The sequence below is a fragment of the Mesoplodon densirostris genome, chromosome 18 (genome assembly GCF_025265405.1).
Source record: "Mesoplodon densirostris isolate mMesDen1 chromosome 18, mMesDen1 primary haplotype, whole genome shotgun sequence".
Lineage (NCBI taxonomy): Eukaryota > Metazoa > Chordata > Mammalia > Artiodactyla > Ziphiidae > Mesoplodon > Mesoplodon densirostris.
The window spans coordinates 7,688,289-7,758,242 of record NC_082678.1 but is presented as its reverse complement, the minus strand read 5'-3'; the positions used below and the strand labels follow the sequence as shown (position 1 = coordinate 7,758,242).

The following is a 69,954-nucleotide window of genomic DNA, read 5'->3' as shown; positions in this document are numbered from 1 at the left end:
AATGGGAGAGGCCACAACAGTGAGAGGCCTGCGTACCGCAAAAAAAAAAAAAAAAAAAAAAAAGGGCTGGGTGACACATGCCTTTTTCCTCCTTCCAATTCATCAATCAAATAAGTAAAGGTGTGGGGAGAGACCAAGTGTGTTACATCCAGCAAAGATGGGTGAGCCAAAACCTGGAAAGAACCTGGATCCTTGAGTCACCACTTGGAAGAGAGCTGACTCTCTTCCATGTCAGCAGCAGACTTGCTTTTATGAGCAAGAGAGGCTTTTATGTGTTTAGCCACTGAGTTTTTTTTTTAAAGATTTATTTATTTATTTATTCATTTATTTATAATTTTGGCTGTATCGGGTCTTAGTTGTGGCCCACGGGCTCTTCATTGCGGAGCGCGAGCTTCTCTCTAGTTGTAGTGTGCAGGTTTTCTCTTCTCTAGTTGTGGCACGCAGGCTCCAGGGCATGCGAGCTCGGTAGTTGTGACGTGTGGGCTTAGTTGCCCCGCAGCATGTGGGATCTTAGTTCCCTGACCAGGGATCAAACCCGCGTCCCCTGCATTGTAAAACGGATTCTTTACCACTGGACCAACAGGGAAGTCCCTAGCCACTGAGATTTTGCAGTTTGCTTTTTGTTTTCTCACATACATTTCATCCTCTATCCCACTTACAGCTCTCCCATCCCCAGCCAGTGGCAAACTCAATTGTTTAACTTCCTCCACTATACAAGTCTAAAAACTGCTTTCGAGGTTTTTATGTTGATTGTTTAAAGGATTTTTTTTTTAATTTCTAGGAACACCAGTGAAACAATGGGGGAGGGCAGCACTGTAAGACGAAGTAAATAGGACCATCCTCCCTCAGAAGCTGGATGAAATAGACATATATTTTAAAATATTCTCAAAAACATTGAAGGTTAACTGCAATGTGGTGTCTTGGATTGGATCCCAGAACAGAAAAAGGATATTAGAAAAACTAGCCAAATACTAAGAAAGTCTGGAGTTTAGTTAATAATAATATACCAGTGTTAATTTCTTAGACGTGACCAATGTACATGGTTATGTAAAATGTTAACATTAGGGGAAACAGACAGAGTGAAGGGTATTCAGGGACTTTCTGTACTAACTTTGCAACTTTTTTGTAAATCTAAAATTATTCCCTAACATAAAGTTTATTTTTAAAAAAAGCAGTGAAGAGCTAACAAGAGTGGGAAGGATTACCCGGCTGAGGTCTGCAAGTAAAACCCCAGAAAGATGAACTGAGTAGGCAAGTTACCTTTGTCCTTGGGAACATTTACTGATTCAGAGGAAGCAACTAAAGGGATGAGCTAGGAGTGCGGGGCCCTCCAAGGGTGAGAAATCTGGTATATATGTAATTTTTTATCACCTTAGGCTAGGACCCCAAAGAGCTGCACTTTGGGAGAAGGGTGAATTACAAATAAACCAAGCCACATGGACTTCACTCAGCTGCCTGTCTTTTGGGTGTCCCAGGAAACCTTAAACTTTGAACTTGAATTTTAAATGGTCTTGGTCCGACAAGAGCTTAATCTCCAAAATATATAAACAGCTCATACAACTCAACAACAAAAAAATAAAGAACCTGATCAAAAAATGGGCAGAAGCCCTTAATAGACATTTCTCCAAAGAAGACCTACAGATGGCCAGTAGGCACGTGAAAAGATGCTCAGCATCACTAATTATTAGAGAAATGCAAATCAAAACTACAATGAGGTACCACCTCACACCAGTCAGAATGGCCATCATTAAAAAGTCTACAAATAACAAATGCTGGAGAGGGTGTGGAGAAAAGGGAACCCTCTTGCACTGTTGGTGGGAATGTAAGTTGGTGCAGCCACTATGGAAAACAGTATGGAGGTTCCTCAGGAAACTAAAAATAGAATTACCATATGATCCAGAAATCCCACTCCTGGACATATACCCGGACAAAACTATAATTCAAAAAGATGCATGCACCCTTATGTTCATAGCAGCACTATTCACAATGGCCTAAATGTGGAAACAACCTAAATGTCCATCTACAGATGAATGGATAAAGAAGATGTGGTACATATATACAATGAAATACTACTCAGCCATTTAAAAAGAAAGAAATAATGCCACTTGCAGTGACATGGAAGTGACTAGAGACTATCACAGTAAGTGAAGTAAGTCAGAAAGAGAAAGACAAATACCATATTATATCACTTATATGTGGAATCTAAAATATGGCACAAATGAACCTGTCTACAAAAGAGAAATAGACTCATGGATATAGAGAACAGACTTGTGGTTGCCAAAGTTAGGAGGAGGGAGAGGGATGGACTGGGAGTTGGGGGTTGGTAGATGCAAACTATTACATTTAGAATGGATAAACACCAAGGTCCTACTGTAGAGCACAGGGAACTATATCCAATCTCCTGGGATAAACCATAATGGAAAAGAACATTAAAAAAACATGTCTCTATGTGTATGACTGAGTCACTTTGCTGTACAGCAGAGATTGCCACAACATTGTAAATCAACTCTAAATAAATAAATAAGTACAAATAAGGAAATTGTCCTGGTCTGGTAACACCCCCCCGGCCCCTACCTCCAGGTATCATAAAGATACCAATGAAACATCATTTCTGGAGGAAAATAGCAACAGCCTAAGACTCCAATTATTTTAAAAATCGTTTTTTTCCAAATAAAGTCCAATATGCAATCAAAGATAACCAGATGTATGAGGAGACAAGAATCCACTAGTGAGAGTGTTCAGAGACAGCCAACAACAGAAACAGACCCCCGGAGAGTCCAGATATTGAAAATAGCAGGAACGGCCTTAACACAACTATTCTTCAAGGAGAAGAGGAGGTAAAAGTCAGGCTGGAAATTTTTGGCAGGAGACCAGAAAGTATAAAAAATGACATAGCAGATTTGAAAAAGAACGGCATAAAATTCTAGAACTGAAAAAAGCAATCATTAAAGTGAAGAATCCAACAGGTGAGTTTCATATTAGACACCTTTGAAATGATAATAGTGAACTGAAAGATGTATCAGAAGAAACCATCTGGGATGAAGCACAGAGAAACAAAAGGATGGGAAATAGAGAAACAAGGGTAATAGAAATGGGGAATCAATACGTTTTACTGGAGACATAGAAGGAAAGAAAACAGAAGATGTGACACAAGCAGTAATGTTCCAAATGTGAAGAAACACACTCTGTGTTTTTTAATACGTGAGAGTGTGTGTGTGTGTGTGTGTTTATAATATGTGGGATGCTAAAGCCTGTGGCCTGGGGCATGACCCATCTTCCCTGGGTCCAAGAGAGGTACAGTATGGACACTGGACGGATGACAAATGTGGTACAGTAGAGTCGTGGGGGAAGGGTGTTCTTTTCAATAAGTAGTGTTGGGACAATTAGGTACCCGTGTAGAAAAATAGGAGACTTGACCCCAGCCTCCTATCACACACAAATGTCAATTTTAGGTGGATTACAAAACTAAATGTAAAAGGCAAAATGATAAAGCTTTTTAAAGATAATAGAGCATATCTTCGTGGCCTCGGTGTAGGGGAAGAGCTCTAAAACCAGACACAGAAAGCACAGACCACAGAGGAAAAGACTGATAAATTAGACCATGTTAAAATGAAAAAGTGTTCATCAAAAGATGCCTTGGGGCTTCCCTGGTGGCGCAGTGGTTGAGAGTCCGCCTGCCGATGTAGGGGACACGGGTTCGTGCCCCGGCCTGGGAAGATCCCACATGCCGTGGAGCGGCTGGGCCCGTGAGCCATGGCCGCTGAGCCTGCGCGTCCGGAGCCTGTGCTCCGCAACGGGAGAGGCCACAACAGTGAGAGGCCCGCGTACCACAAAAAAAAAAAAAAGGTGCCTTGAAGAGTGAAGAGACACACCCACAGAGAGGGAGAAAAGATCACCAACGCACATGACAGACAACATGGATAAATCATAAAAAAAGATAATGTTCAGTGAAAGAAGCCAGGCATATAAAAGACTGATTCCATTTAGATGAAGTTTAAAAACAGACCCAACAAAATGGCATTGTATTGTGATATGTATACTTAGAGGGTAAAATTAGAAAGCAGAAGTGACTCCTATAAAAGTCAGGGTAGCGGATGTCTTTGTGGGAAGACATTGTGCTCTCAGGGGTCACATGGGGGCTTCTGGGGCTGGAAGGGTTTATTTCTTCATTGGGGTGGTGGCTACCCAGGTGTTCATTTTTTATTAATTTGTGAAGTTGTCTTGTTTATGCCCTTTCCTGCGAGCATATTTTATATCACAAATCTAAACTTCCTTTTTGAGATGGAGTAACAAACAACAAATAGGAAAAGTTATCAGAAATCTCAAAAAACAAAACAAAACAAAAACAAAAACCCAAGGTTACAGTACTTTCCCTTGCTCTCACTGAGATGTAAACAGGCTGAGCCCACCCTTTCTTCAGACCCTCTGACTCACTGTCTTTGTCTGGGAGTGAGCCCATTTCTCCTCTTGGAATTATTCTTCTTTCTCTTCGGTGTCTGAGCTGAGTGCCAAACCAAAGGATGCAGACCTGTAGCCTGAAGCAGAGATCCTGTCACCTCTAGGAGGGTAAAGGACCATTGACATTCTATCTTTGCCAGAGCATGCCTCCTATACTTTCTCTCCCTGCAAAGTCATTCATTCCTCTGGCCTCAAGCTCATCTTCCTATTCCATCTGTGGCTGCCCTGGCTGGAGCACCTTGACCAAGCCCTGGGTGGGTGAGGTGACCCTGCCTGGGCTTCCAGCCATCTTGGCCAACGCCGCCCTGAGTTATCTTCTCTGTCCTGGGGTTCAGCCCTCTCCTCAGCTCTCCAGCTCTAAAGTCTCATTCATCCAAACATCTAACACTATGTTAGTTTCAGGTGCACAACATAGGGATTCGATAGTTCCATACATTGCAAAATGATCACCACAGTAAGTCTAGTTACCATCTGTCACCATAGAAAGTTACTACAATATTATTGACTATATTCCCCTCGCTGTACATTTCATCTCCCTGACTCATTTATTTTTGTACCTGGAAGTTTATACCTCTTAATCTCCTTCACCTATTTCATTCATTTCCCCACCCTCTCCCCTCTGGCAACCACCTGTTTGTTCTCTGTATCTATGAGTCTTTTTCTGTTTTAGGTTTGTTCTTATGTTTTGTTTGTTAGATTCCACATTCGAGTGAAATAATATAGTATTTGTTTTTGTCTGACTTATTTAACTTAGCATAATACCCTCTAGGTCCATCCATATTGTTGTAAATAGCAAGATTTCATTCTCTTTTATGGCTGAGTAGTATTCCATTGTATATATGTACCACATCTTCTTATATCCTTTCATCTATTGATGGACACTTAGATTGCTTCTATATCTTGACTGTTGTAAATAATGTTGCATTGAACATAGGGGTGCATATATCTTTTTGAATTAGTGGTTTTTTTCTTCTTCAGAAAAATACCAGTAGAGCTGCTGGATTGTATGGTAGTTCTATTTTTACTTTTTTGAGGAACCTCCATACTGTTTTCCATAGCAGCTGCACCAATTCTCATTCTTGCTAACAGTGCATGAAGTTTCCCTTTTCTCTACATCCTTGCCAACACTTGTTATTTGTTGTCTTTTTGATAGAAGCCATTCTCACAGATGTGAGGTGATAGCTCATTGTAGTTTTGATTTTCATTTCCCTGATGATTGGTGATGCTGAGCCTGTTTTCCTGTGCCTGTTGGTCATCTATATGTCTTCTTTGGAAAAATGTCTATTTCAGTCCTCTGCCCATTTTTCAATTGGGTTGTTTGTTTTTTTGGTGTTGAGTTGTATGAGTCTTTTGGTATATTTTGGATAGTAACCCCTTGTCAGATGTATCATTTGCAAATATCATCTCTCATTCAGTAAGCGGCCTTTTTGTTTTATTGATAGTTTTTTCTGCTGTGCAAAATCTTTTTAGTTTTTTTTTTAAGATTAAAAAAAATTTATTTATTTGGTTGCGCCGGGTCTTAGTTGCGGCAGGCAGGCTCCTTAGTTGTGGCAGGTGGGCTCCTTAGTTGTGGCAGGCGGGCTCCTCAGTTGTGGCATGTGAACTCTTAGTTGCGGCATGCGAACTCTTAGTTGTGGCACGCATGTGGGATCTACTTCCCTGACCAGGGATCGAACCCGGGGCCCCTGCATTGGGAGTGCGGAGTCTTATCCACTGTGCCACCAGGGAAGTCCCAAAAGCTTTTTAGTTTGATGTAGCCCCATTTGTTTATTTTTGCTTTTGTTTCCCTTGTCTGAGGAGACATATCTAAAGAATATTGCTAAGACCAATGTCAAAGAGTATGCTGCCTTTGTTTACTCCTGGGAGTTTTATGGATTCAGGTCTAACATTTAAGTCTTTAATCCATTTTGAGTTAATTTTTGTATATGGTGTGAAAAAGTAGTCCAGTTTGATTCTTTTGCATGTAGCTACACTATTTTTTTTTAGTAATTTCTCCCCCCCAACTTATTTATAAAGTCATCTTTCTTAAAAGTTAAATTAGCATATACATGAGGAATATTTCTGTACTTTCTATTCTGTTCTATTTGTCTAGTTGTTGGTGGTTTCTTCTGTACAAAACTTTAAAAAAATTGCTTTCATATCAGAAATATTTCATATCTGATAGGTCTAATGCCTCCCCACCCCCCAATCTAGTCCCATAACTTTTCTTTTTTGGAATTTTCCATTATTCACCAATGCTTATTTTTCATGAAGAACTTCTGTACCATTTAATAAGTTCCCTCTGCAAATCCTCTTTATATTTTAATTGAGATTGCATTGGGTTTGGAGATTATTTAGAATGAATTGACATATTTACAGTATTCAATTGTCCTTTTCCCTGAGTTATAGTTTGTTGTATATGCCCTTTACCAGTGTTTTAAAGGTCCCCCCTCCCATATCAATAGGTCCTTTACTTTTCCTATTCAGTTTATAACTTGGTATTTAATCTTTTGATTGGTATTCTAGTTTGGAATTTTTTTCTTACATTATGCTTTATAAATATTTTTGTTCATAGGAAAGTCATTGAATTTTAATATCAATTGTGTACTCTGCCATCTTATTTAATTTTCTCATCATTTCTATTTCTATTTTTAGTCAGTTGCCTTGGGTTTCTAGGTATACCATGTGTTATCTGTACTGCCTCCATCTTTCTAGTATTTATGCCTGTTATTTCTTTTTCTCATCTACCCATATTGGCCAACACACCCAGAGCGATGTTGTTAAATGACTCTGGTGATGGTAGGCACCTTGAGATTTGATTATTACAGTCATACACATTTAGGTTTGATATGTTTTCTTGATTAACTGATTCCCTCATCATTATGAAATATTCATCTTTATGCCTGGCAATAGTTCTCGTTTTGAGGTCTACTTTGCCTTGTATTAATGTAGTCGCTTCAGCTTTCTCAATTAGTAGTTCCATGGTAAGTCTTTTTTCACTCATTTTCTTTTAACATGTGTGTCTTTGTGTTTAAAGTGAGTTTCTTCTAGCTAGCACATAGTTAAGTCTTTCTTTTTAAATCTATCCTGACTATCTCTGTCTTTTATTTGGAGGATTTAGACCATTTACTTTTTACAAAAACAACTTTGAGATATAATTTACGTACCATAAATTTCATGCATTTAAAGTGTACAAGACAATAGTTTTTAGGATATTCACAGAGTTGTAAAACCATTACTATAATCTAATTTTAGAACATTTTCAACATCTTAGTAAGAAACCTCACGCCCACTTGCAATCGCTCTCAACCTCCATCTCTCCCCGCCTAGGCAACCACTAATGTACTTTCTGCCGCTATAGATTTGCCCATTCTGGATTTTTCACATTAATGAAATCATACAATATGTGGTCTTTTGTGACTGGCTTCTTTCACTTTGCATTATGTTTTGAGGTTTATCCATGTTGTGGCACAGATCAGTACCTCATTTCTTTTTATTGCTAAATAATATTCCATTGTATGGTTATACCCCATTTTATTTAGCCCTTTATCAATTGATGGACCTTTGGATTTCTTACACATTTGGCTGTTATGAGTAATATTGCTTCAATATTCTTGTGTAAGTTTTTGTGTTTTCATTTTCATTTCTCTTGGGTATATATCTAGGAGAGGATATATATGGAAACTCTATGTTTTACCTTTTGTTCACCTTCACTTTTGAAAGACATTTTTGAAAAATTAGCATCTGTGGACATAATAATATGAAAATTTCACTTTTTATTCTATTAATAGATTACTTTATATGGAGTTATCGTAACAGATTTCCAGAGAGTAAACCATTTAATTTCCAAATATTAAACCATTTTTAGAATACACTCTACGTGATCATTTGTATTATTTTTCTGGTATTCTGGTGACACTGTCCCCTAATATAGCTTTTAGGGTTTTTTAATAAGTGAGACTGGTTTGTAGGGTTGGTGTGTGTGTGTGTGTTTGCGTGTGTGTGTGTGTGTGCTTTCTTTGACAGGTTTTGGTATCAATGTTATGCTCACTTCATAAAAAGAATTTTGAAGATTTCCTTTTATTTCTATGTTCTAGAAGAGTTCAAGGTAACTGTTCCTTAAATGTTTGGTAGAATTCTTCTGCAGAACTCTCTGGTGCTTCTTGAGGGAGAAATTCTTTGACATCTCTACTCTATTAAAATCAGCCTGTTAGTATTTCTCTTCTGGGGTAATTTGGTAATTTGTATAATAATAATAAACGGTTTCTGGACCAGCCAGGTCAAGGCCTCTGAGTGCAGCGACAGCATCAAGATCACAACCCTCCAGTGTGTATTTTTGTTTGTTTGTTTGTTTGTTTGTTTGTTTTGCGGTACGTGGGCCTCTCACTGTTGTGGCCTCTCCCATTGCAGAGCACAGGCTCCGGATGCGCAGGCTCAGCGGCCATGGCTCACGGGCCCAGCCGCTCCGCGGCATGTGGGATCCTCCCAGACCGGGGCACGAACCCGTGTCCCCTGCATCAGCAGGCGGACTCTCAACCACTGCGCCACCAGGGAAGCCCCCAGTGTGTATTTTTCGTGTCTTCCTTCTTTCATTCAGTATAACATTTTGACATCTACCCATGTTGTTGCACAGTGGGGATAATCTTTGAATATTAGTTTTTTTTCACTGATGAGTCAATATACCACTGTACGGACGTACCACAATTTATTTATCCATTCACTTGTAGATGGAATCTGGATTGTTTCCCTTTTTTGGCAATTATGAATAAAGATGCACTGAATATTCTAGTACAGGTGTTGTGGAGAGATGTTTTATTTCTCTCAGATAAATACCTTGAAGTGGAATTGCTAGATCATGAGATAGATGTATGTTTAACCTTTTAAAGAAGTTGCCAAACAGTTTTCTTAGGTGATTGTACTGTGTAATACTCACGTGGCAGTTTGACAGTTTCAGATGCTCCCCATCCTTATGTGTTATTCAGTCTAACACTCTAGTGTATGCAGAGTGGTACCTGCTTGTGGATTTACTTTGCAATTCCCTAACAAATAATGTTGGATGAACACTTTCTCATATGCTGCTTATTGGCTATTTATGTATCATCTTTTGTGAAGCGTGTGTTTACATGTTTTGCCTGATTTTTCGTTGGGTTGTTTTTCTTTTTAGTATTATTATTTCTTTTATTATTGGGTGGCAGGAGTTCTTTATTGTGGATACAAATCCTTTGTCATATATATATATATGTATATGTTGTGAGTATTTCCTCTCAGTCTGCTGCTTGCCTATTTTTTTTTGCGGTACGCGGGCCTCTCACTGTTGTGGCCTCTCCCGTTGAGGAGCACAGGCTCCGGACACGCAGGCTCAGCGGCCATGGCTCACGGGCCTAGCCGCTCCGCGGCATGTGGGATCTTCCCGGACCGGGGCACGAACCCGTGTCCCCTACATCGGCAGGTGGACTCTCAACCACTGCGCCACCAGGGAAGCCCTTGACAGTGTTTTTTGATGAACAGAAATTTTAAATTTTGATGAAGTCAGTTTTTTTTTTTTTTTTAGAGTCCATGCTTTTTATGTCCTTTCTAGGAAATCGTTGGCTTCCAAAAGATTGAGAAGACAGTCTTCTATGTTTTTCTTCTAGAAGCTTCCTCAATTTAATTTATGTTTATGCCTATGGTCCCTTTTATTTTTTAATTTTTAAAAAGTTTGGTAAAATATTTTATTCAGCCCACTATGTCCAAAATATTATCATTTCAACATGTAACCATCATACAAATTGTTAATGAAGTATTTTACATTCTTTGTTCTGTATCAAGTCTTTAAATCTGGTGTGGATTTTATAGTTACTCACACCTCAGTACAGAGTAGCTGCATTTAAATGCTCACCATGCTAGTGGCTGTAGTATTGCACAGTGTGTATCATACTTACATGTCTCCCCACCTCATGGATACTCTTGTGTATGACCTACTTGATCATCAAACCAAATACAGTCTTTTCCCCATACACCTGCTCCTCAAACCTCTCCATCTGGACCTATGGTCCCATTTATTTATTTTTGAGAGATGGAAAAAAATTCTCATATATTTCTTTGTCCTTTTTATTTAATTTTTGAATTTTATTTTATTTATTTTTTTATACAGCAGGTTCTTATTAGTTACCCATTTTATACATATTAGTGTATATATGTCAATCCCAATCTCCCAATTCATCACCCCCCCCATTTCTTTGTTCTTAATGACATGAGTGTACTTCATTCATCCTCCACACAGTCAGTATAGTGTTACAATATCAAATTAAGATGAGGACACAGAAGCTCTTGACCAGAAGTTAAAGGCAAACGGGCAAGTCTGCATATTACCCAGGGTCCCTACAGGAGACACATAGGTCAGTTGGCAGGATTAAGGGAATGAGGTGAGTCACCCAGGGGTCTGTGACAGTGGGAAACTCTTGCCTTTTACCAAAAAAGAGCCGATGGGAGGGAACTGTGTGGGCGAGCCTGGACAGCTGGAGGTGTGGCAAAGGAGGGGAATAGTCCCTGACCTCTCTCTCCTCCCTCCTGCCAGTTTCCTGCTGTGGCTCCCACTGGCCAAATCCAACTGGAAGTCCAAAGTAAAGGGAGCCCAGGTAACACAATCCATCAGGGTCAGTCTCCAAGGACACAGAGCAAAGCAGAGTAGGATAGAGAAAGAATCGGGGGTGGGGTGTGGAGGGAGGTACATGGAACATACCCAGCACGGTCTGATAACCATAATCCTAAGATGTGGCTGATGTCCTCAGCACAGTCTCTGCCTTTCTGTGTGATTTTCTAAAACCAGAGAACAGCAGCCCAAGAGCTGCGCTTGGGTGGCCAATTGAACACCTGAAAAGAATCTGTTTTTTCAATTTTCCAAAGAAATTAAGAAATTTCCATCATCTTCCCCAAGGCTGTGATGTCAGACTGTTTTAGTCTCAGCTCAGCTACTTCAAACACTGTCACATATTTCTATAAACTTGAACCATGAGAGTTCGGCTTTCACGGTTTCAGTATACAATCTAGAGGCAAAGACTGTCGATACGTCACGGATGTCCTGGTTACAGGATGCACCGCCACCCAGCCCGGACGGGAGCCAGCGGGCCCTGCCAGACCCAGCTGACCTCATTTGGCAAAGCTGGCTTTGGGGGATTTTATTTTAAAACCTGAATATCTATACAGTTTGCATTCTTAGGGAGGTGAGAAATTCTGTGAAACTTCAAGAGCTCTCGTTTGCTTTATCTTTTTGCTAAGAGAAGCCAGGCGGTCTGGCTGAGGGGACCTAGCTGACTTGGCTTAGCTGAACCATACCTGTTGTTATTAAACACAGAGCAGAATTATTTGAAGTTCAATTTCTAGGTTGAACATAATAATTTTGCTCTGTTTGGATTCCTGAGGGCTCTTTGAATTCTGTAATTTATTTCATTGTTCTGATGTTGCGCCTCCCCCCATCCCCTTAAACTGAACTTTGTATGTGGTGTAGGGTAGGGATTTACACTCCCCCCCGCCCCCCACAGAATATCTACTTTTTCCAGCACATTGGTTGGTGCCCTCGTCAAAAATCATCTGACCCTATATCAGATGACTCTTGATATCTCTCTGACTCTAAGCACCCCTGGTAAAAATGTGTCTCATTTAGGCTTTCCCTACTCAAAGTGAGGTCCTAAGGCAAGAGGCATCACATCACCTGGGAGCTGAAATGCAGAATCTGGCACCACTCCAGCCCTACACAACCCCCAGATGATTCATAATCACATTACATTTTGAGAAGCACTGGTGTAGATAATTTTTGAGGAAGGAGGGGAAATGTGATCACGACATATTCTGCCACTGACAGCCTCCCCATGCACCGCAGGCTGTGGGGGCCTATGGATCCATTTGTTCTCCTTGACTCACTGGACTTACTCCCATACTTAATCCCTGGGTCCACGCTCCCGCTGCGTGCTGCGTGCTGGGGGCGAGGGGAGGGGACTCACCGGCCCAGCCCTCACCCTCAAATACCCACAACCACCTGCTCACTCATCCAGCAGCTCCTGCCCTCTCCTCCGTACACATCCTTCCCTCTGAGCCTCAGTTTCCTCAGTCACAGAGCAGAGATAGTAATGGTCTCTATCTGAGGAGTTAATGCGAGGCGAAGTGATCTGAGGAGTGCCTCGGGCATAGAGACCGCACAATAAAAGTCAGTGATCGTCACGGCTGTTTCCGAGCCGGTCCCCCAGGAGAAGCCCCTGCCCACAAGCCGCCGTTTCCCTGGCAGATCCACCCCCGCCTACTACAGCGGGGCAGAATTGAGCCTTGCAGTCTTGCCGACTCGACTTCTCCTCTCTCCCTTCCCCGCTCCCCCTGGACCCGGTGCACCGATAAATCTTTCCCAGCACCGTTGCATTGTTACAACGAGTCGCCCTCGCATCTGACTGGTCCCCCGCCCCGGCCTGGGGACTCCTCAAATCCAGGAACTCTGCCTTGGTGGTCTCGGAACCCCCAGCCCCTGGCACAGTGCCTGGCACTTGGAGGGCGCGCAATAAATGTTTGCAACACCGAATTCTGCGTTAAGCAAGCGTCCACCTTTCAGCACGCGGGGGTGGGGTGGGGGTGGTAAGTGCGGGCTATGGGAGGGGGAGGGAAGGCTGGCTGTGTGCCCGGGTTGGGGACACAAGGCAGGGAGCTCCTCGTGGCTCGGGTGGGAGGACACTGAGGAGGGGGTACGACGCAGGAGAACGGAGCCCGGGCTGGCAGAGGGCTGGCGGCGCCAGACGCCGCGGGGCCCCTCCGCTCCTCCCCCTCCTCCCGGCGCGCCCCCTTCCCCCTCCTCCTCCCGGTGTCTCGCCTCCTCCGGCTCCTCCACCCCCGCCAGCGCGGCCGTGGCAGGGAGGGGCCGGGGAGGCGGAGCCAGCGGCGGTCGAGACTCCCGGCACCCGCGCGGCTCCCGGTCTGGAGCTGAGATCCCGGCGCGCCGAGGTAGGAACCCGCGCGGAGGACGGACCAGGGGCTCGGAGCCGCAGGGGCCGGGCGGGAGGGGAGGATGGGCTGAGACCCAGCCTCTCATGCCCAGGCAGCCACGCGGCCCACGGGGCCCCCAGCTTGGTGATGGTGAGGCGGTGGGGCGGGCTCAGTCCCCGCCCCTCGGCCCCTGGCCTCCTCTCCGCACCCACCCCCTGCTCCGTGCGCCCCTCTCTTTTCCTGCCGCTCCGCATCCTCCGAGACCGCCCCGAGCGTCCCCCAGGTCTCGCCTCGCCTTCGCCTTCGCCCAGCCGCGCTCCTTGTTGGTCCCACAGGTTCCTTCCCAAAGCGAGCTGGAGTCTCTGCTTGGCTGCCTGGGGGAGTGGGGGGCACAGCTAGAAGGAGCCAGAGGATGAGTCTGGCGTAGGGGGGCGGGGCGTTGGCTGGAGGGCCGGGGACCATTCTTAAGCATCTCGGTGTCAGCGGGGCTCGGGCGGGCGCTGTGGGGCTGGCTCCATGTTTGCGGAATGAATCAATCATTACCCTCCTTATCTCCTTCTGAAGGAGGACTTTTTGAGGTCCACGTGCTGCAGAGCACGTCGGGGGGCCCGCCGAGATAGGGCTCCCCCCGCCGGCAGAGCAGACACCGACTCTCATCTCTCCACCTCCTCTCTATACGCTCTGTTTTGGCGGCAGGCTCCCTTCAGGTTGGGGCTTGGGGATGGCGGGGGAGGAGGGGCTTGTAGGCCCAGCCAGGTACTTGTTGACAGTCAAGGGACTTGAGTGAGGCCCCTTAGAAGGTAACAGGGGAGGGGTGCGCTGTGGAGGAGAGGACCCACTGTCAGGCAGAGACCACTTCTCATCTCTGAGACCTGCCTGGAAGGGCCAATCGAGTATGGATTCTGACCTACAATTTACTGAATCCTCCAAGCCTCTGTTTCTTCATCAGAAAAATAGGAATATTAGTGTCAATTCCTCAGGGCTTTGAACAGATTAAGATAAATGTCATATGAAATCACCCAGGACAATGCTTGACACACTGGGAGCACTCAGCAAAGCTTTGTTTTCTTTCCTTCCTCTCTGAAAAAACTGAGCAGAGAATTATTTATTCCCATCCCCTCTGTCCCGAAATTGATCCCAGACAGACACAGTACATGTGTAATCACTGTTTGTTGAATGAATATGCTTGATGGAGTTTCACACACACCCCCCTTTTTCCCCCAGAATCCACAGGCAGAGATCTGACCAGCACAGACATGCCGGTGCTGTCCGAGGACTCTGGTGAGTGTCTCCCGGGGCTGGACCTGCCACAGTCTTGAAGACAAGACCCTGCCTAGCAACCTGGGGCAGCAAAGAAAGCAGCTGCTATCCAGTGTCAGCTCCAAGACTTGCGAATGAGAGCTGGGGGAGAAAATGTGCACACAGCAGGGCTGAAGTGTTGTTGGAAGGTCCGCTCGGGGGTGCCATTGGTTATACAGTGTTTTTCTTACTCTCTCTTCAGGTTTGCATGAAACCCTGGCACTACTGACCTCTCAGCTCAGACCTGACTCCAACCAGAAGGAAGAGATGGGCTTCCTGAGGGATGTTTTCAGTGAAAAAAGCCTCAATTATTTAATGAAGGTAAAGACCCCCCTGCCCCGGGAAGGTCTTCACTGGCCCAATGTGCAGGGCTTTCTCTTATGCTGCCCCATGGATGACCCGGTCTGCAGCCCCAGGCATCCCCACAGCCGTGGGTGGGCTGTGTGACGTCCAGGGTAAACCTGGGCAGCTGGCTTGGGAGGCCGCAGCCTGAGATCGGCTGTCTTTGCAGATTCACGAGAAGCTTCGCTATTACGAGAGGCAAAGTCCAACCCCCGTTCTGCACAGCGCTGTGGCCCTTGCTGAGGATGTAAGCCCCAGGTTTCTCCTTACGGCCTCAGCCCCCCTCCCACCTGTAGCTCCTTCATCTGGCCTGCATGCCACTGCTTAGTGAGGGGACATCGGGACTCGGGAGCTCCAAGGTGAAGAGCATCTTCTCCCCTTCCCCTCCTCCCTGGGCTTCCTAATAGGGAGGAACTCGTGAGTCTTGGACAGGGCCAGGGAACATGGTGACATGGTGACGCCCACTTACTTTGTGTTCCCGAGAAAGTCTGTTTCCCCAGCTGTGAGATGAGGGCAGTTCCCAAACGGTTGAGAACTGGGGACAAGAACAGGTCAAACACACACATTGTGTATCTGTGCTTTGGGGAGGCCCAATGTGAAGTCCTGCGTCCGGGGACTTGCAGCTTCTTGGAGTTTTGTTGTTGTTGTTGTTTGTTTGTTTGCTGTACCCATGTGGCTTGCGGGATCGACCAGGGATTGAACCCTGGCCCAGAGAGAACCCGGGCCTCCGGCAGTGAAAGTGCTGCATCCTAACCACTGGACCGCCCGGGAATTTCCAGGCTTTGTTTTTTAAAGGAATCCTTCCTCATTTCTTGTGGACCTGTCTGCTGTGTTGCATGGTTGGAAAAACTGTCCCGGTTGATTACTAAGGCTGGCTTCTGAATAAACTCACATAACCCCAGGAGGTGGCCTAGTGAGGGGTCGGGGCAGATCCCCTGCCTTTCTTGGCCGTGGAATGCCATGAGGAGCAGGTTAGGTTGCCAGGCTCCCAGGCTCAGTTCTGCCTCTGCTACCAGCTCTGTGACCATAAGCAAGTGACTCAACCTCTCTGAGCCCCAATTTCCTCATCGGGAAAATGTGGTGAAGGGCACAGACAATAGAGCCAAATAAGCCCAGGTTCAAGTCCTGCCTGTGCCACTTACCAGCTTTGCGACCTTGGGCAAGATATGTAACCTGTCTCATTTACTTCTTACTTCTGAAATGGCAAAATAATAGTTTTGCTCCATCTAGTTCCTTGTGAGAGTTAATCCACATAAGGCAGACAACACCCAGGAAGAGCTTAATAAGTTAGCTCCCATTAGGATTAGAGGCTGCTCAGGGTCTCTGATCTCTGGTGTGATTTCCCTGGGAGTGTCAATCCTGGGGTGGCTGAGGGTCCAACGCGCCCTGGTGCTGTAGTAGTGGCTGGGAGGGCCCTTGGGTCTGAGGCCCAGGGAGCAGGGTTTCCCCTGGGCAACTCCCAGCAGGCTCGCAGCGCCCACAGCCATCTGTGGCCTTCTCTCTCCTTTTCCCCCAGGTGATGGAGGAGCTGCAGGCCGCCTCCATGCACAGTGACGAGAGGGAACTGCTCCAGCTGCTGTCCACCCCTCACCTCAGGGTAGTCACGCCACAGTCCCTGGCCACCCACGCATCTGTGTCTCCTGGGATGAGGGCAGGAGGGAGCGCTTGGCCGTGAGACTGAGGACATTTCTGAGCAAGCGTTCCTCAGCGCCAGCGTCCAGGGTGGTCGTCTCTCTGGCATGAGATTCGAGACCCCCAAACCACTGCCCGGCCAGGTCCCCCAGACCCAGGTAAGCTCTAGGGCCAGCCCTTCTTTTCTCTTGCTTTCCTGACAGGCCATGCTCATGGTACATGACACGGTTGCCCAGAAGAATTTTGATCCCGTTCTCCCCCCTCTGCCCGATAATATTGACGAGGATTTTGATGAAGAATCAGTGAAGATTGTCCGCCTGGTGAAAAACAAGGAACCCCTGGTATGTGGCCCCCACCTCTCTGCCCCACCCTCTCCCTGTTTCCCACCTCCACCCACCCAGTAACCCCGGAAAGGACCCTCCTGAAGTCTTCGGAGCCAGTGATGGCAGCTTCGTCAGGGCTACCACTAGTCCCTGTGACATCTTTGTGTGCAGAGTATCCCTTTCTCTGGGTGATTACAGCTTCCCTCCACTGTGGTCAAGCTCCTTTGTGCAGTCAAGAACCTGCACAGCTGTGCAGGGCAGCCCTGATCGTCAGCTCTGAACCAGAGGTTGGCAGACTACGGTCCAAGGGCCAAACCCCGCCCACTGTCAGTGTTTGTAAATAAAGTTTTATTGGTGCCCGGCCATCCCGTTCATGTACATATTGTCTGGGGCCCCGCCTTTACATGGCAACGGCAGACTCAATGGAAACTGTGTTGCCCACAAAGCATAAAATCTTTACATTTGGCCCTTTCCAGAAAACATTGGCCAAGCTTGTTCTGAATTCCAAGGAAGCTCAGGGCAGCAGCCATTCTTCTCCCCAGCTGACAGATTGTTATCATTTTGGTCCTGGTTCAGCACTGATTTACTGAGCAAAGGGACAGAGTTGTTTATGAGATGGAGGGAAGTAATGGCAGTCCAGAGAATTGAGGGCTTGCCCTAGAGAATACCACATCTGGCCCTCTTTATTGTCAACTTTCACCAAGTGACCTCAGATGAGCCGCTTCCACAAACGGACCAGGGTTCTCCTCTGCCTCTGTTTCCTTACCTTCAAAATGGGCCAGTCATCCATCCACTCAGCAAACGTATCGTGACCCCCACCCCCCGTGTGCGAGGCTCTGTGTTGGGTGCGGGCAGGATTAAGATTTAGTCCTTGCCCTCTGGGAGTTCGCAGGAGGTAGTGACTGGGGGTTTCCTGGAAGAGGTGATGCCCACGCTGAATTCTAAAAAAAAAAAAAGGAACAGGAGTTTTCCAGAAGGAAGAGGAAGATGAAAGGCATTCCACCATAGAACTGCATGAGCAAAGCCATGGGAAGGTAAACGGGCTGCTATATTCAGGGAACTTGCTGAGTTGAAGGTAAAGTGTGACCGAGGCGAGGCCAGATCAGCGGGAGAGCGGAAAGATCCAGATCACAACACACAGTTGCTTGGCTGGATCCTGAAGGCAGGGGGGAGCCATTGAAGGGTTGTAAGTGAGGAACAAAATGGCCAGATTTGCAGTTAGAAGTATCACCCTGGCTATGAAGTAGAAAGTGGCCTGGAGGGTGAGACCAGAAGCGGCGGACCAGTTTGAGGGTAGAAGCCAAATACGTGAGGTTCAGAAACAGGGCTTGACCTCGGTTTGTGGGAAGAGGGAAGAGAAATCAAGAAATATTTCGGAAATAAAATTAATGTCACTTTGTGCCTGCTCCAATTTGGGCAGGAGTCTGGGGAGGCATCTTGGGTAAGGCCCAGGGGTCCAGCTAGGATGATGGGTGGGCACTGGGACCATTATAAGGAGGAACTTAGGGTCCGTTGAATTCAAGAGACCCGTGTGCCCTCAAGTGGAAATATCCAGGAGGTGAAGGCTTACGTGTGCAGAGATACAGACTTGGTAGCTGCCATTTTCCAGGAGGGGTTACTACCCCGCCCGAGAGGTTGAGACCACCGGGGTAAAGCGTATTCCCTGGCCCTTTAATCAACATTTAAAAGGCCTACAGAGGAGGACTCAGCAAAGGAGACGAATTGTCACTGAGAAGCACTGGGAGAGAAGTGTCACAGGGCCCAGGCTAAGAGAGCATTGCAGCGGGAGGGTGAATCAGACAGGAGATGAGAGAGAGAAGACTGAGGGTGGCGAGCTGGCAGCTGGCGGGTCATCGGTGCCTTTGCTGGTGCATTCGAGGCAGGCGGGGAGTGATTCAGAGGGCAGGAAGCAGAGAGAGCAGATGCACGCTGCCTCTTTGAGAAGCTTGCTCCAAAGGAATGGAGACCGGTGGCTGCTGGATGGGGTTGCCAGCTTTTTAATGATGGGAGAGACTTGATAATATTTTTAGGGCCAGGGGAAGGAGCCAGTGGGGAGGGGGCATTGAGAATGCAGAAGAGGGAGGAAGGGGGTAGAGGGCAGCCTAGCCAGGAGGAGCCCCTCCCCTGAGATGGGGGAAAAGAGGAAAGGATGGATAGAGATGCTGGCAAGTTTGAAAGTCTAGGTGGCAAGAAGCTGCAGGGTTTTTAGCTGCTGGTCTCTCTTTCCAGCAATATTTATCTTAGGGACTTTGAATGAAGTTAATAATGAGTGTGCCAGTGGGTTTGCATTTATAGCCAGTAACAAGTGGTTAGCATTTATCGAGCACTTACCGTGTGCTAAGTGCCTTGCGTGCGTTACCTGATGTCAACCTTGCAACAACCCTGTGAGTTCAATGCTTTCCCACACCCCAGACGAAACAGTCGCAGAGAAGATAAGGAGCTTCCTCGCTAAGGGCACGTGCTCTTAGTAAATGGTGGGGCCATCCAGCTCCTGACGGCTGCCCTGCCCCGCCACAGTCCAGTCTGTGTGGTGCACGAAACTGAGGGCTTGCTAGTGCCTTTCTCATCCTAGATATCATCTCTGCCATGCTTCGTGGGCCCCATCCTGGTCCCGAAGCTCTGGCTGGGGCATAATTGGTTCCCCTTGGCAATAACAGAAGGCCTGGCAACCCCGTGCTTGGTTAGAGGCAGGTTGGGAATTTGCTGGCACATATTCTCATTATTAAATGTCTTTGCAAGAGGCCAGGGCTGCGGTATGATAGAGAAAGAGGTGGGTGTGGCATCACAGAAAGCTGGGTGACCTTGAAGTTGCTTTCCTTCTCTGTGCCCCGGTCCCTCGTCTCTCAAATGAGATTGTGACAGCATTCTCCTGCTTTCTTTAAACTGTAAAGTGCTGTGCTGCACTAATTTGAGATGTGGGTTTTATTTCATCCTCAGCCTTGGAAAGGTGTCCACCGATCTGCCCCCTGGGGTGGCAGAGGGAGGGATGGGGCGGTGGCGGGGGGGGGGGGCTTTGCTGGGTCCAGAGAGTCGGGGTCTGAGGTTCGGGGCTGCTTCTCAGGAGCCTGCCTGCTCTGTCTCTGATGCAGGGGGCCACCATCCGGCGGGATGAGCACTCAGGGGCTGTCGTGGTGGCCAGGATCATGAGAGGGGGCGCAGCAGACCGGAGCGGTGAGTGGCATCAGTGCCGGCCTAGCTGAGATGATGGCCGTGGTCCCCCAGCCTGCCTCCTTGGGCCACAGGTCTCCTTTTCCTCTCCTGTCCACTCACCTGTTTGGGATGTGCTTTGCTTTCTGGGAGTGGGGCTGGAATTCTCTTCTCCCTCCTAAGCTCGGTAGAAAATTTAGTTGTTTGGAGATATCTCAGGCATGGAGTACTTTGAGGGGATCAGAAAGGTTTGAGCATTGGCTTAACCTGAGGACTGGGGTAGTTAAGCTTGGGGTAAATCCTAACTGGGGGGGAGCAGGGGCACCCTCCTCCGACACCCCAGTTGCCTTAACAAGCCACAGTTACTGAGGGGAGGGTGTACATGTCCCAGATGTGTTTAGGTGGAGCACAGGTTAAGAATCACTGGTGTGAAAGAGACTCACAGACTTAGAGAACGAACTTATGGTTACCAGAGGGGAAGGGTGGGGGGAGGGATAGTTAGGGAGTTTGGGATTGAAATGTACACACGGCTATATTTAAAGTGGATAACCAACAAGGACCTACTGTAGAGCCCAGGGAACTTTACTTAATACTCTGTAATAACCTAAATGGGAAAGAATTTGAAAAAGAGTAGATACATGTATATGTATAACTGAATCACTTTGCTGTACACCTGAAACTAACACAACATTGTTAATCAACTGTACTACAATATAAAATTAAAAGTTAGGCTTCCCTGGTGGCGCAGTGGTTGAGAGTCCACCTGCCGATGCAGGGGAAAAAAAAAAAGAATCACTGGTATATGGAGGAACTAAATTGGGGGGCAAATCTCCTGGTATAGGGGAGTGTTGCCCCAGAAGTCTGGGGATCATTATGGTGGGACCCCGAGACCAGTGCTTCCCAAACATTAACAAGCATGGAAATGGCCTGAGTGTCTTGTTAAAATGCAGATTCGGATTCAGCAAGTCTCAGGTGGGCCCAAGACTCTGTACCTTTTACTGCCTTCTGGATGCTGCTGCTGCTTCTGGGCCAGTGTCCACATTGAATGGTAAATAGGGCCCGTTATGCAAAGATGCTAGTCATTAAAGCAGAGGCCCACAGACAGGTGTGTCTAACACTCTTGACACAATCTTCCCTGGTGCCCTTAAGTTTTTGTGTAAAATTTGAGAAAGACATTCTTGGAGTTAGTCTGTACGTCCAGGAAGGTGAAGAGTTAATGCTATTTTTAAAGAAGCAGAGGCTATAGCAGAAAGAACACAGGGTTTCTACAGCAAAGTAACTGCATCTGCGCACTGGCTCCATTTTTTCTTAGCAGTGTGGCCTTGGGCAAGCTGCATCTCTTTTCTGGATCTCAGCTGCCAGTTTGTAAACCGGGGGTTTCACCGCGTGGTTGTGAGACTGGGATGCCAGGTGAGGCATCTGGCACCCTGTGAGAACTCAGTTCATCCCACTCCCGTCCACTGTCTTTAAACATTGCGTCTCCCCTGCAGTGGGTTCCGCAGGCAGGTGCCAGCGGTACCCAGAACTCCCTGCTTTGGGGACCTCAGCCCCCTTCCCGTGCTGACGGTCAGCCCCTGTGTCTCCTAGGCCTGGTCCACGTTGGAGACGAGCTCCGGGAAGTGAACGGGATCACGGTCCTGCACAAGCGGCCTGACGAGATTAGCCAGATTCTGGTCTGTGCTGCGCGCATGCTGGGGACGCGGTGGTTCTTCAGAAACCCAGAGCAGGGCGCTTCCTGGAGCCAGGGCTGATCTGGCCCAGTGTCCCTGTTTGCACGGGGAGGCCGCAGGCCAAGTGGCCTCACAGAGTGCCCTGTATGGAGGGTCGGGGACAGGAGGAAAGGAGCGCCCAGACCACCCGCTTCTCTCAGGCTCCCTCTTCAGCACAGCCGTCCTCCCTACCCCCAGCCTTCTTTCCCGAAGACCCATCTGGAAGACCCTCTCAAAAGGGTCCCCTCTTCCAAAGGGCTGAGGAATATGGAGTCAAAGGCTGTAGCCCAGCAGAGCAAGGGCTTTGGGGTCAATTGGTCCTGGGTTCGAATCTTGCCTGCATCACTTTCCAGCTGTGTAACCTTGAACAAGTCATCAAATCAGTCTGAGTTTCCATTTCCCTTCCTGTCCAGCAGGGATAGGGATGGTTTCTCAACCAATGCATAGTTATCATTAGGATGTAACTATCCGGAAGAGGATACAGCACTTTACACCTGCAAGGGGATTCTAGGGGATCACGTGCTGGGATGGAAACCACCTTCTCGGTCCATTCTGGGGGTTCAAGTCAAAACTGAAATTATAGAAAAAGCCCCCATCGTAGTCCTGTCCTCTTTATCCTCAGGCATCCTGTCCCAACACAACAGTCTTTGCTAACTTCTGATGGTTTGGGGGGCAATTACGGGATGAGATCTGAAGCTCCGAGGCCCGCTCTTTAAGGCCCCTGCTGTAGGGCGTCCTGGTTACAGGCAGACACTTCAGTCTTCCTGCCCCCACTCCCCTTTCCCTTGTTCTGGGCACCGACTTCCTCATGTTCCAGAGTGATGCGGAGCCAGGGATGGCACTGGGTGAGATGTGCTCTCATGGGCTGACAGTGTGCTTCCCGTGGGCCCCCCACATGGGGTGCAGGGCCTCTCTCCAGTAGAGGGGAGGGGAACCCCTGGGAAGGTAGCAGTGGCCTGAGATTTGGGGAAGATGCAAGCACAGAAGGGAGTACTATTTGGGAACTAGCCCCAAATCAGGCAGGAAGGAGGAAAATGAAACTGAACTAGGTTATTAAAATAACCCGAGAGAAAAGAAAGACGGGCAGCCCTTTGGGGCACTAGCGGTCAAGAGGGATGGAGAGCTGTACTTGGCGCATGCATTGCCCTCGGGTTCTCATTTTAAGTCTTCTGTCCTTTTGTCGCATGAAAACGCTTTAGTTAAGTCAGCCGGCTCCCACCATAGAAGGGTGGGTCATAGGGGAGGCAGCACGTCCCCTTTGTTTCGGAGCGTGAGTTTCCAGATCTGGGAAGTAAGACGTGATGTCCTGGAGTGTTAGATCTGGTAGACGATACGGCTGTGTGCTCTTTCCTTTCAGGCGCAGTCCCAGGGGTCCATCACCCTGAAAATCATCCCAGCCACCCAGGAGGAGGACCGCTTGAAGGACAGCAAGGTATGGGGGAGCTGGAGGCGGCAGCGCGCGGGGGGCAGCGGGGGAGGCGGACTCCAGCCCAGCCTTTGAAACAGTCATCCGGGAAGAGATCATCTGTCTGGTCCTCGGAACAAGCGCTCAGTAGAGACCTGTAATTCAGTCACAGAGTGATTTATTTATCTGTACCCGGCCTCTTCTAAACAGGATTTGACGTAGCTTACTAATAAAAGACAAGGTTCTTCTAATTGAAGTCGAAAAGCAGGACCGTGAAGAGAAGATACCAAATGTTATGGCTTCGGGACCAATTAAGTAACTGCCATTTGTTTAATTCCTTGAGGAGCCCACATTTGGTGGGCACCTCCTCTGTGCCCAGGCGCTCAGCCAGATGCTGGAGACCGGGATGATTAGTAGCTTCAAGGATTCCTGGGTCAGAAGGGGAGGCTGGGGAGCCATTCTCTCCTTGCTATGTGATTAAGTGCTTCGGAAAGATTCTGTACAGAGTGAGAGGCCCTTTGGAAGGTGTCATGCAGTAGGGGTGTTGGAAGTGAGGCTTGAGGAAGATGGAGATGAGAGGGAATTCTCCGGTGAAGAGGAGGTGGAGGAAAGGGCGGGCAGAGGAGTCTGCATAGGCGGGGGCTCAAAGATACGGCAGAGAGGAGTGGGGGGGGTCAGTGAGAAAGTGCACGGTGGTGGGGCTCCAGGGGAAGGATGGGGGGGTGTGCTGGGGAGGTGGGTCAAGGCTACCTTCTGAATGGCCTTGAATGCTTTGTTAAGGGTTTTGGCATCATCCCTGCTTAGTTTAGGATCTCAGAAGCCGACTCTGATACACAGATTCAACTACAAATAGTTAATTTGGAGGTGACCCCAGGAAACACCAGTACAGGAGTGGGGAAAGGAAGGCAGCCAGTGCAACAAAGGGTGTGTTCTCAGCAAGTGACCGCAGGGGGCAGCCAGAGCTTAATCTGCTCCAGAGCTTGGCATCCCTTGTAGATGGTGCCTCCGTCATCCCTCCCAAGAGCTGGGAGATCTGGGGGATCTGTACACCAACTCCCGCCAGGCTGCATCCCGGGGGTTAATTCCCAGCAGTTCCTGCCGGCCAGTTTAGGGGAGAGCAGATCCCAGTGGCTGGAGAAAGCCGTTAGGCAGTCAGCCTGGGGTTCCCTGAAAAAGTAAGGCCCCGGGAGATATGGGGGGCCCCCACAGCCCAAGTTACAACCCCATAGGCGGTGAGAAGCTCTTAAAGGTTTTTTTTTTTTTAAGAGGGAAGTGATACAACCACATTTGTGTTTTAGAAAGCTCCCTGGGGCAGTGAGTAGAGGAGGGTGGAGACCGGGGCCAGGGCACGTGGTAGGAGTCTGTTGTGAAAGCCCAGGTGAGAGATTGTCAAGCCCTGAGCTGAAGTGGTGGTAGGGGGGATGGAAGCGGGCATTACTTTTATTTCCCAATGAATGTGGATCTGCACTTTCTAGCAGCCAAGGCAAAAAGGAGAACATAATGAATTGCAGTAATGAATGTAATTCATCAGAGTATGGAAGGCAGCATGCCAGTTTTTCAAGAAAGCTAATTCCCAGCCCACATGAAAGATGGGACATTACAACACTTGGCACAGAGTAGATGTCAATAAATATTTTGATGAATGGCGATTAATAGTGGACAACGTATTTGACAGTTTTTTATGGCAAATGAAGAAATCATCTTTATATGACTGTTTCTTATTTGCACCTTCAGTTGAATCACAGGGCACACATAATACCTAATGGAAGTGGTTCTTCCTGGGACAAGCTAATACGGTCTCCATATGCAGCTTTTGCAGGATCTAACTCGATACAGGGAGAGGACTTGGTTTTCCTATAGGACAAAATGGGTAGCCTGTCTCTTAGTCCATCCTTTCTAAATATTTTTCTTTGAGCTAGATGCTTGATCAGGGCTGGCCATTTAAGATTATGCTTTCTTCTGAGTGCCTGGGACCCTGGTAACATCTGTGGCTAAATGAGGGTATCTGTCCTCATAATATATCGCCAGAAATTTCTTACTATTGTCAAACTGCATCTTTTCTGCTTGGCACATAAAGGAATATGATTTGGATTTGTCTTAGGAAACCTTCTGGCCTTTTTTTTTTTTTTTTTTTTTTCCTATTTGCTGTTAAAGTTTTTGGGCTGTAATGATCTGGAAACAGAAATAAATAAATCCATGCCACTGAATTATAGAAGAGAACGAAGAAGTGTGACAAAATGCTATGTCTTCCCATCCTCTTCTCTAGAGGGATGACTTCAGGGTAAAGGGGAGAGTTGGGGGTTGGCCAGGTGTGTGACAGATGAGGCAGGATTGAGCTGTCAAAGATGTAGCTGTCAATTACCCACTGAAAAGTGATGATGAGGAATCGGTAACAGTAGTTTCATTGATGTTTGTGTTCTTATCAAAACATCTAGATTACTTATTTACACATGACTGCTGACATCATTAGGGGCAGTTAGCATATCAGAAATAACATTTGAGTTAGAAATTGTGCTTGACTTTACTTTTTGCTCCCGGGACTAATAGTTGCTTTGTGTAGGCTGAGAGGCTGTTGTAAGGATAGCAGAACAGCTCAGTAAGGAGATGTTTAGGTTGGAAAGGGAAATTCATGGGGCCCAGTTATTTATTTTCTGATTCTTGATGGATTTCCCAACTGAGACATTGAAAATGGTTGAAGAACACTAAGAAAATCGGTGCGGGGGGTTTCTGATTAACTTTCTCTTCTTTTTTTTTAGCATAAATAAATAAATAAATAAATAAATAAATAGTTATTTGCACCACATCTTAGTTGCCACGTGCGGGATCTCTGTTGCGGCATGCAGGCTCTAGTTCCCCAACCAGGGATTGAACCTGGGCCCCCTGCATTGGGAGCACGGAGTCTTAACCACTGGACCACCAGGGAAGTCCCAGCTTTCTATTCTTGAGGCTGCTTGTTCTTCCTAATTGTGAATGGTGGTTGTCCTTTGGTTTTCCGTGTGGCATAGACACATCTGTGCTTACACAGCTAAGGGCTGTCTCACTGAGCCCCTCCCCTGCAGGTGTTCATGCGGGCCCTCTTCCACTACAACCCTCGGGAGGACCGGGCCATCCCCTGCCAGGAGGCAGGCCTGCCCTTCCAGCGCAGGCAGGTCCTGGAAGTGGTGAGCCAGGACGACCCCACGTGGTGGCAGGCCAAGAGAATGGGGGACACCAACCTTCGAGCTGGCCTCATCCCCTCCAAGCAGTTCCAGGAAAGGTGGGTCTGGGGTGTGTTGTAAGGGGGTGTGGTTCTGGAGTGGCCAGAGGCATAAGTACATGACAAAGCCCCAAATCTCTGCCAGCACAGCCAGAGGGGCCCACTGGGTGTCCTTCTCTGGGCTAAGTACCAATTGTGCTCGTATTGACTCTTTTTCTCCCATTGTCAGTGGTGATGGCTGTTTGAGATTTCAATAAATATTGCTATATGGAAATCTATGTTATTAAATTAATGTATATTTTATAATGCATACTTAGGGCAAGTTGAGAAATGAAATATAAAAATACAGAAGAGGAGGACGAGGAAAAGAAAATTACCCAAAGTCTCACTACTATCTAAATAACATAATTTATTTCCTCCCTGTGCCTGTTATGTGAGTGGTGCACATAGAATTCGAGGTCTTGCTTTTTTTTTTTTTTTTTTTTTTTTTTGGTAGCTTGACATTTTGACATGAGCATTTCCTATATTACTCTAGAATAATATTATTCTGTACTATTAATTAATGGTAATATAATATTTCATCAGGAGATGTACTGTTCATTCACAGGCAGCAACTATGGTTTCTGCCCTGGAGGAGCTTACAGTTTAGCTGAAAAGTCACACATGGTTCAGACGAACACTTTATATAAACGTGATGGGTGTGAGGGAGGAGGACACCGGGCCCCGCCAGGTCCTAGCAGGAGGGTTGGCCCTCATCCGGGCAAGCATGGAAGGCTTCATTGAGGAAGGGTCCTACCGAAGTGACTTTGCTTCCTCCCTGTGGCTGTACTTTGACGCTGTCTCTAATGTTTCACTGCTACAGTCTATGTGCAAATAATTATGTTGCACATAGACTGTTCCTTATATTTCAAATTGTTTCCTTAGGATAGCTTGCCCAAAGTGTAAATCCTGGGTCAGAAGGTGTGGCACTTACACCTGCAAGCCTCTCCTGGGGTTTGTAGCCCTCTTCCATTTTTGGGGTGTGGAATGATGCTGTAGCAACAGACCTCAGGGTTCATCTGTTTCAGTGGCCCTCCTGGTGTGGTCCTCAGGCCAGGTGCATCAGCATTCCCTGGGAACTTGTTAGAATGCCAATCCCTGCCTGGACCCTGCCCCAGACCTGCTGAATCAGACTTCAGGGGCAGACTCTGAGCTCTGTGTTCTAACAGATATTCCAGATGATTCTGAGGGGCTGAAGTTTGAGAACTGCTGCTTTATTGCTTCAGGGGAGCCTCAGACCCATCTGCATCTTTGGCTTCACAGGTCTTGGGGGAAGGCTCTTTAGCTGCATTTAAATGTAGAAATCTAGAGACCTCTAGGAGCCCTGGGTGTTTTCTCAGCTCAGAGAGGCCTTGGAGGTTGCTTCTCCACCTAGGGACTCATTGAATAATGTGCCAGGCTGAGCTCTCCGTTGGGCTAGGGTGGGTGGGGAAGGGCATTAAATTCGGGTCACTTTCACCCTCGGCTTCTCCCGGGAGTCGTTCTGCTGTTTTCCAACTTCCTCAGAGATGGGGAGGCCGGGTGAGTTTGGAGAAGGGGCCTCCTTTCCTTGAGAAGCAGCCATGGGAAAGTGACGACCAACTGCTGACCATGGGCGCTGGGCTGTAGCCCTGTGTGTGACCATCTTGGGCTGGAAAAGCTTCTCTCAGAGCAAGAAACTCAGTTTCTTCCGCATGAACCAGTGAGAACCTGTGAAAATGTCCCTCTTCACTGGAACTCAGTGTGAAGCAGGAGGCCCTTGGAGTGCCAGGCTATCCCCACCTGTGGGTTCCAGGCCTCGGTTTCCCTGAGTTTTCCAGAAGGTTCCCTATGACTGGTACTCTGGTCCAGCTCATGGGTCTGCCCATCCCCTTGTGTCCCCACAGGCGACTAAGCTACCGGAGAGCCACGGGCACCCTGCCGAGCCCCCAGAGCCTCAAGAAGCCCCCGTGTGAGTAGCCTGGCAGGATGGCACTTCAGGGAAGCAGTTCAGGGAGGGGCTGGGGTTAGGGCTCTGGGGCTTCGTGTGGGGAAGAAGCAAGCACTGGGCTGGAGGGGGCACCGAGGGTCCTGTCTGAGCTCTCAGGCCTCCTGAGGGAGGAGGGGATGGGGAGAGGGATGAGGAAGGGAAATGGGGGTAGGTTGCGGAGAGCTATTCCCTGGAGAGGAGTTACTATATTTGGGGCCCATAGATGACACTGTGGGGACATGGTAACACCACTCCCAAAATGTTGTGCAAACTGTGTGTGTGTTGTGTATCTGTGTGTCTGTGTCTGGGAGAGGCTCCACAGCTTTCATTAGATCCCCAAGGGGCTCTCTGACCCTGACAGTTTAAGAGCCACTGATGTTGGAAGGGAATGGAGATGGCTGTGAGCAATCCCGTGCCTCTGAGTCAGCAGTCAAATCTGGCAAATAAAAATAAATTCGAATTTCAGATAAACAATGAATGGGTTTTTGGTATAAGTATATCCCGTGCAATATTTGAGACATACTTATACTAAGGAATTATTTGTTTTTTATCTGATATTCACATTGAACAGAGTGTCTTGTATTTTGTCTAGCAACCCTACTCTGTGCATCACTTACCTTTTAGAAAACACATTCACCTACCTTCTTGCCTTTTAATCCTCACAGCAGCCCTGGGTAGTAGTGGAGTCAGGGCATCCCTTTTGCCAAGATGGTTAAACAGAGGCTCATGAAGTCAAGCGAGTGGGGCTGGGGTCAGGTTTCCAGAGGGCCTGTGATCAGAGCCCCCAGGTTAGAGCCCCGTATGGAGAGGAAGCTTCCCCAGGGTATGGCCTCCCTAGCTGGGGGTCAGGGGGAAGGGGGGAAGGGGGGGCTTGGAACCAAGTGGGGCGCCAGAACAATGCCAGGTGGATGGAGCACAGCTGGCCTGCAGCGCTGCGCTGTGCCACTCTGTCGTCTGGCACCTGCATTTGCCCAGGAGAGTCTCAAACCCAAGAGAAGAGAGAGCAGGTCCGGGTTCCGCTGCAGGCGTCCTAGGGCGAGCTGCTCCCTTGGCTGGGTGGCCACTGCCAGCAGCCGCCTTTCCAGACTTGCTCTCAAGTCGGAGGGGCTTCTGAGTAAATTGGCCCCGAGGCTGCTTATGCCAGTGAAGATCTGGCTTTCTTTGGGCCGCTAATGAGACACACACAGGAGGACTAATTAGAGCAAGTCTTGGTTTAATAATGCACCGCAGCTCAGATCACAGGTTTGTTGGAGGAAAGAAAGGGGACAGATGGAAGGCTCCTGAGGCACCCGAGGCTGCGGCTGCCTCTGGGCCACAGGGCCTCGCAGTTCCCCTCCGCTAACGCTGTTCCATCTGTCTTTTGTGCAAACCGCAGATGATCAGCCTTGTGACAAAGGTAGGCCCAGTATTTGTCGCCTGTGCGCATGGACAGGCCCCTTTTCTGTAGACTGTCTGGGGCTGGAGGGGCTTGTCCTGCCTTCTGCCACCCCGCTCTGGGGTCGCTGTGCCCCTCTGGCTCCTGGCACCCCTCTCCCTGCTCTGCCAGCTAGACCGACCTGCTCCTTGAGGCATGCAGAGCTGATGGGGACGTGGGGCCCGGCCCTCCCCGGACTTTGACTGGGCTGACCACGTGACCTGGCTGGGTAGCGGTAGGGCAGGGCGAGTGAATCTCCCCTCCTTATTCTCACTGATCCGAACTCAGAGGGGCTGGAACGAGGTCTGCTGGCCCAGAACCCCAGCCAGGCCTGGAAAGGCTGTTTGTGGCCTAAGCATGGAGAACTGGGTGAAACAGAGGAACTTGTTTACCTGGGGTGGCCGGGACATGGCATTTGTCCTGGGCCCCCCGAGACTCCATCCCAGAGGGCTCTGCCTGGCCATCCGGGGCCTGGGTACCTCGGGGCTGGGGCGTGTGTCCAGCATGGCTCACTGGCCTCCCTCTCTCTGTTTGGTCCCCAGAGACCTGTGACTGTGAGGGATATTTCAAAGGACACTATGTGGGTAAGTAATGGGGGCTGTCCCCCCGAGACCCCCTCCCCCGCCCATGCACAGACCACCGTGGGCTCCTGGGTCAGGGAGAGGTGATCCGAGCCCAGGAACCCCTCAAGCGCAGCTGAGTCTGTGGGACCCACATTTTCCTTCAGTCTGTGTCTGCCAGAGGCTGGGCTGAGCCTGCCCAGGCCTGGGGTCCCGCACCCCAACTTTCACCCAGCCACTGGGAGCAGTGCCCTGGCAGGACCCCTACATTAATACTGATTTTATTATTACCATAATCTCAATTGTAGTTTATTCAGTGTTTCTGCCACCCCTATACAGCAATGGAGCCTTTTATCAGTCTCCAAAGTACCTTCACTTCTTTTATTTTGGTAAATCTTTTCAAAGGCCTTAGAGACAGGCAAAGAGTTTTAAAACTTTTCATTCAGAAGCAATTTCCAACTTACTGAAAAGTTGTGAGAATTGTACAAAGAACTCCCATATACTCTACACACAGATTCACCGGATGTTAACACTTTGCCATATTAGCTTTATCATTCCCTTTTTCTGCATGTACACATTTAACCCCCTCCCCCCTGAGTCATGTAAGAGTTGTGGACGTCATGTCCCTTCACCCCTAAATAGCTCAGCATGTGTCCCCTAAGGACAAGGACATTTTTCTTATATAACCCAGGACTATTATCAAATTCTGGGAATTTATTTTTTATTTCATTTATTTTTTTAAAAAATTCCGGTAATTTAACATGCATACAATTCTATTATTTAATATGCTGTTCATATCAAAATTTTGCCAGTAGTCTCAATAATGTCCTTTAGAGCATTTCCCCCAATCCAGGATCCAATCTAGGAGCACCCATTGCCTTTGTAGATTTGGATTCCCTTTCATGGATAAGGGAACTGAGGCGCAGAGGGGTGATGACTTGCCTGAGGTCAGTCACATACCGAGTAAAATAGTAGCCTTGAACCCTAAATTTTGGATGCCAGGTAATCACACTTTCGTCATATTACTGTACGTCCTGATCAACCCCTTCCTGTAGCAGGAGGTGGTTGGGAGAGGCCCGTGGGTCTCAGTCCCACCTCCAGGTCTGACTAGGTAGAGAAAGTCTATAGGGAGATACTGGGACAAATGCCGCAGTGTCCCCCTGCCCTTCTCCCCAAGCTGGTCTTCGGAGGAGCTTCCGGCTGGGCCGCAGGGAGAGACTGGGAAGCCCGCAGGAAGGAAAGACATCCACAGTGGCCGAGTCTCCGAAGCTGCCGACCTATGAGGAGGTGACCAGGTACCAGCACCAGCCCGGCGAGCAGCCCCGCCTGGTGGTTCTGATCGGTAGGTGACGTCTCCAGAGAATGGGCTGGTTCCTCCTTGGAGGGGTGGGGAGGGAGCTCAGCAGGGACCTTGCAGCCTTCCCTTTGTTTCCCAGGGTCTCTGGGAGCCCGACTGCACGAGCTGAAGCAGAAAGTGGTGGCAGAGAACCCACAGCACTTTGGTGTGGCCGTTCCACGTAAGAGGGCCCGTGTGTGTGTGGGTGTGTGTGTGTGTGCAAGCATGTCTGCACATGAATATTTCTTGGGGACTTGACTCCATGTATCCATCTTCATCCTTACTTTGGGTCTGAAGGACCGCCAGGCACTGCCTGCTATAGGCACATCAGGGGACCTAGGCATGATGGGAAGAGACCCACTCTCAGTGGTCCACTAGGACCCTCTGAGGCAGTAACTGGAGGACCACTTGCCTGGTTCTTGCCTGGGACGAGAGGTGAGTCTAGAGCTCATTGCAGGTAAGGTGGCAACTTCAGCCCAACACCAAGGGGCCCCCAGCAGTGGGTGTATTTCAGCCTCCTCTTCCCAATGACTCTGACTCCTATGGCCCCTGCTGTCCGCTTGGGCAAGATAGTAGGTTGGGGAAGCCAGAGAGCCTGTGAGCAGTGTTGCTCAGGCACTCCGCCTGCAGCTGGATCCAGTCCGGCAGGGTGGCTATGTACACTCCTGAGTCCAGAGGCAGCTGGAGATGCTGAAACCCAGTAGGCAGAGGTCCTGGTTCTGAGTGTGATGAGGAGACTGAAGAGTGCTAGGAGCTCTACCAAGAGCTTTTATGTGCAGTAGCTTGGTCAGCCTTCCCAGTATCCCTGAGAAGAGGATCGTCATCATCCCATACTGCAGAGGAAGACACTGAGGCTCAGAGAGGTTAGGTAACTTGCCCAGTGTCACACAGTTGGTAAGTGGTGGAGCCAAGATTCAAACCCAGGCAACCTGCCCCAGTCTCATTCTTTTTTTTTTTTTTTAATTTATTTTTTGGCTGTGTTGGTTCTTCGTTGCTACGCGCCGGCTTTCTCTAGCTGCGGTGAGTGGGGGCTCCTCTTCGTTGCGGTGTGCAGGCTTCTCATTGCAGTGGCTTCTCTTGTTGCGGAGCACGGGCTCTAGGCGTGTGGGCTTCAGTAGTTGTGGCGCACGGGCTTAGTTGCTCCGCGGCCTGTGGGATCTTCCCGAACGAGTGCTCGAGCTCGTGTCCTCTGCGTTGGCAGGAGGATTGTTAACCACTGAGCCACCAGGGAAGTCCCCACAGTCATATTCTTACTGAGGCCACACAACAGCCTCTCACCTGCTCCTTGCCACTTCCTGTCCTTGGCTGTTCCTTTCTGAGACTCTCAGTCCTCTTCCTCAGAGGGATACAATGTGGGCACCTGATGGCCACTGAGAAGGGATGCTGTGGTGGCAGTAATGGGACCTTTCTGGAGTATTCTGAGGAAGTGCACCTATGTATTCTTTCTTTTGCCCTACCACTCCCCTGGGCCTCAGGGCTCATAGCTCAGTCTATGGGTTATGAGAATTGTCTTCCAGAATCCTACCTGAAGTGGCAGGGATGTGGTGGCAGGGTCATGGGGGGTTGGGGAGGCCATTCTGGAAGCACCTGTGATGGACCTGGGAGAACTTTGGGGGGCCCACAGCCTTCTAGGCTGAAAAGATGGACTGAAACAGGACGTGTGGAAGTTGTTCACACATGGATCCTTCAGAAACTTCCAGACCCATCCTCTGGGGGTGGGGTACCTGGATGGCTAGACCTACCTGCTTCCAGACATCCCACAGATAGGTGACTTTCTCCCTGCTATTAGGAACCGGGCGAGTCAGGGAAGGCTTCCCAGCAGCAGTGACTTTTATCTGGGTTTTGAAGAGTAAGTAGGAGTTTTCCAGAAAGAGAAGGAAGAGTTCTCTATACCAAGGGAACAACATGTGCAAAGGGACAAAATATGACCCAGTACAGCAATGGGAGGGACTGGGGAAGTTAGTGTGGGTGATGTCGGGGGAGGTGAGCTGAGTGGGAGGCTGGGTTGGTTAAAGAGGGTCTCATATACTCATCTAAGGTGTTTAGAATGTAATCAGTGGGTGAATAAAAGTTTTAAAGCAAGGACATGGTCAGAAAAGGTGACCCTAGCAACTCTGCCAGAGGTTGGACAAAGATGTCACACGGCTCACAGAGCATCCCCTGGGTGGCCCCCAAGGGAGAAAACACTGTCCTATGAGACCCCTTCTTTTCTTTTGGAATGCTCTGGAAAAAGCTGTGTGTGGCTTCGCGTGTGTTTTTGTCCTGTGGAGGATCTGATTTTCCCCAGAGGTGCGTGCCTTGATTCTATTATGGAAATCAGAGGGGAAACACTATGTGTTTAAAAATTGTGTGAGGGGGGCTTCTCTGGTGGTGCAGTGGTTAAGAATCTGCCTGCCAATGCAGGGTACACGGGTTTGAGCCCTGGTCCAGGAAGATCTCACATGCCACGGAGCGACTAAGCCCGTGAACCACAACTACTGAAGCCTGCGCGCCTAGAGCCCGTGCTCTGCAACAAGAGAAGCCACCGCAGTGAGAAGCCCGCACACCACAATGAAGAGTAGCCCCCGCTCGCCATAACTAGAGAAAGCCCACGCAGCAACGAAGACCCAACACAGCCATAAATTAATTAATTAATTTTAAAAAATTATGTGAGAGCCAGCCTTGTGGAAACATCTAGTCCACAAGGGGACTCTGTCTTCATGCCTTTTCTCCCCAGATGAGAAATAATTGAATAAAAAATTAAAAACATACAGCAGGGTCAACTGAGTTTTTGCCCCTTTGGCTCTCAAAAAGAAAAACAATTAGGAAATAAAACCTAGAGGACTAGGAATTCCTTAGGCGATTCTTTAAAAGCCACAGCATCAGTGAGGCAGTTTGGCAGAGTGGTTAAGGGCATACACTTGGCCTGAGACAGAGAGCGTTCCGACCTGGCTCTCCTCCCAGCCATGGGGTGCTTGACCTCTGCACCTCTGTTTCCTCACCTGCAAAACCGGAGGCCTCCTTTTGCCCTCCTTTTGCCTACATCACAGAGCTGTGCAAGTCAGTGACGTGCCTGCACACAGGGACCCTCGATGGAGGGAAGTGGGTGGTCTGTACACAGATCAGCGACCAGCTCCGGACAGGAATGAGGGCACAGGCTCGCTGTGCTGACATCTCTGCCCAGCTACCCTCCTCTCTTTCACAGATACCACCAGGCCCAGGAAGAGCCATGAGGAGGATGGGGTGGAATATCACTTCGTCTCTAAGCAAGCATTTGAGGCCGACTTGCATCACAACAAGTATGTTTCCTTGATGGACCAGTGGGGCGTCCGTGCAGCTATGTGTCTTTGCATCTGTCCGGTCTTCCACTTGACCTTCTGGGAGGGCTTCTGGAAAAGTCAGGGGAAGCAGAGGGTGGGAGGAGGAGTGGGGAGTCATGGTGGGCCATTCACCTTCTGTGTTAATTCAGGCAAGCTCAGCAGCTGAAGGCCTTTTCCCCTGTGGTGCTGTTCTAGGTTCCTGGAGCATGGTGAATATAAGGAAAACCTCTATGGAACCAGCCTGGAAGCCATTCAGGTTGTGATGGCCCAAAACAAAGTGTGTTTGGTGGACGTGGAGCCAGATGTGAGTTCCTGGGCCAGTTTGGCATTTCCTGTTCATGGAATTTATAAACTAGGGGGTTGTACATTTTACAGAACATTTGACCTTAGTCCAGGGACTTTTTATTCCAGAGCACTGGAGGTTAATATTTCCTTGGGTCTACCTTTGAGAATCTAATGAAAACTTTTGTACCCCAAAATGTGCACCTCTGTACACAAAAATGACATGAATTAGAGGGACCCTCTTGGTGGCCCACAGGCCCAAGATAGTAACCTCTGCATGGAGTAAATCATGCAGGAGATGGTGGCACCGACTGGTCCATTATGACCTGACAGTCAGGGACTTAGATGTAAATGCACCAGTTGGAAGCTGGGCCATCCCTTCCCGGACGAGGACAAGTGAAATCAGAGAACCACTCAGAGAACCACTGAGGGAGGTGGTCAGGTGAGCAGTTTGAAAGGGAAAAAGGGCAGACTTGACCCTGTAAAGTGCTTCAGAGACATTTCCAGTCCTGAACACCCCACAGGGGCTTAACCGTCCTTTTAACCTTGTCTTTGAGAAAAAATTGTAAGCCTTGAACTCAATAGGGGCTGAGCTCTGATTTTATGACATAAACTGTAGGCTTTATTTTACAGAAGTTGGCTTGAAACGGATTCCAAAAAGCACCTTATGACCAGAAAGGAAAACCCTCACTAATTTGGACTTACTGGGAGTGGGTAGTGAAAATTAAAAGTCTGAATTTCAAAAATTTTTTTTGAAAAGGGATTTTATTGGTTTAGAGGGGATGCAAGCTGTACATATAGCAGTTTAATACCAGTGTTTCCAAATACAGGCCCTTACATCATAAATAAAATGCACTAATTAACAGGACGATTTGCATATTGAAAACCTTCTAAAGTCTTTACAGTTTGCTTCAAGGCATCTCTTAGTCTCTTCATTTGCTTGGCAAACCTTTTCTTCTTTGAATATCATAAGGAGGCCTGTGTGATAGCACAGATTTTGCATTAGTCCAGATGGATGACGTTTGACGAAATAGATACACACATCAAATCCTGCTGGTTCTTCCATCAGGACTAGGCAGGCAGAGCAGGGTGTACAAAGGCTAATTAGAGCTTGGTGGAGGGTAGTCAGGGCTAAGAAAAATGGCAACTCTCGGAGCGGAGGCTTTGGAACCTCCGTTCTCGGCAAGTGAGCCTTCAGGGTCCAGCTGAGGCCAGCATCATAGTGAAGGAAGGGAAAATGAGCAGGTGGTCTGCACGGATGAAGGCCACTGTTGTATGACCATATAGTCAGGACCTTTGCCATTGGGGTTATGTGACGAAGCACACCGTTACTGAGTATTCAAGAAGTGTGTTTCACAATAAAATATTTTCAAAGTATATAATATTCCTGAACTTTCTTTCTCAGGCACTGCAACAACTGAGGACCTCAGAGTTTAAACCCTACGTTATATTTGTAAAGCCTGCAATTCAGGAAAAGAGGAAGACGCCACCCATGTCCCCAGCTTGTGAGGATGTAGCAGCCCCACTTGTAAGTTTAAAGTGGATCATTTCTCTTCCGAAGGCCTAAAAGGGCCGTTAGCCGCATGTGGGTGCCCATACCTTCTACACAAGACCATCTTTCCATTTTGCCTGTTGGCCAGACTCAGATGGTCGTGTGATCTGAAGACTCAGGGTGGGGCAGCCAAAAGTGCCTCCCAATTCACACAGGAGTGGCTTTGCCTGGGTTCCCCACCCTGCACTCCCTCACATAAGCACCCCGTTGGAAAGTTAAGGGACTGACATCTATCAGGCACCTGATCTGAGTGTGACATACCACAAAAATTTGTTGAACTCCTAAGCCAAACCCAAATAATTTTTAATTGAAACACCAACTTCAGATCCAGCAAGCTAATCCAAGATGGAGGCAAGGGGCATCATGGGGGAATCTTTCCTATGTGCTGCTCAGGACTGTGACTCTCTTGCTGAAGCTGCAGGTGGTTGAGTTCCACCTTTACAGAGCAGGAAAAGGATTTGAGGGACTGACAGCTGCAAAACAAATGTCACATATTTTACTCCATTAGAGATTTACTTGAGTTCTTTCAAGAGGCAGATATTTATTAGGAAGATTGAGGGATTTAGGGGCAAAAGAATGTTCCTTCTATAATTTCTTAAATAGATAAATGATTCCAGGATGAACAATGAGAGTACCTGGAGGAGGGGAAACTCCAGTAGCGGCAGACAGTCTATAGGATATATGTGTGTAAGGGGGTGGGGGACGTGGGATGGAAGATCCAGGGGCAGCAGTGGGACACTGCAGGGTGCTTTTGAGTAGGAGAGGAGCCCTGCAAGATACCATATAGAATTGGGAAGCTCTGCCCAATTTAATCTAGGTTTTTCCATCCTGGGGGAAAGAAGTAAGGAGAAGAAGTTATCTAAGCCTTCCCGTAGGTCTCTTCTGTCTGCGGTAGCGTGCAAAAACTGTTTCCTAGACCTTTAGAACATATTTTCTTAAAGTATGGATGCTCTCACTAAAGTAGGAGTCTGGTTTTGATTGGTGACAGGGGGGGAGGGAATATTTTGGAATGTGGGTCATTTTAGGGGAAGACAGCTCACCCCCTCCACAGCAGCATAAAAACACTGAGCCCCTAGAAGCAGAGGCAAGAAGGCAGCAGGGGACTGGAAGGAGATAGAAAGGGAGGTGGGTGAATACCAGCCACGAACTTCACTTTGCAGTTTTACTCAGAGTGGATCCTGCCACTTTCCTTTCTTCCAAAACCCAAGCTAATAGTCAGTGAACTACCTGCTTGAAATTCTACTTACTAGAGGTATTTTTGAATGAAGAAGCAAACAAAACACTGGGTAGATTGGGTAAAGGAGGGATCATTGGCTGTCTAGACCTTAGGGTTAGGTGTCAGGAAAGCAATCTGATTAAAGAAGCCAGGTATCCTAAGGAAATGGGGGATTGGGTCAGGGTTGTCCCAGCACTTTCTTAAATATCTCTACTTTGTCAACCGTGCTAATGTTTGGCTCTGGTTTGAGGAAATGAAAAGAAGAACTGAGTTCTACCTGATGAATTTAGGAGTCTTCAGAGGGCATTTGAGTTACTTATTCTCCTTCTTTTTCCCCTAGTTGATTCCAGAAATGCTTGCTTTGCTTTTATAGAGTGAATACTATTTTTAGTTCTTTCCTGTAATTATTTAACCAAATTGCCATGCAACACAATAGTACTGCTAGTTTGGAAATACCTTCGGACAGGAAGTGTGATATTGACGTATATAGACACGCAGACATAGAGTCAGCATCTGCCCAAAGCATGGCTCGCAGTTAACAGGTCCTCAGTAGATATCTTGTGAATGACTAAACAATGATTATGGCTGCCGCCCATGAACTTTCTTGGAAGTTTGACAGGCTAGCATCACTATGCTCTGTTCTTGTGCACCCAGTTGGTTATTCAAGGGCCATAGTCATCCACTCATCACCTAAAAATTAGAAGTTGGAACACTGCCCAAGACAAAGGCTGTAGGTTTCTTATTTGGGGGGAGAACAACGCAGTTGTTCCCTAACTGCCCCTTTTCCTTGCAGGATGAGGAGCAGCAAGAGATGGCCGCCTCTGCTGCCTTCATAGACCAGCATTACGGGCACCTGGTAGATGCTGTGCTGGTGAAGGAGGACCTCCAGAGTGCGTACAGCCAGCTCAGAGTGCTCTTAGAGAGGCTGAGCAAGGAAACTCACTGGGTACCTATTAGTTGGGTCAGGTAACTGTATCCTAGAACATCCAGGTTGGAAGGGACTTGGAAGACCACCTGGTCCAGGCTCCCCCATGTTACCATCAAGGAATCTTGAGTGAGAAGGGCAGAATTTTCCATAAACTCCATCATCAAGAAGAGTCTATGTGGGGAGTCGTTTTTGTCTGTGGCTTTTCACTGCACCCCTTTGGAGCCGAAAATACAAGTCGAAAGGGAGCATATCACAAAATAACACATGTCATTCATTAAAGTATCACAGGCAAGTTGACCCTGATTCTCTGTACCAAAGTTGAGTAGCCACTGTCTTTTGGGGGGTGGTGGTGGTGAATGTATACAGTACCAATTTGCAGAGGTGTTTAAGCTTTATAAACAGAGTGACACTTCATGTATCCAGCTTTGTTGGAAGTTGAGTTGTTTTACCCAAGAGGATTTTCCATGCAATTGAAGTTCCCCTGTCTTCAGGCACTAAAATGTTGATTTTAACATTTTCGATAGTGTGTGTTTGTCTGGTAATGGAAAACGTGGTTCTCTGCCTTCTTAAATAGTGAGCATTCATCAACTTGTTTGGCAGACTAAGGCACGCTTCCCTGTCACCATGATTTACTGTACTCTTCTATGATACAGTGGTGTTTTCAGGGACTCTTGTGGAATGTAAGGCTGCTTGTGCCTTTTCTAAATATTCTCAGACTCTGAAACTTGATGCTTGCTTGCTTTGATTTATTTTATTCCATCATTTGTCTTTCTTGTTACTGACAGCTCTCCTGGTTCTTATCTGTCCCTACCTTCAGATTATAGGGGCTCCTATCCTGCTACATCATGGGAAACCAGATGATTCCCCCCTGTCATAACTATGCCTAATTCACAATAAATCAGTCCTGACCATCAAAATCAAAGTATATAGACTCTGAGTGTGGGCCTGATGGGTTGTCTCTGAGCAAAAGTGCTTAATGTGGGCTTCCCTGATGGCGCAGTGGTTGGGAGTCCGCCTGCCGATGCAGGGGACACGGGTTCGTGCCCCAGTCCGGGAAGATCCCACATGCCGCGGAGCGGCTGGGCCCGTGAGCCATGGCCGCTGAGCCTGCACGCCTGGAGCCTGTGCTCCACAACGGGAGTGGCCACAACAGTGAGAGGCCCGGGTACCGCAAAAAAAAAAAAAAAAAAAAAAAAAAAAGTGCTTAATGTCACACAGGATTTGTGATATATCTTAGCTTCAGAGAATTGTATTTCTTATTAATAGCCAATGTATATAAATCTTTATTCTGTGCCAGGAGCTATGCTAAGGCCTTTACATATGTGATTTTGACAGATGCACCAAGCCTATGATGTAGGATTCTTTTTTGGCCGCACCACGTGGCTTGTGAGATCTTAGTTTCCTCACCAGGATTGAACCCTCACCACCACAGTGAAAGCGCCGAGTCCTAACTGCTGGACCACCAGGGAATTCCCTGATGTAGGATTCTTATCACCCCTATTATACAAACGAGAAGAACAAGGCTAAAAAGTTTAAATAATGTGTTCAAGTTCACACAGTTTTAAAAAAATGGCAGAGCCATTGTATTTGAGCCCAGGTCTTCGTAATACCAGAGATGGTCATTAATCACTATACTGCCTGTTTCTTTTGTGGTCCCATAATTGAGGCTACCTGTTAAATTATGGACTTAGAAGTGAGGAATGTGTTCCCAGCTAGAATTTACAATAATATGCAGTGTGGTTGCAGCTTCTAAGACTGAAAATAGGCTGCTTACATGTGTAAATTTTGAAGCTCTTTTCCTCATGAGAGAAAGAAGGAGGCCAGGTGAAGGGTGAAGCACCAGGGAGATCTGCTGCCCGTTTAGAAATTTCCATTTTTGCCTTCTTACACAAGGATACCTATGCCACATTCTAGCTCATGAACCTGGTAGGTCCACCTAACAGGATCACATTCTTCAGACCTTCCTAGCAAAAGGATGAGGACCTCTTTGCACTTACAAAGTACTGGATTCTTACCAAGTGAAATTAGTCTTGAGCTGTTCCACATAGAACCAGCACAGGGAGGGCAGCTGCCCTTTGAAGTGGAATGGCATATGCCAAGTTGTGTGTATTATTCAGGAGAGCCAGGATCTAAACTCAGCTCTCCGGCAAAAAACACATAAGTTAAAATTACTCCAGAAAAATCACTTAGGGAGGCCCCTTGGTGGAGATCCTCACCAACTCTGAAGTCCCATCTGGGTGGTTTTCCCCCATTGTAGGAGCACAGTGGTTGAATAACATGATTTTTTTTGTGTGTATTTCATACTACAACAGACATTTTCCGCCTCTTAATATTTTGGCACAATTGTCAGATGAAATAGTAATCATTCCCTTCATGTGTATTGTGAAGCAAGGCATTAAAATGTGATGCCTGCTTTATTTCCTGTCAAAATAGCCTTCTCACCCTCTAAGGCAAGCTGTGTTGACAGCTGTTTGGCTGCTACGAAATCTGTGAGTAGAATGGACAGGGCCCCAGAGACAGGTCATTTGTAAAGTGTTTTTGCTGTTCATAAAAAGAAAAGTCTTATTTTTTTTTAAAAAAAAAGCACCTGTTCACAGATATATATTGGTGGAATGTGTGTAAATTCAATTCCCAGTCCCATTCCAGCCAGTAGCACATATGTTCTGACCCCCTGGGCAAAATTTTTGCAAAAGTCCATCACTCTGGGTCTCACACCAAGAAATCTTCTTATTTCATACCTCTCAAAATGTACCTTTTATTCCCCCTTGGGCCCTCAAATGCCAGTAAGCTCTCTGCCTGTGTCTACAACCAGAGAGAATGTGAGCTCTGGAGGGCTTTTCTAGGTCAAGGATGTTAGATGGGTGGGTCATATGTGCTGCCACCAACCATTCTTATACCCGTGGCAGACAGCACTAACTGATCACAGTACTCTCTTGCTGAATGTAGGCACTGCTTTGGATCTTTCAGGGTATAGTATCCAGTCTCAACTGAGCAGAACTGGCAAGTGAGTTATCCTGTTTGCCATCCTTGATCCATAAATTTGTAATCTTCTATACCATCTACTCCACTCCCTGAAGGAAATGGGTTTAAGAAAATTATAACCATCTGTCCTTCACAGGCAATGCTTAGCTATGTTAAACATTAGCCAATTGTGCTTTTACCATTGTATGTTTGAAAACATACGTGCTTTAAGACATGTGACCCATCAAAGTTTTACATCCACTTACTCAGGGTTACATCATTTATGCCACCAATCACAGGATCGTGCGTCCAAAAAAGTGAAAACATTTGGTGACTTATTTAATAACTACAGACACAAAACCCATATGCACAAAACCCATTCTTGAATCATATAGTTTAGAACTAATAAGCAGTATTTCTCTAACTGGTGGAGTCGATATGGATTTTTTTTTCCTGCCCTTTGAATACAGTCTTAAACTGCTTCCTTTAAAAGCCAGGCTTGTGGTTTCAGAACAAGATGATGTAGGATCATTTTTCCCTCCTCCTCAACTCTAAATACAACTTAAAACCTTGGAAATTTATTAAAAAGACAATGATAAAAGGACTCTGAAAGCTGGAAAGAAGATGGTGGATTGATTAGGGAACCTCAGGACTTGAGGAACAACAACGTGGTGACTTTCCTGGGTTTTCTTTTCATCTCCCACACCCGACTGGGCTCTGGAGAGGCCTGCAAACCAGAACCACCAATAGACAGAGACAGGGAAGAAAAAAGGAAGGAAGGAAAAAAGGGAGGGAGGGAGGAAGGGAGAGAGGAAGGGAGAAAAGCTTGCTTTCTCTGCCAAAGGACAGGGAAGGGGAAGCCTAGTAGAGACCTACTGGGGAGCTCCAGCCCTAGCTCCACACCTGGGTACCAGCAAGTGGCCCAGTTCATTCAGAGCAGGATTGAAGCCCTATGTCTCCCTGCCGTCCACCCAGTGATATTAGGAGACCCAGGCCCAGCAGTGTCTGCCTGCCCCTCTGCAGAAGGTGGTCCAGCAACACTGTGCAGCCCAGGGAAGCACCTTCCTACACTGCAGAAGACACCAGCAGGGGTTGAGTGGGAGTCCTGGAAGCACCCAAAGAACAAGCAGACCAGAATAGTATTGCAAAGGCTCAGAAAACTATAATGTCATTGGAAATAAAACCCATAAAAGAAGGAGAAACTTACACACTACACCTAAACAGGACTCCTACCTGCTATAATAGAAGATGTAAATAGCATTAAGAGATTCCTAACATAATTACCCAAATATCCAGGATACAATAGAAAATCACTCATCATATCCCAAACCACGAAAACCCCAATCTAAATAAGAAAAAAAAATCAACTGATACCAATATGATATGATTCAGATGTTGGAATTTATCTAACAAGGATTTTAAAGCAATTGTAGTAAAAATGTTTCAACAATCAGTAACGAATTCTCTTGAAAAAAAATTTTTTTAAACAGAAAATCTTAGCAAAGAAATAGAAGCTATGAAAAATAACCAAGTGGAAATTATAGAAATGAAAAGTTATTGTAAAATTAAAAACTCAGATGAACTCAGTAGTAGAGTAGAAATGACAGAAGATCAAATCAGGGTACTTGAGGACAGATCAATAAAATTTACTCAATCTGAACAACAGACTGGGAAAAAAAACCAAAACGAGAGCCTCAAGGACCCATGAGACAATAACAAAAGGGCTAACACTTGTATCATCAGAGTCCCAGAAGGAGAGGAGAAAGTGTGGGACCAAAAAGTACTCAAAGAAATAATAGCTGAAAATTCCCCAAATTTGATGAAAGATATAAATCTACATATTCAAGAAGCTGATAAACTCAAAATAAGATAAGCCCAAAGAAATCCATACCAAGATACATCATAATTAATCTTCTAAAAACTAAAGACTAAGGAAAAAAAAATCTTAAGAACAGGGAGAAACAATGGGGAAGGAACACTAACGCAAGTTCTATTTTAGTATTACTATCAAGGAGACCGTGGAGGCCAGAAAAAGTGACACAACATTTCACAAGTGCTGACAGCAAAGATTGTCAACTTTGAATCCTATATGTGAGGACACTATCCTTCAGGAACAAAGGGGAAATAAAGACATTCTTAGATGAAGGGAAACTAACAGAATTTGTTGAGACTGACCCTTAAAGAATGGCTAAAGGAAGCTCTCCAAACAAAATGGCAGAAGGCTGGGACTTTCAGAAAGGAAAAAAACAACTGAAAAGGTAAAAATAGAAGTAAACATAATAGATTGTTCTTCACCTCTTGAGTTTCTTTATCCATATTTTCTGGTTGAAACAAAAGTTATAACCCCATCTGATGTGATGCTCTGTGTATGCAGAGGAAATACATAAGATAATTATATTCTAAAAGTGAGGAGGATAAAGGGACCAATTAAAAGACAGAGATTGGTAGAGTGGATTAAAAAAACTTGACCCAACTATACGTCATCTACAAGTGTACATAGGTAGTCAGAAAGTAACGATGGAAGCTTAAATATTATGCAAACAATTTTTTTAAAAACATCATTTTAAAAGGGTATATTATTATCAGATAAAGTAGATTTCAGAGAAAGAAAATTACTAGGGACAAAGAGGGACATTATAAAATGGTAAAAAGGATCACTCCACCAAGTAGGTATAGCAATCCTAAATGTATATGCACCAGAGCTTTAAAATACATGAAGAGCTTTAAAACACCAGAGCTTTAAAATACATGAAGCAGGGACTTCCCTAGTGATGCAGTGATTAAGGATCCGCCTGCCATTTCAGGGGACACAGGTTCAATCCCTGGTCTGGGAAGATCCCATATGCCGCGGAGCAACTAAGCCCATGTGCCACAACTACTAAGCCTGCACTCTAGAGCATGCGAGCCACAACTACTGAAGGCTGCGCACCTAGAGCCCGTGCTCTGCAACAAGAGAAGCCACCACAATGAGAAACCCGTGCACCGCAATGAAGAGTAGCACCCGCCTGTCACAACTAGAGAAAGCCCACGCTCAGCAATGAAGACCCAATACAGTCAAAAATAAATAAATAAAAAATAAATTCATTAAAAAAAACAGCTTGAGCACCACTTGCTTTAAAAATAAATAAATAAGATACATGAAGCAAAAACTGATAGAGCTAAAAGTTGAAATAGACAAATCTACAGTTATAATTGGGGAATTCAACACCCTACTCTCAACAATTGATAGAACTAGAACAGAAAGCTATCCAGTGTATAAAAGAACTAAACACCATCAACCAACAGGATCTAATTGACCTTATAAAACACTTCCCCCAACAGCATCACGATATACATTCTTTTCAAATGTCCATGAAATATTCACCTAGATAGATCATATTAATAAATTTTAAAAGAATTGGAAATATAGAGTATGTTCTCTGACCATAATGGACTCAACAGGAAAATCTCCAAACATTTAAAAGAATACCTAATATAACCTGAGCAGTTCATGGAAACTTCCTAGAGAATGGACTTGCTTGTATAAATAATGTATAGGTGTTTTTCAGGTAAAGACATAGAACTATGGATTTTCCAGCTAGAGGGGACAACAGATGAATGGGATGAGAAGAAAACATGTCTTCTGTTAGTTGAAAAGGGCAAGAAATGATGAGATATAAGTTTGCAGACATTTGTCATTTTTGTGAAATTCTAGTATCTGAGCCTCATTCTAACTGGGGAGAAATTTCCTATTCTGGTGAGAATGAGAAGCAGAACTCATGTTCAGCATTGGAAAAAGGCAGATACACATTCCCCCAACTTCCCTTGCAGATAAGGAATGGGCATATATGATCTAAGTTACACAAATCAGATACACCTTCACTGAGTTGGAATTGGGAGAAAGTGACACAAAATGGCGGAGACAGTGAAGACTTTTCAGAGGGAGCACTAGCAGGTCAGCAAGGTCCGGTTCTAGATAGAGCAAGGGCAGCTGTGCTAGCCAGAGCGCCACAGACCAGTTCTACAGCAAGACTTGGGGCGTTGTCCCTTGATGTGCCGCTTGAAGCTGGGTTCTGCAGTTTTCTAGCAAATACTGTTAACTATTTCATATTCTTTCAATAAATTATTTCACTACTTAAAGTCAATTTCTGTTGCTTGAACTAAGAATTCCTGTTGATAGAGGCTTCCAAGACAGGAGGAACAGGATTGAAGGGCGCCATATTAAGAAGTGTGGCTCATTCTGGAAGGAATGGCAAATCATTGAAGGTATTAAGCTAGAAAGTGATATGGGCATATTTTTGCATTAATAATACCGGTGGTAAATCACAAGCGCCTGAAATGGGGAGTAGCATATACAAAGACTGAGAAGCAGGACTGGTAGATTAAAAATATGCAGGAAGGAGGAAGGGATGAAAGAGAGGGACTAAAGGATGACTGCCAGACTTCTCACCTGGATGTCTAGAAGAATAGTTCCTCAAACTGAGATGAACTGGAACCAGTTTAAAAATGAATTTATATTTGGACATATTGATTTTTTCTTTAAACTTTTTATTTTGAGATAATTGTAGATTGACATGTGTGAAAGAAATAATACAGAGAGATCCTGTGTACCCTTTACCCAGTTTCCCCAGGTGGTAGCACCTTACAAAACTATACACAATATCACAGCCAGGATATTGATATGGGAGAGTCAGGATACAGAACAGTTTCACCATTGATAAATTGAATGTCATCAAAATTAAAATGCTTTGCTCTGTGAAAGATGAAAAGATAAATTACAGAAAAAATATTTTGCAGATCACATATCCAACAAAGGGCCTGGATCTAGAATATGTAAAAAACTCTCAAAATTCAATAAAAAGAAAACAATCCAATTAGAAAATGGGCAAATGCACCAATATTTTACCAAAGAGGATTTACAGATAGCAAGTAAGCATATGAAAGATGTTCAACTTCATTAATTAGAGAAATGCAAGTTTCTCTACTGCACACATGTTATAATGCCTAAAATTTAAAATGGTGGTAACATCAAATGCTGCTGAGGATGTGGAAAAACTGGCTCACTCATCCATTGCTGGTGGGAATGTAAATGGTACAGCCACTCTGGAAATAGCTTTACAGTTTCTTTCAAAATGGACGTATCATACAACCCCACAAATACACTCTTGGGCATTTATCCCAGAGAAATCAAACTTATTTTCATGCAGAAACTTGTGCACAAAAGTTCACAGCAGCTTTATTCAAAATGGTCAAAAAACTAGAAACTACCCAAATGTCCTGCAGTAGGTGAATGGTACATTCATAAACTGTGGTACATTCCTACCATGGAATACTACTCAGCAATAAAAAGGAATGAATTATTGGTATACACAACCTGGATGAACCTCAAGGAAATTCTATGGAGTGAAAAAAGCCAATCTGAAAAGAATGGATACATACTGCATGACCCCATTTATGTAACACTCATGAAACAGCATAATTACAGAGATGGAAAACAGATTAGTGATTGCCAGGGGTTAGGGCTGGAGGAAGAGAGAGGCTGTAGCCAAAAGGGGTAGTACAGTAGAGTATTTCCATAATGGTACAGTTAACTGTCTCGAATGTGGTTGTACTTATACAAAACTAGACATGCTAGCTACAGAAAACTAGCTATACACCTACATACAAATGAGTGCATGTATAATTGTGAATTTATATATGCTCTATAGATTGTAGTAATGCCAACTTCCTAGATTGATACTGTACTGTATTTACATAAGATGTTAACATTGGGGGAAGCTGCGTGAAGGGTGCAGGAGGCCCCACCGTACATTTATTTGCAACTGCCTGTAAATCTAATTATTTTAAAATAAAACATTTATTTGTGATAAGAACATATAAGATCTACTCTCTTTCAAAATAATTAGACCAATTACAGAAGACATGCAGCACTGTCTTGTCATGTGTTCATATGCTTTTGTTTTCCATCTTGACAGAGCTGAACTTGTGGCTGGATCATCACACCCCACCTATTCTTTCCCCCGGGGTGGTGGTGATGGTGTATGTTTTAAAAAGTTGTCTCTTTCTCTCTCTCATTAAAACTTTTCATAGCCCCCCATAAAAATGCTTGTTGCATCTTTCCTTCTGCCTGCCCCATTCTGTCTCCATTTGGGGATGGGACTTAAAGCCTGTGGGTACTTTAAATGTAACTTACTCATTTTATATTCCAAACTTTATTGTAGCATCCTAAGACCGAGCATTCAGCCACTTAGGAGTGTCTTGAAATCCTAAGCAGCTAAGAAATCCTAGGGCCTTCTCTTGTCTTTTCCATGGTGCGTAACCTTGTATTCAGGGAGAGGACAGGGAGAGAAATGGAGAGCCATCAGTTATACAGCACTGTTCTTTGGAAAGCTTGAGTGTCCATCTATCCTTCTCCCCAGGGGCAGCAGCAGAGCAGGGAAACTTAGTCATTACTAATAATATGAAATAATACAAAATGCCAACACAATATTACTTTTGAACAGTGACAGAGATCTGTAATATAAGTTTAGCATAATATTAAAGCCACAAGACCTCCTGTTTATGTCTTATTGAAACAAATCACTTCCCCTTAGACTCATGTAAAGACTCAAAGCTGATGCCAAAAGGCAGTCATTTCCTACTTGTATGCAGAGAGGAAACAAAGACAGAGCTCTAGTCCCTGACTGGATATCCAATCAATATTACAGAAGAGCAAAATCCACCCCTTATTTGGGCCCCTCGTTCTCCATCTACACGGTTTTTAAGACTTTGGCATCAACTGTGATCACCGTGTTCTCTAATAAAGAGCAGCCATGTGAAGACATACCTATTCATCTCAGGAGAGAAGACACTTGGTTGTATTTCTGATATAGCGCCTTGAATTCTTGAAGGAAAAGAATCAGAAAGATTTATGTCAATGCCAGGGTGCTGATGCAAAAGTTGAAGTACTAAATCCTATGGATGGCTTAAAAAGGCTTCCAGACCAAAGCCAGGGAGTGGAAGTTTATAAAAGCACTGCAGATGGCTTTTTTTTTTCCTTCTTGAAGAGCCATTCTTAAATGAAGCAAACCAACCACATACTGAATTGTATACCCTCATCCCCTTTGCTTGTCCATTCAGCCTAAATGAATTAAGGGATGAGGGAAGATGCTACCAGATATTCTCTGAAGCTGACACATAATGACTTTGCTACCAAGCTGGTGGATGGTTTGCTCCTGTTGTTAGCTTTGTAGGCTCTGGGTAGTTTTTCTCTCAACGATTGTTGCATTTCTCATGATTTCACCCTCAGCCGCTTAGGGGTCTCTCCTGAGATTGGCTCTACTCTGAACGCAAACTCTGTGCGTGCACAGGAATATCACAGAGTACCCACGTGCCTGCCAGTCTAACTCCAACGACCTGCGGTCATAGTGGGGTTTGCAATCACCAAGCCTCTTCAGAATGCCCTGGTTTTCCACGGTGATTCTCATTAGCTCCCGGTTCCTTTTTTCTCTGTTTAAGCTGAAAAATACAAAATCCCAAGACGTGTGAAGAATAAAGTTCTCCTCCTGGATGGGAGTGGGGGAGATGAAGTCGTGATGTCATAAATCCAGGCTGCCAAAGTGCAGGGAACCAGCTGTCCCGCCGAGCCCTGAGGCCCTGTACGCCTGTTGAACCAGACCACACTCTGAGAAACGTGCAAAACCTTTTCAGATTAAGTGGTTCTCAGCCCTGCTGCCTACTAGAAAATTCTACTTTATGGGTCTGGCATGGAGCTTGGGCATTGGCATTTTGCAAAAGTTTTCCAGGCATTATTATGTGAAACCAGGATTGAGAATCTCTGGTTTAGAGAATGAAGTTCTTGCCTACAGATAAATCACAAATGGCTGATGACAAGTTTTGGTTCACCTCACTCCCCTCAGCTTTCAACTCAATTTCAGAATACAAGGATTAGGAAAGACTTCTTGACACTCCCCCCGCCCCAACACACACACACAGACACACACAACACTCTTCTTTCCCTGCATACACTCCTTTGGAGCCCTGATCACACTGCGTAGCTATTTACATAAATGTCCCCCTTACCTGACACTGGGTTCTTTGGAGTTAGGAAATATACTTCTCATTCCACCTCTATAGTCCTGGTGCTTAGCACATGGTAGTTCAGGAAATATTTGCAGAAGCAATTTTAAGAGTGCTGTAGTCCCAGCTATGGTCACCATTTTACAAAAGTGCTTTCTTGTGACAAACTCTGAATAGGACTCTGAAGAGTCCCTTTAACGCTAGAGAAAGGTCCCTGTTTGGGGTGGTTTACTTTCTCCTTAACTTGGTCTCTTTGGTTATCCCTCAAGATAACTTCCCTTAAGTATTCCTCTGGCACTAAAACCCAACAAGGGTGAAGTCAATTTTGACTTTTGGAAAATGAAATGAAGAGAAAGAACACTACCTCTTAGAGAAATATTCGTTCCAGCAATCCACCTTGGCGGGGCCACGGTGGGCGTTGGCAATTTTCTGACACAGTTGCTTGTTTTCATATTCGATTTTGTCGAATTTCTTTTGTTCACCCTGGTGAGAAACCCCACCCCATCATGGTGACGTCATTGCTACATGATGCTCCATCACACAACGGCTGAGCATCCCCCTCCTCTGGGATTGTGCCAAAGGGGCATATTGGGGGCCACAGTGGAGACTGGGAGAGAAGCTGAGGAATCCAGGGGTGGTGTGTATGGGGAGGAGAAGGATGAAGGAATCTTTGGTGAGGTGGATATTTAGAAGGCTCTGGGAAACTGGCCCTCTTTAGGACATAGATAACATCAATAATGGCAGGAACAAGTACCTGTAGTTTGCTCAGTTTTAAAATGTGTGGTGTGTGCACCACTGGAGGCTTGGTATCAACAGTAGGCTTCACTAGAGAGGGGGGAAAGAGAGCAATGTTACATCACAGGTGTCCTCTTAGTAGCCTTAGACATTCTAGACAATGGCCCTGATTAAAACATTACAAGTTTGAATTCTGAACTAATCCAGTTCAGGAATTTTGGTTTAGTTGACTTTCCCAAACTGACATCTTTTGGAGAGTTTTGAGCAGACATGAGAGAATGGTGAGGGCTGTGAAAAATAAAATTTACAGACATAAATATCCTTTGAATTTAATCAAAGAAACCTCTCTCCCACCCTCTCCCAGTACGACTAGCCTGGCTACTGGATGCTGAAGTCCTATCCTCTGTCTACCTTACTTTGGCTTTAAAGAGTTTAAATGAGCATATTCATCAAATGAACTCCCTGGTGGAAGATAAATTTGCAAAGCCATGTACTGGTCTGGTTTACTGTCAATATCTCTAAGGTGGGCCCTTTCAGAACCCCAATCGCAGTGTCCAGTTCAAATTGCCCCACGTACCTGTTTGTATTCTATTCTTATGAAATACATAGTGGTCAAAGTCCAGTTTCCTCCTGAATGATGTGCTCTGACTATGATTAGAGACGATTACAGGGTAGGCTAGATAATCCAGGGATTTGTTCATCTTCTCTTCCTAGTCTCACTCCAGAAATGAGGCACCCAGCCTCCTCTGTGAGGTACTTAGCTGTCCTCATGACGGGTTACCATAGTTACCCAGTTATGACATCAGGGACCGGTCCCCCGGAAGAAGGAGGAGCCCCAGAGCATGCCTGGCCGTCCCTGGGCTTCTCTTTTGAGAGCTAACCCAGTCAAGATGAGGGCGGAGGCTCAGAAGCCTTCCCAGCTGTCTGGAATGCAGGTACCACCAACAGCATCAGGAAAAGGGGTGGTGTCTGGGAGGGGTGGGAAGGCACGGGGTGGGAGTGGGGAGAAATCCAGCCTTGGTTACACACCTTGGGCTATAAGTTTAGTCTCCATTGCAATGGTTTCCCTGAAGGTGTGAGACTACAGCTGTTTGCAGAAGTAAAAGACCTTAATGCTAATTTGATCCAATTTCTTCATTTTGCAGATGAGGAAACTGAAGTCCAGAGCAACAGCCAAACTGCTGTAGAACAAGTTAGTGGCAGAACTGGGCTCAGGATGTGGGTTTCCTGAATTCCCAGGACCACAGGTGCTTTTTGGAGAGGTGGGGGGATCTGCCATTTTCATGGCAATGGAGGAGAACAGAGACGGTCTTTTGCTGGCAGTTGGACCTCAGTAAATGATGAGTTGCTGACATCGTGTGGCTCATAGTGGGCTGGCAGCTGCTCCAGGAAGGGCTGCAAAGGAGCGGGATTCATGTCCACACTAGCACAGGGTGTAGCACCTAGTGGGTGCGCTACACGTTTGCTGATCAAGAGAGGGAGAACGCCTATCCAGTGCTCACTATGTAGAGCTGGGCGCTTTCCTGGCATGTTAATCTTTCAAACAACCCTAGGAGTTAGGTGCTGTTATTACCCTCATTTTTTTCAGTAAACGGGCTCAGAGAGGTTGTCATTGCCCAGGGCCAGAATGCCATGCTTGCTTGCATAGAGCCCAAGCTTTAAGCACGATGCCAACTCTCACTGAAGGCTGGAAGAAATGTGTCCCCGAGTTGGGCTTCTCAAACTTTAACCTCCGTAGGGATCCCCAGCGGGGCGTATAAAATGCACGTTCTCACTCAGCAGGTCTGCGCTGGGGCGGAGATTCTGCATTTCTGACCAGCTCCCGGGTGATGCCAACGCTGCTGGTCCGCAGCAGGCAGAGCTCACAAACGGAACCCGGGTGTCCCTGTAATCCTGAGAAAATTCAGCGACACTAGGGTGTACCCCGGTCAAGAGAAACTTTTATTGCGCCCTGCATTTAGTCCAGTGAAGTTACTGCACTTCCACGCCTTAACGGGGGGTGGAAAGAGGATCCCCCAAAACTCCGGAGTAGCGGCATCTCAGCCCCCAAACTCAGGCCCAGAGGTCTGCCCCCGCGTCCGCCTGGCGCCTGGCGGCGCGCAGACTTCCCGGGAGCGGAGCGCGCCTCGCCGCCCGCGCTCCGCCGCTTCCCGTGCCCGGCGGGCCCGCCTCCGGGGCGGGACGGGGCGGGTCCCGGCTCCGGAGCCCCCGCCCAGCTGACCCGGCCGCTCTCCCTTAGCTTGCTGCTACCCCGGCGTGCAGGGCCCGGCCGCCGCCATGTCGGGCCCGTTTGAGCTCTCGGTGCAGGATCTCAACGACCTGCTGTCGGACGGCAGCGGCTGCTACAGCCTCCCGAGCCAGCCCTGCAACGAGGTCACCCCCAGGATCTACGTGGGCAACGCGTGAGTCGCTGCTCCCGAGCCCCGAGACACCCCAACGGCCCCTCCCCGGGGTGCCCCGCCCACCCGAGGGCGGTGGGCGTCGGCGGGCGCGGGTGGGGGGAGCCAGGGCGGGGTCGTTCCTCCGGAAGCCAAGGCGGGGGCTGGGCGGGGGCTGGAGTCACCGCCCACCCTCACGCTTAGGGCGGAGGGGCTGAACCCCGCCCCGCCCCAGCTCTGTTCTTCCCTTCGCTGGGTGGCGGAGACCCGGGCGCAGCTCAGGCAGCCCGGAGTCAGGCCCGAAGCCACAGCCCTCTAGGGGCTCGGCCTTGGGCGGTGTCGGGGCTACCAGGTTCACTTAACAGGTGGCCCTCTGTCCCCCGGCCGGTCTCCGGCCCGCTCGTCATGTGACAGCTGCCTGGTTCTGCAGTGAGGTCACCGCGGAATGTCTGCCTCCGCTGCCATGGCAACGGGATGACGTCACAATTCGGGCGTGGAACTTTCCCGGCCGGGCAGGCCCAGATGTGGGAATTGAAATATCGCAAACTAGGGGTCCAGAGACATGGGCCCGGACTTCCTCGCTCCTCCCCCTGCCTTCCAGTTAGGGTTTGATTTATCTAGAATTCTAGAACGATCCAATGATACCCCCCCCCCAAGGACCTGAGCCATCACTTAGTAAAGGCTGCCGACCTTCTCACCACCAGGAAATGCATTTATTATTTATCACTGATTGATTTTCTCATGGTCAAACTACCAGTAAGAATTTCTCAGCAGCAGGAGAAAACCAGTGTTAACCATTCAGAGAGGTGCTGAAATACCAGCCAAAAGCAAAAAAATAGATTCCCACGCCTGTACAGCCGTGGGAGGGTGCAGATTGGATTTTTTGAGACCCAGTTACCAAGGCCCTAAGCTCCATGGGCCCAGGGACTGCATGTCTAATCCGGTTCTCTCCTTTTACACAGGAAGAAATGATGGCCGAGCACTTTAGGGATTGTGAGGTTAGGGTCAATGTCTTGCTCATGTCTGTATCCCAGGTCCTGGCCTAGGACCTGATGCTTAGTCTGCCAAGGACTGCCACAGAAATGGGGGTCATCACGGAGCTAGGGGGTCTGGAAGGCAGGCTGGGCCTCATGGGGGCTGGTCTCATCCATCCATCACTCATTCACCACTTGGAGCATCACTGTGTGACAGATGTTGAACAAGTATTCACAGTATTGATGACAATGATAATGGTCAAGTTGTTGAATGTTGACTTAGAGAAGGAAGATGAATGGTAGTGACTCTTCAAAGTTAGTTTTTATGTTAGTGCCTTTTTAATGAGCCACTGCTTTACAATTGTGTGCAGTGTCGTGATAGCTAAAACAGGGTCCCAGGATCTCAGCCAAAGGCCTCGGTAATTGCCAAGTTCTGAGGATAAGCCCCTCTCCAGCCACCCAAGCAGCAAGTGGCCTTGGCCTTCTCGGAAACCTGCTCTCTTGGGTGGCTTGGCACATTGGGCTGTCACTACTTCCCAAGTGAAAACTAAGGTTGTGAACAAGTAAATCTGCCCTCAAGTAAATCTGCCCTTGACATAGCCAGGGGTGTGGGGGGCTCTCAGCAGGGAGGATGGACTGAGTACCGATCCCCCCCCAACCCCCGCAGTTGGGAGCGCCTTAAGAAAATCAGGGCTCCTGATCAGGGCTCACAGGGCAGAGAGGAGCCTGGATGAGCCACGTTTTCTGCCTCTTGAGATTTGCAGTTGATATGGGCATGAGAGGCAGGGTGAGGAGGAAGACAGCAGGGCTGGCGTCAGGAGAAAGGAGGCCTTCTCCCAGCCCTTCTGCGCAGCAGCCCATGTGAGCATATGCACATCCTTCCACTGTCATGTCGGGCCAGAGCTTAAGCTCTGTCCTTCCTCCCCGGGCTGCTGTGACAGGAAAACAAGATCATGCAGGAGAAGGCGTTCTGTGAAGTATAAACTGCTGTTTGAATTGGGACGTTGTTGTGAGACGAAATAAAGGAGCCCTTTGACTATTCAGATCGAATGTTTTGTAACCCCCAGAGTTCTGTTGAGGCCACTTGCTCCCCAAGTGCTTACTCACCCAAGAGAGCTTCAGAGACGTGGCTAGTGGACTATGGTAGAAAAGATCCCTCTGGGGGATGGGAGGGGGCTGCTGCACTTTAGAATCCAAGGAAGAAGGCTGCCTGGGATGTGCTGATTTCATTCTTCACTGATTCACCACATATTCAGCACCTACTGTGTGCCAGGTTCCATAGCACGTGCTGGGCATACAGACATGAAGTAGGCGTGGTTCCTCCCTCAAGGAGCTCACAGCCTGGACATCTAAACAAATAAGCACAATCAAGCATTAGGATAGTGGCAATGACCATGGTGTCAGGTTCTGTCTATAGAACAGCTCATTTGACACTCAAAACAACTCCTAACAGTACCTAACAGTAGGTACTGTTATCACCCTCATTTTACAGATAGGGAAACTGAGGCACAGAAAGGTTTAGTGGCTTGTTCAAGGTTGTCTGGCTGGTAAGTGGCCGGGCTGGAATCAGACTCGGGCAGTCTGGCTCCAGAGCCCATTTTAGCCCCGTGGTGATACCACCACCACAGTATAGGGAGCACAATGCTGAATGGAGGAGAGATTGGAAATACTGCCAAGGGTGGTGAGAAATGAGAGGGTACATTTCCATGAAGATGGTGGAGAAGGGCATTCCAGGCAGAAGGAACAGCACGGGCATGAAAATGCCCAGACTGTTTGGGGCGGGTCATTAGATCTGGCTGGAGTGAGGGCAGAGGGTCATAAGCTGGGGTTGGAGAAGTAGTCAGGGGCCGGAGCATGGAGGGTCCTTGCTGGGCCAAGAGGCTTAGGATCTTCTCCATCTTTCTCCCCCGAGGGCTGCCAGGTGGTCAGTTGATCACCCCCCTGCTTCTGTCTCCTGTCCAGGTCTGTGGCTCAAGACATCCCCAAGCTGCAGAAACTGGGCATCACCCATGTCCTGAATGCGGCTGAGGGCAGGTCCTTCATGCACGTCAATACCAGTGCCAACTTCTACAAGGACTCTGGCATCACCTACCTGGGCATCAGGGCCAATGACACACAGGAGTTCAACCTCAGCGCCTACTTTGAAAAGGCGGCAGACTTCATCGACCAGGCCCTGGCTCAGAAGAACGGTAAGGGACCTGCCACCCAGGAAACTATGGGAGGCACCTTGGACTGGACTTTCTCTAGAAAACAGGCCCACGACAGGCCTCTTCTTGGAAAATCGGTGGTTTCCTGTCTCTTGTGTTGAATGACTGAGAGCTTCGGGTCTCTCTCTGCTCACCTGGCTGCCCATCAGGTGGCTTCACATTACACAAAATGTACAAACCCATCACACAGCGGCAGCCCCGGGGTCCTTGTGTTTCATCTGACCTTGGCTGAGAGTCAGTTGCCAGCCCCTCCCCCCATTCAGATAGCTGCAATAATGAAGATCTATTATTTTCCGTGATAAGAAATTCTGAGGCGAAGGGGCTCCAGGGCTTGTTGATTCAGCAGCTCTGTGGTGGCTTCAGGACTCTTCTGCCACCCTTAGTGTTGGGGACTCCCCTGATGGTCCCAAGATGGCTGAGGCAGATCTGGTTACCACCTCCCAACAGGACAAAGTGCAGCAAAAGATGAGGCAGCCCTCTCTTCCTCATGTTTCTCTCTTTTCTTAAGAGAAAGTGAAACATTCCCTAGAAACCCCCCAGTGGATCCCACCTCACATCTCACTGGCTACAGCTGGGTCACATGAATACCTGGCAGGGGGAGGGGGGGCAGTCATGATCGGCTTAGGCCCAAAGTCAGCAAACTTTGGCCCAGTTTTTAAATGCTTCCTGCAACTCCCAAATATAAGGTAAGACTGAAGCAGAACTGCTGAGGTGCTGGCAGTCGGGCGAGGCGTGCCAGAGAGAAATCCTAGAAGGCCAGAGGGTAGACAGCAGCTGAGCAGGCTGGGCCGCTTGCCCTTTCTGCTTTTAGCTTGTTTCTCTCAGCAACTGCCTTTACCTTCCCGCCGCTTCCTCCAGCCTCTTCCCCCCCACCCCAAACCTTCCCAGGGGGAGTGACCCCCACTGAGGCGTCATCAGCCCTGTTCTCCTGATTCTAGCCTGTCTCTGCTACCCTGATGCTTCTTGTCCCAGCAGCCTCCCCACTGGAATGATTTCCAGGGAACAGAGTTTACTAGCCGCTGGTTAGCACACGTTTGGGGCCCAGAAGAGAAGTTTTATTGTCTGGGGAATCTGCAGACTTTATCATCAGGCCCTTCGTGGTCCTCCACTGCCTTGTACACCTTACTCACCTCCTCTGCGGCTGCTCTGAGCTCCTGTATAGACGAGAACGAGGGGCCCAGTTAAGGGGATGGATTTCGCTCTTCCTGTGTATTGACGGGTCATCCATTCAGGGAACTTAGAGCCCTCTGATGGTTTCCTCTTTCCATACAACTAGGAACATACCCTGACTTTGTGTGACCTCCTGCCTTAGCCCGCGTGGGTTGGGTCATTAGTCTGGAAGGCTCTCTCTGCCTCTCCCTGCCCTGTCCTCTGGCAGACTCCACCTCGTGCTTGAGTACTGGGCATAGTGTCCTCTCTTCCATGAAGCCTGCCCTCAGGCTGGGTCTGCTGTGTCCCTTGTCTGCTCTCCCTAGCACCTGACGTAGATCAGGCACATAGCAGGCACACTGGATTACTGAACCAGTGACAAAAAGGAATTCCAAGGGTTCTAATGCCCAGTGTAAATGCTTGCAGGATTGACTGGCCAAGTGAGTCAACAGAAATGCGCTGGCCCCCAACACTGTGCCGGGCTCGGGGGAGCTGGGGTCCCGTCACTTTGGAGAGGGGAGAGGAGGGGAGAGGCCAGGGGCACTCAGAGAAGGAAGCAGTCACTTCCATCTGGGAAGATCAAGGGAGGCTTCGTGGAGGAAGTGGCATCTGGGCGGGGCCTGGAAGGATAGGCTTTGAACCCTCCCCTTCCGCACTGGCTCTATGAGCCCTGGGCATGCTGAGTCCGTTCCTGGTTCCAGGTGGTGAGGCAGCTTCCCTCCAGAGGGTCCTGTTGCCAGGGCGGGGGCAGGGAAAGCCCCACTCTGAATACTTTGGGTCCACTGGCCAGAGAGTGAATGGGCAGGAAAGTGGAGGACTCCCCGTTCCTGCTCATCAGCATTGGGAAAATAGGGTTATGTTTGGGGGATAGGGTAATGGGAACGGAAGACACTCTGTTTGATTCTGAGCCAGCAGATTTCCTTCAGAATAATGCCCGTGTAGAGGTGTTGGTGGGTATTCATTCACTCAACTGGTCAGCAAATATTTATTGAGCACCTACTGTATGCTGGAGATTGTAGGGCATCTAAAATCAGCACCCCACAGTCCTTACCCTTAAGGAACTCACACTCTGGCAGAGGAGGGTCGGTCTTTGCGTGGCCGACACTAACACAGAGCCAGGCTGCTGTAGAAGAGGATGTACCAGGTGCCAGCAGAGGACTCATAGTGTTGGCTAATATTTATTATTGAATGTCCCCATCTGCCAGGCACAAGCCTAAGTCTTTTTTTTTTTAAATTAATTTATTTCGCTGCATTGGGTCTTCGTGGCTGTGCACAGGCTTTCTCTAGTTGTGGCGAGCGGGGGCTACTCTTCGTTGCGGTGCGCGAGCTTCTCATTGCGGTGGCTTCTCGTTGTGGAGCATGGGCTCTAGGTGCGCAGGCTTCAGTAGCTGTGGCACGCGGACTCAGTAGTTGTGGCTCATGGGCTCTAGAGCACAGGCTCAGTAGTTGTGGCGCACGGGCTTATTTGCTCCGCGGCATGTGGGATCTTCCCGGACCAGGGATCGAACCCGTATCCCCTGCATTGGCAGGCAGATTCTTAACCACTGCGCTCCCAGGTAAGTCCCTAGCCTACGGGTTTTACGTGTTGCTTCCTTTAATCTTCCAACCACCTTGTGCCATGAGTACTATTAGCACAGACAAGGAAACTGAGGCACAGTGGGCTTAGGTGGGTCATAGAGTAATAACCAGTGTATTGGCCAGGGTTCTCCAGAAAAACAGAACCAATAGAATATAGCTATTATTTATTTCAGAGAATTGGTTCACGTAATCATAGGGGCTGGCAAATCTGAAATCTGTCAGGCAGACCGGTAGCTGGAAACTCGGGCAGGACTTCTGGAGGTAGAATTCCTTCTCCAGGAAGCCTCAGTTTTTTGTTCTTAAGATCTTTAACTGATTGGATGAGGCCCACCCACCTTATCAAGGGTGATCTCCTTTATTTAAAGTCAACTGACGGGAGATATTCATTACATCTACAAAATCTCTTCGAGACTAGTGTTTCACCAAGCAAGTGGGCATCATAGACAAGCCAAGTTGACAAGGTTAACCATCACAACCAGCAAGTTAAAATTTAAACCCAGATTCACATGACTTCAAAGATTTGGGTTCTAAGTCCCGATGCTGACAAAGGAAATACTTTAGCTGGGGTCTTAAGGTATGAGCAGGAGTTTGCCAAGTAGCCAAGAGGGAGAGGATGTTCCAGGTAGACGAAACAACATGTGCAAAGGCACAGAGGTGAGAAAAAGCCTGGAAAGGTGTCGGGGCCATGGGCGGTTAGCCTGGTAAGTCACACCTTGGGAACTAGACTCCCCGGCTAATGATGGCAGGTCACGATTATATTTTATAAAGCCCCCTCCAGCTGGAGTGTGGGGTGGTGGTGGTGAAGATAGAGCGAGAGCTCAGTGTGGAGGTGAGGGGGCAGAGATGGGAGGTGACAAGGACCTGAACTGAGCACTCTGTGTGAGGAGGGGGTGGGGATAAGAGAAGCCGAGGCTTCTCTGTAGCTCAGGCTACAAGAACCTTGTTGACAGTGTCTCTGACCTCTCCTGACCATCCCTTCCTTCCTTCACCCAATGCTGGGGGTGCAGCAGGGAGCAAAACAGATGGACATCCCTGCTCTCGTGGAGCTTATGTTTTGGGGGAAGATGACAGCAAACAAGTGAAAAAGATATGTGGCCCGTCACGGGGTGGGGGGACCAAAGCAGGGAGAGGGGATGAAGGAGTATGGGGAGCGGGCTTGTGTTGCCGGCCGGCTGGAGGGAGGGAGGAGAGGGAGGAGGGGATTACGTCAGTGGCGGGGGGAGGGGCAGATTTAGTAGAGCCTCGTGGGACATTTGGGGGACCACGAGAGGGTGTTTTTGTTTGTGTGTTTTTGTTTGTTTGTTTGTTTTGCGGTACGCGGGCCTCTCACTGTTGTGGCCTCTCCCGTTGCGGAGCGCAGGCTCCGGACGCGCAGGCTCAGCGGCCATGGCTCACGGGCCCAGCCGCTCCGCGGCATGTGGGATCCTCCCAGACCGGGGCACGAACCCGTGTCCCCTGCATCGGCAGGCGGACTCTCAACCACTGCGCCGCCAGGGAAGCCCTGTTTGTGTGCTTGTTTTGATTTCTTGTGTTTTTATTTGACACGCACGTACCTTTTATTTTTTAAATGGCTTTGTTGCGGCATAATTGACATTCAGTAAACTACACATAGTTGAGTTTGGTAAGTTTTGACATATGTATACCTCTGTGAAGCCATGACCACAACCAAGCTCATGAGCTTATCCATCACCCCGCAGATTTCCCTCATGTCCCTTTGTGACCTCTCCCTTCCACCCCTCTCTTCCCTCTGTTCCTAAGCAACCACTGATCTGCTTTCTATCATGAGACATTAGTGTACATTTTGTAGACTTTCATATAAATGAAGTTGCACGGTATGTCCGCATTTTTGGTCTGGCCTCTTTCACTCAGCAGAGTTATTTTGAGTTTCTTCCGCACTGTTGCACGTATCAGGAATGCCCTTTTAATGCTGAGTAGTCTTCTGTTGGATGGACATACCACAGTTTGTTTATCCATTTACCTGTTGATGGACACTTGGGTGGTCGTCATATGTTGCTTTTGCTTGAAATAGAAGACTCACGTAGAGAAGTACCCATATCACAGTGTATCAGTGCTCTGGACACACCCATGTACCAGCCCCCAGATCAAGAAACAAAGCATGACCAGCACCCCAGAAACCCCCCTGCGTATTCCCTCCCAGCGTCACATCTCCCACCTCGCAGACCAGTATCCAGACTTCTAACAGCATAGTTCAGTTTTGCTGGCTTTTTGTTGTTGTTAAAGTTTTGTTTTTGTTCTTGGCCACACTTTGTGGCATGCGGGATCTTAGTTCCCCTGCAGTGGCAGCGCGGAGTCCTAACCACTGGACCACCAGGGGAGTCCCCTGGCTCTTCTGCCCTATGGGATCATACACATCCTGTTTGTGTGTTTCCTCCATGTTGTATCTGGGAAGTTGGAGATTGCTCATACTTAGTATTTCTCTACTCTGCCGTTGACGGGCCTTTGGGAGTTTCCAGCTTGGGGCTACTGTGAACAGTGCTGCCTGCAGTCTTTTAGCAGATGTGTGCGTGCATTCCTGCCAGCCATGGGTCTGGGATGGAACTGCCAGGCCCTGGGGAACGCACGTGTTCAGCTTGAGTAGATCCTGCCACATGGCTTTCCGAAGCTGTGCGCCCGTTCACACCCCGTCCCCGAGCCACAGATCAAAGTCCTAGCTGCTCCACATCCTCACTAATGCTGTGTGTTTTGTATTTATCTTTTTCATCGTAGTCATTCTGGTGGGCACACAGCGGCCTCGCGTTATAATTTTCATTTGTATTTCCTGGAAGGGTTTTGACCGGAGTCGAGGTGTGACGGGACGGCCCCAGCTCACTGTGTCCCCATCTTTCACAGGCCAAGTGCTCGTCCACTGCCGTGAGGGTTACAGCCGCTCCCCGACTCTCGTCATCGCGTATCTCATGATGCGTCAGAAGATGGATGTCAAGTCTGCCCTGAGCATCGTCCGGCAGAACCGTGAGATCGGCCCCAACGATGGTTTCCTGGCCCAGCTCTGCCAGCTCAATGACAGACTAGTCAAGGAGGGGAAATTGAAACTCTAGGGCGCCCTCACTGCCTCTTCTCTCGAGGTCGGATGGAGGGAGGCGCCCTGGTTGTGGCGTCCCAAGCTGCCATGTTTAGGAAACACAGTGTACCCTGCTCCCAGCATCACCAGGCACTTGCCCACAAGTCTGTCCCAACACAGCCCTGGGCCACTTTCCCCCTGGGGAGCATATAAAGAAGCTTGTTGAGGAGGGCATTCCTGCTCCCTGGTGCCTACAATTTATGATGTCCTCACCCTGAGGAGGGGGCACAGAGGGGGCGCAGGCCTGTGACGGGCGTGCTTCTCCTGGATGACCCAGGGCAAGAGGTGTGTGGAAGTGTAAGGCCTGAGATGCTCAAAGGGGCCCCTCCCCGCCTCCCCACCCTTCACCCCTGGGCCCTCTCCTGAGTGGGGACCCCAGCCCTGTAAAGGAACTATGCAAACGTGGGCCCCTCTCCCCACACCGTGTCTGTCTCCCCTGTCCCCACACCCTGCTCGTAGGCAGAGGCACGTCGTGAGGTCTGAAGTTGACTCAGTGTCAGTTGTCCGTGGGTGGAAATTCCCATGAAGAGACTGCATTTTAATGATTTCCTTAGGATTAAAGATACCGAAACAAAGAAGCCTTTGAGTGGGCAAATACATGCCCCTGGAGGACTCTCCTAAATTAATTGTTTGAAAAATGTGACTCCTTGGAAGGCTTGAGTTCAGAATCCACCTGTTTGGGGTACCCGGCTCTCAGAGGTCACTTGGTCGGTTAGAAGAGCGCTGTCTTGGGCAGGGTTTTATTTTTCTTTTTTAGAAAACAGGGTGTTGAAGTCCAGCCTATTTAAAAACCCCACCATTGGGAGAATTACAAGGGTTTCGTCCTGAATTATAGTGTTGGCGATCCCAAGCCACTCGTGCTCACTGCTTTTTGTCTCGGTTACTATTCCAAGAACAGGAGGAGGAAGTTGGCCAATTATAGCACGTGCGTGCACGTGCACACGTGTGCGTATCTGTGTGTGTGTGTGTGTGTGTGTGTGAGAGAGAGAGAGAGAGAGAGAGCAACACAGCCAGTGGCTGGACAAGCAAGGGGATGAACAGGCCCAGGCTCACATCCTGCCCACTCACAGGTAGTTCTTACAGCTCTCTGTTGCCAGAAAAGGTCCAGGAGCCTCGGCAGCAAAAGTGACTCAACCAGGCAGAAAGGAAACATGGCGGAACGTCCAAACGGAGCCTGTACTGGTGGTAGAACAAACAGAAAGGAACAGCCCTTGTAAGGACTTTTTTAGGATGATGTCGGAACGCACAAGCACTCACACACATGTGCGTGTGCGCACATTTGTCAGAATATGGGAGTTTTGTTTTGAACCCAGTCTTGTTAGCACTTGACCTGATTGTCATCAGGGCGAGCGATGCAGTGCTCTCATCTTCAGGTTCCCTAATGGCAGAGAGGTGGTCCTCAGCTCTGCCCCCGGCGCTTAGCACATAGATGTCTGATAAAAGTTTGTGGAATTAAACTTTTTTTTTTTTTTGAGCACCAAATATATGCAGGGTGTTGTTCTGGTGGGTGTATCAAGCTCCCAGAAGCCTGACTTGGTGGTAGGATCACTTGCAAGGATCTGCAAAGGAGTCTTACCTGAAAGGAAATATCAGGGACTTTTGCTGAATATTTAAAATTCAGTTTTAAGTTTCAATTCAGGCAGCGTTATTACTGTATGGAGGTGGGGAATGTGCCTTTTCCAGAGTGGACCAGAAGCTTCCAGCTAGGTTGAGGAGAAGCAGGTGTGGCTCGGGCTTCACACCCAGGTGTAATGGTCTCTGTCTTGGCAGAAGCAGCACCTCTGCAGCCTGGATGTCCCCTTTGCTTTGTGACCTCAGCAGCCCCGAACAAACTATCTGTCTTCTTTTTCAGCTACGAGGCTGCCCCAATAGACCCACCTAAGTGAAACGGCCACCCTCTCCCCTGTGTCCCTCACAGTGCTCAGATAACTCTCGCACTTAATCTGTCTTGATCCTCACAATAACCTATTAACTTGGTAGGGCTTATTCATGTATTGTTACCTTTCAGGAAAGGAACTGGGGTTCAGAGTGAGTTAGGGGTGTAGTGCTCAGGGCTGCCCAGCTCTAAGGCAGAGCTGAGGCGAGATTTCAGGTTGGCTGCTCTCTGAAGCTGAATTCTTTCTCTCATACTACACTCCTCAAGAAATGAGCCCCTGGGCATGTCCGTGACCCAGCTTGTGTGCACAAGAGCCAGTTAGCTTTGTGGCCAGAGGACAGCTGTTCGAGCTGTGGTGCTGGGGGCGGCGGGACTCTGCTCTAGGACAAGGAAGTAAAAAGCGTGGGTCCCCAACCGGGTTAGAATGTGTGGCTCTTCTTCTAGGAAACATGTAGCATCCCTAAGTCAGAGCTTTCTGCTCCACTTCCGGAAGAGGCCCAGGAGCTGGGGCGGGGGTCCCCCTCCCACGCCCAGGCAGTGGTCCCTGCACAGGACAGCCACAGCTACTTAGGCCAGCTGACCAGGATCTCTTGAAGGACCCTTTGTTAGGGGTATGTTGGAGAAAAGGCCATGGGGAGAATTAATGCCTTCACTTTGGGGCTACTTTTTGGCTGATAACTTGGGTTTTCTTGATAGTCTTTGGTCCCAGCAACGCTGTATTGACTTCGCGAGATGTAGCTCCTCAAAATCAAATTCTATTGTTTGAGCCCACACATGCCCAGCTGTGCGTGGAAAGCTGTTTCTGGGTAGCTTTCTGCCCTGGGAAGTGATGGGATAGGAACTCAGGGCGCCTCTTACACCCTCCTCTGACCTGATCTCTGTCTTTGACTAGCAAACCCCCATCCAGGCCAGATGAGAGCACCAAACAGTTTTCTTCTAGATTCTAAAGCAGTACACCTTTCGCAGGCTGGTCTGTTTCCCTGCCACTCTGAGTGAGCTGGAGAGCAGAGATCACCATCTGTCAAGCAAGGGGACTCAACTTGAAGACCTCTAAGGTCCCTTTTGGCTCTGACACCCTAGGGTTCTTTAAGAATCCGCATTGATATTGACCGCCATCTGGAAATTATAGGGTGTGTAACCACATGATGACCAGCAGGTGGCGTTGTGTTCCACCTGTGGTGATGGACGCTTGGAAACGGAACGTTGGCGCCTTTTGTGTCAAGCTAATGATAAGATGCTGATGTTTTAATCGAAATAAGCACTGATCTTAAAATGTGAATATATTAGCTTTTCTCGCAGGAAATTTTCTGTCATAAAACCTGCACAAAAATCACTGAAGAGCCAACAATGATGGTCCTTCCAAGTCAAGATTTTATCCTGATTGGAGAGAGAGGCCATCTCCGGTTGGGAGAGCAGATTGTTTGGAAACGTTACTTACCTCCTGTCAGCTTTTAGGGCAATTGGATTGTGAAAGTGTGAATTTTCTGGACAGAAAAGGGGAAGGTATTAAATTGGTTTAAAAACAAGTAACTTTAATGTCTGTTCTATCACAAATCAGTGTTAAAACACTAAAACTGTAACCAAAATAAATGTCTTACATGACAAAGAAATGGTCTTTTTTGTCTTTCTTATCATAGTTGATTGTCTTTTATACTTTTATGCTTAGCTTTTGTTTGCTTTTTCTAACGTTTTAAAGTAATCATCTAAAAATTAGCCCTCCTGATTAGTTACAGGTTCCATGATGATTACATTCATTCAGTAAATATTTATTGAACATCTCTCCAGTACCAGAAATTTCCTGTGTTAGGAATAATCTTTAAAAATAATTTAATTAAAAAAATTTCAGCTTTATTGTGGTGTAATTGACTGGAATATTCTTTTTTATTATTAATTAATTAATTAATTAATTAATTATTTTTGGCTGTGTTGGGTCTTCGTTGCTGCGCGCGGGCTTTCTCTAGTTGCGGTGAGTGGGGGCTACTCTTCGTTGCAGTGTGAGGGCTTCTCACTGCAGTGGTTTCTCTTGTTGTGGAGCACGGGCTCTAAGCAAGCGGGCTTCAGTAGTTGAGGCACATGGACTCGGTAGTTGTGGCGTACGGGCTTAGTTGCACCACGGCATGTGGGATCTTCCTGGACCAGGGCTCAAATCCATGTCCCCTGCATTGGCAGGCAGATTCTTAACCACTGCGCTACCAGGGAAGTCCTGATTGGAATCTTCTTGATTAGAGTAGTCCACTGCAAATGAGGGAGGTAAGATTTATGTTCCTAAGAAAGCAGGGGACAGGGGTGACAGTCTCAAGGTGGCCTCACATGAAGATGACTGGGTGGCATTTTAGGATTTGAGTCATCCTGCAAGCAGGCAGTCCCCAACATCCCCTCCCTCCAGATGTCTTATAAATTCCTCCCGTAGCAGTAAGCTCCTTTATGATAAGCATTGCCTTTTTTTTCCTCTGAATAAAAAACTTAGAGAAAATTGAGTGCCTTTTCTCCAGACAGAAAGAGCCTGGGCAGAAAAAGAGCCTCTCTGGTCTCCAGCTCCCCATCTGCAGCAGGAGGCAATTAGACTAGCTCAGCATTTGTCAAGCTTCTTTGGCAACATAATCTTTATATTTTCACACAAAATCTTAAGGCAGGGCACTGATATATAAAACTGGTAACATGTTTTTTTAAGTGTAAGTTACACTTAAAAAACATTTTAATTAAAAAGGCAATACTGTATATATACACAGTAATAAATTCAAACAATACAAAGGCTTAGAACAAAAAGTGTGTCTCCCACCCCAAACCTTCAATGCCTCTACCCCAGAGGAAGCCACTACTAAGTATGTCCCTCCAGAAAAGTGCTGTTCATGTGTAAGTGCACACATATGGATACTTGTGTGTATGTAGAGATAGCCTTTTCCCCATAAGTGGAGAATGTTTGGCACTTCGCTGTTTTTGCTTAACAATATTTTGTACCCTCTTGTTTCTTATAGTCCCATTCATTTTGCCAGCTACCTAGCATCCATTGTGTATGGACGTACTGTGATTTCTGTATACTCTTATTTTAAGGGTGCAGTCTGCTTTAATGAGCATCAAATATACAATGAGACTCATGAATGGTAATCACAGTATTTGATCTGCTTTGCATGCAGTTAATTTCTGTCATCTGCTGGGGTGGTACAGTGTCAAGCACATTCTGATACTAAGAGCTAACTAAGGAGGGATGTCCTGTGCTCCCTTGTGTAATTTCATGGGCGTGGACATGCCCAAGCCTAATTTTTAAAATGACAGTCTCTGAGCTATGGCCTTCTGAATTGATGACCCATTTATAAGAAGTTCAAATGCACGGAAAATCCATTTCTGAAGTCTACACCAAAATGAGTTAATTTGGAGGAAACAACATGAGTGGGTCATCTCCAGTTCATTCAAAGCAGATGCCTAGGGCTTCCCTGGTGGCGCAGTGGTTGAGAGTCCGCCTGCCAATGCAGGGGACACGGGTTTGTGCCCCGGTCCGGGAAGATCCCACATGCCACGGAGCGGCTGGGCCCGTGAGCCATGGCCGCTGAGCCTGCGCGTCTGGAGCCTGTGCTCCGCAACGGGAGAGGCCACAACAGTGAGAGGCCCGCGTACCGCAAAAACAAACAAACAAACAAAAACTGCAGCTAATAAGAGTCCTCAGTTTCCATGAATTAGAGACCAGGAGCTTGGGAACCAAGTAGAGCGTGAAACTAACTTACCTTTGAGGTCCCTTTCAGATCAAACATTCTACAATCCCGAGTAGTCAGACGAGCATTAAGAACTTACCTTCCAAATCTGGCCTGTCCTTCAGAGTCTGGTCCAAATGCCACATCTTCCCAGAACCACCCCAGGGGGAAGAGACTGTTCTCTTCTCTAAAGGCCCATAACACTTTATCCTGTTTAAAGAATGTATCTGAAGATTTCCTAGTGGCACCAATCACTTTCTACCTGGCATTAGAGTTATTTGGGTGAAGAATTTATTCCTTCCCTGGTACCAGAGCTCCTTGGTGGGGAGCGTGTATGAATTCATCGTGCCTGATAGGAGGCCTTGCTTCATTAAATGTTTGACAAGTGGACTTATAAACAGGCAGCTTGGTAGAAACAAAACCCAGTAAGTCATCACATAGAAAAACAGCCTTGCTAGAAATTTAGGTGCAACTACTAAAGTATTAAATTCAATATGGTCGGGGGGGAACTTCCCTGGTGGCGCAGTGGTTAAGAATCTGCTGGCCAATGCAGGGGACACGGGTTCGGGCCCTGGTCCAGGAAGATCCCACATGCCTCTGAGCAACTAAGCCTGTGTGCCACAATTACTGAGCCTGCGCTCTAGAGCCCGTGAGCCACAACTACTGAGCCCACGTGCCACAACTACTGAAGCCTGCGTGCCTAGAGCCCGTGCTCCACAACAAGAGAAGCCACCGCAATGAGAAGCCCGCACACCACAACGAAGAGTAGCCCCTGCTCACCACAACTAGAGAAAGACCGTGCGCAGCAACGAACACCCAACGCAGCCATAAGTAAATAAATAAATAAATTTATTTTTTAAAAAATTCAATAGGGGGACTTCCCTGGTGCCACAGTGGATAGAACTCCATGCTCCCAGTGCAGCAGGCCTGGGTTCGATCACTGGTCGGGGAACTGGATCCCACATGCAGGCTGCAACTAAGAGTTTGCATGCCATAACTAAGGAGCTGGCAAGCTGCAACTAAGGAGCCCTGGAGCCACAACTAAGGAGCCTGCCTGCAGCAACTAAGACCCGGTGCAACCAAATAAATAAATGTTTTTTTAAAATAAATAAATAAATAAATTCAGTTTAAGGGACTTCCCTGGCGGTCCAGTGGTTAAGACTCCACACTTCGGGCCTCCCTGGTGGCGCAGTGGTTGAGAGTCCGCCTGCCGATGCAGGGGATACGGGTTCGTGCCCCGATCTGGGAGGATCCCATATGCCGCGGAGCGGCTGGGCCCGTGAGCCATGGCCGCTGGGCCTGCGCATCCGGAGCCTGTGCTCCGCAACGGGAGAGGCCACGACAGTGAGAGGCCCGCATACCGCAAAAAAAAAAAAAAAAAAAAAGACTCCACACTTCCACTGCAGAGTGCCTGGGTTTGATCCCTGATCGGGGAACTAAGATCCTGCATGTCACGTGGTATGGCCAAATATATAAATAAATTCAATTAAAAAAAAATTAACAGCCCAAACCCAGGGTTGGCAGCCTTGTGGAGAAACATGCTGTTATGGATTGAACAGTGTTCCTCCAAAATTCATATGTTGAATCCAAGGACTTCAGAATGTGACCTTATTTGGAAGTAGGGTCGTTGCAGATGTAATTAGTTGAGATGAGGTCATGAGTGTGGGCGCTAATCCAATACGACTGATGTCCTCATAAGAATGCGGAATTAGGGCTTCCCTGGTGGCACAGTGGTTGAGAGTCGGCCTGCCGATGCAGGGGACACGGGTTCGTGCCCCGGTCTGGGAAGATCCCACATGCTGCGGAGCGGCTGGGCCCATGAGCCACGGCCGCTGAGCCTGCGCGTCCGGAGCCTGTGCTCCGCAACGGGAGAGTCCACAACAGTGAGAGGCCCACGTGCCGCAAAAAAAGAAGAAAAAAAGGAAGGCGGAATTAGGACACAGATGTGCACACAGGGAGGATGCCATGTGAAGATGAAGGTAGAGATCGGGGCAAAGCTTCTGCAAACCAAGGAATGCCAAAGATTGCCAGCAAGCCCCTAGAAGCTAGGGGAGTGGCACGGAACAGACTCTTCCTCGCAGCCCTCAGAAGGAACCAACCCTGCCAACACTTTGATCTCAGACTTCAGCCTCCAGAAACTACGAGACAATACATTTCTGTTGTTTAAGCTACCCAATCTGTGGTACTTTGTTTCAGCAGCCCTAGCAAACTAAGGCACATGCCCACTTGTATGTGGCTCATGGGCCTGGGGACTGTTTATCCTCTCAGACGCAGAATTCACTTCTGA

The 69,954-nt window shown here is 47.6% G+C and overlaps 3 protein-coding genes across 3 annotated transcripts; 2 read left to right on the top strand and 1 right to left on the bottom strand.

The window, feature by feature from the left end:
* The first annotated feature begins 13,335 nt into the window (after window positions 1-13,335).
* On the top strand, window positions 13,336-39,470 carry MPP3 (MAGUK p55 scaffold protein 3). Its single transcript, XM_060081198.1, has 19 exons — window positions 13,336-13,398; window positions 14,605-14,661; window positions 14,882-15,000; window positions 15,191-15,268; window positions 16,538-16,618; window positions 16,857-16,994; window positions 20,066-20,147; window positions 21,711-21,796; window positions 23,190-23,264; window positions 26,297-26,493; window positions 28,338-28,402; window positions 29,796-29,816; window positions 30,377-30,418; window positions 31,572-31,736; window positions 31,831-31,911; window positions 34,915-35,008; window positions 35,225-35,333; window positions 36,717-36,839; window positions 38,873-39,470. Exons 2-19 carry the CDS (start codon window positions 14,637-14,639, stop codon window positions 39,047-39,049), a joined length of 1,758 nt encoding a protein of 585 aa, XP_059937181.1. The 5' UTR covers window positions 13,336-13,398; window positions 14,605-14,636; the 3' UTR covers window positions 39,050-39,470.
* A 9,312-nt stretch (window positions 39,471-48,782) lies between these two features.
* Window positions 48,783-51,441, bottom strand: CFAP97D1 (CFAP97 domain containing 1). The gene is made up of 5 exons (XM_060082846.1): window positions 51,318-51,441; window positions 50,760-50,830; window positions 50,370-50,488; window positions 49,321-49,444; window positions 48,783-48,830 (listed from the first exon to the last, which is right to left on the bottom strand). Exons 1-5 carry the CDS (start codon window positions 51,439-51,441, stop codon window positions 48,783-48,785), a joined length of 486 nt encoding a protein of 161 aa, XP_059938829.1.
* A 1,539-nt stretch (window positions 51,442-52,980) lies between these two features.
* Window positions 52,981-65,558, top strand: DUSP3 (dual specificity phosphatase 3). Its single transcript, XM_060082502.1, has 3 exons — window positions 52,981-53,142; window positions 56,055-56,281; window positions 61,877-65,558. The coding sequence occupies exons 1-3, from the start codon at window positions 53,018-53,020 to the stop codon at window positions 62,080-62,082; spliced, it is 558 nt and encodes a 185-aa protein (XP_059938485.1). The 5' UTR covers window positions 52,981-53,017; the 3' UTR covers window positions 62,083-65,558.
* The last annotated feature ends 4,396 nt before the right edge of the window (window positions 65,559-69,954 follow it).

Excerpts from the sequence above, each read along its gene's own strand:
- MPP3 (XM_060081198.1), top strand. The coding sequence starts at position 14,637 with ATGCCGGTGCTGTCCGAGGACTCTG. Across the intron at positions 26,494-28,337 it reads TCCAAGCAGTTCCAGGAAAG|GCGACTAAGCTACCGGAGAG; the intron begins GTGGGTCTGGGG and ends GTGTCCCCACAG. Across the intron at positions 36,840-38,872 it reads AGGATGTAGCAGCCCCACTT|GATGAGGAGCAGCAAGAGAT; the intron begins GTAAGTTTAAAG and ends TTTTCCTTGCAG.
- CFAP97D1 (XM_060082846.1), bottom strand. The coding sequence starts at position 51,441 with ATGAACAAATCCCTGGATTATCTAGCCTACCCTGTAATCGTCTCTAAT. Across the intron at positions 50,831-51,317 it reads TAAGAATAGAATACAAACAG|TGAAGCCTACTGTTGATACC; the intron begins GTACGTGGGGCA and ends CCCCCTCTCTAG. Across the intron at positions 48,831-49,320 it reads CGTTGGAGTTAGACTGGCAG|AATTCAAGGCGCTATATCAG; the intron begins GCACGTGGGTAC and ends TTTTCCTTCAAG.
- DUSP3 (XM_060082502.1), top strand. The coding sequence starts at position 53,018 with ATGTCGGGCCCGTTTGAGCTCTCGGTGCAGGATCTCAACGACCTGCTG. Across the intron at positions 53,143-56,054 it reads AGGATCTACGTGGGCAACGC|GTCTGTGGCTCAAGACATCC; the intron begins GTGAGTCGCTGC and ends TCTCCTGTCCAG. Across the intron at positions 56,282-61,876 it reads GGCCCTGGCTCAGAAGAACG|GCCAAGTGCTCGTCCACTGC; the intron begins GTAAGGGACCTG and ends CATCTTTCACAG.